The sequence below is a fragment of the Pongo pygmaeus genome, chromosome 4 (genome assembly GCF_028885625.2).
Source record: "Pongo pygmaeus isolate AG05252 chromosome 4, NHGRI_mPonPyg2-v2.0_pri, whole genome shotgun sequence".
NCBI classification, from domain to species: domain Eukaryota; kingdom Metazoa; phylum Chordata; class Mammalia; order Primates; family Hominidae; genus Pongo; species Pongo pygmaeus.
Window position 1 is genome coordinate 77,165,592 of NC_072377.2, and position 72,089 is coordinate 77,237,680.

At 39.4% G+C, this 72,089-nt stretch overlaps 2 protein-coding genes across 4 annotated transcripts; one reads left to right on the plus strand and one right to left on the minus strand.

The window, feature by feature from the left end:
* Positions 1–25,661: 25,661 nt before the first annotated feature.
* ANKRA2 (ankyrin repeat family A member 2) lies at positions 25,662–38,993 on the minus strand. Of its 2 annotated transcripts, none has more exons than XM_054486938.2 (9): positions 38,450–38,993; positions 35,911–36,303; positions 34,450–34,608; positions 30,893–30,958; positions 28,816–28,913; positions 28,185–28,310; positions 27,644–27,710; positions 26,729–26,809; positions 25,662–26,179 (listed from the first exon to the last, which is right to left on the minus strand). In XM_054486938.2, exons 2-9 carry the CDS (start codon positions 36,197–36,199, stop codon positions 26,124–26,126), a joined length of 942 nt encoding a protein of 313 aa, XP_054342913.1. In that variant the 5' UTR covers positions 36,200–36,303; positions 38,450–38,993; the 3' UTR covers positions 25,662–26,123. The 2 variants fall into 2 exon arrangements, with proteins under 2 accessions (XP_054342913.1, XP_054342914.1); XM_054486939.2 differs by having other exon boundaries at positions 35,898–36,303; positions 38,450–38,664.
* UTP15 (UTP15 small subunit processome component) lies at positions 38,739–53,737 on the plus strand. 2 transcript variants are annotated; one of them, XM_054486936.2, is made up of 13 exons: positions 38,739–39,206; positions 40,540–40,712; positions 41,519–41,611; positions 41,704–41,888; positions 42,781–42,959; positions 43,853–43,978; positions 45,658–45,793; positions 50,167–50,251; positions 51,070–51,219; positions 51,964–52,065; positions 52,231–52,364; positions 52,531–52,589; positions 53,091–53,737. In XM_054486936.2, exons 2-13 carry the CDS (start codon positions 40,623–40,625, stop codon positions 53,306–53,308), a joined length of 1,557 nt encoding a protein of 518 aa, XP_054342911.1. In that variant the 5' UTR covers positions 38,739–39,206; positions 40,540–40,622; the 3' UTR covers positions 53,309–53,737. The 2 variants fall into 2 exon arrangements, with proteins under 2 accessions (XP_054342911.1, XP_063520965.1); XM_063664895.1 differs by lacking the exon at positions 43,853–43,978 and having other exon boundaries at positions 38,975–39,206.
* Positions 53,738–72,089: the final 18,352 nt, after the last annotated feature.

Genomic DNA, 72,089 nt, shown 5'->3' on the forward strand with positions numbered 1-72,089 from the left:
GTGACAGAGCCAGGCTCCGTCTCAAAAAAAAAAAAAAAGACTGAAGATGGATGAATGAGTAACAACAGACAGCAGAAGGGAGTACGGTGAAGGCTTCGGGGAGGATGTGATGAGAAGCAGGATAGCTGGTACCTTCAGGACTTTGGCAAGCCTTGAGAATCAGAGGTGCTGGGTAATGTAGAAGACAGGTGAGGAGTCGGCTCGCAGTGGGGGCACTGATTGAAAGTCTCTTTGAAAAGCAGTTTGACTTCAGGTTCTCACCCCACTCTGGGAAGCCAGGCAACTGAGTCTTTTCTATCCCCAAAAGAGAGAGGCTTATTTTCTGGAGAAATTGGACCTGACAAGCCCTGGGCTCAAGGGTATCAGGTACACTGGAGTGTGGGGTGAGGCAGAAGGTGGCAAACATGAAGCTATCTCTCAGTTAGGATGTTAGGGAATCCTTCCTTGTAGGACCTGGGCTGTCTACATGTTCTGATAGCTGGAGACCCCTGAAAGCCCCCACTCATGCAGGTATAGCTTCCCAGATTTTTAAGTGCCTCATTCTTACATATGATGATAGCCAATGATCATCAGACATTTCAGGCAATCCAATGTGAAATGCAAATCAAGAGAAAACTGGAATCGGGGAGAAAAAAGTCTATTCAGGTAGCAGGACAAAATGCAAAACAAATTATAGTTTAATGACCTCTGAGAGACATGAAAAGAGATGCAGCTATGAAACATAAACATGACACGGCCAGGCACGGTGGCTCACGCCTCTAATCCCAGCACTTTGGGAGGCCAAGGAGGGTGAATCACGAGGTCAGAAATTTGAGACCAGCCTGGCCAACACGGTTAAACCCCGTCTCTACTAAAAATACCAATATTAGCCGGGCGTGGTGGCACTTGCTTGTAATCCCAGCTACTCGGGAGGCTGAGGCAGGAGGATTGCTTGAACCTGGGAGGCAGAGGTTGCAGTGAGCTGAGATCGCACCATTGCATTCCAGACTGGGCAACAAGATCAAAACTTCGTCTCAAAAAACAAACAAACAAACAAAAACAAAAACAAAAACAAAACAGGGTGCTATGATAAAAGGGACTCTCAGAGAACAAGAAAAAGTTCATGAAAAGTAAATGATAAAAGCTGATATTAAAAAGTCAAACTATGGGAAAATAAAGTTGAAGAATTCTCTCATAAAGTAGGACAAAGAGAGAGGGAATTTAGAGCCAAAAACGCAAGGAAATTAGAGAATTAATTCAATATCTATCTTCTGATTAATAGATAAAATCAGAAATGAGAAAAGGGGAAAAGAGAAAATTGTGGAGAAGAAAATATCAAAGAAATAATATTTTAAAATGTCCCAAAATTAGAGGCTTAAGTTTCTAGATTGAAAGGGCCCACTGAGAGCTAAACCAATGAAGGAGAAGAAGACACTCAAAAAAGCAAGTCGGTGTGAAATTTCAGAACACTAAGAATAAAAAGAAGATCCCAAAACGTTCTGGAATGGGGAGGGATAGAGTGTGCTAACAGGTCCCACGCAAAGGGTTAGGAGTAAGCGGGATAGCTGATTTCTCAGTAGCAACACTAAGCGAAAAGACAATGGAGAAACGTCTTCAACATGGTGAAGGAAAATGACTTTCAACCTAGAATCTATACCTAACCAAACTATTAACCAAACTTGGTTTGGTATTAATTAACCAAACCAAGCATTAGAGTTGAAAAGAGATATTTTCAGACACGCAGCATCTCAAGAAAAAACAAAAAAAAAGATCTTCCTGCACCCTTTCTCAGTGTATTCTCATGTCATACTGGAGGGGGTGTTGCACTGAAATGAAGAAGAAAACCAAGAAAAAGGAAGACATAGCAGCCAGGTAAGAGGAACTGCAACACAAGAGAACTATGAAAGGGATTCTAGGATGACAGTGAGCATCAGGTCTAGAGTGTAAACACTCTGTATTAGAACAATAGGAGACTGTCCTCTCTGTGAGGGAGATCTCTAGGGAAATGAAACTGATTATTTCTCTGGCTTGACTATAGGGAAATTGTATTGAGGGACTGTGATAGGGGCTAAGAAAACTTAGGAATAGCATTTAGCTAAGCAAATAAAAACAAAACAATTATTAAATTTAGGGTAAGCAAAAAACAAGCATAAGAAAACAAATATAATTAAGTTCACTCCTTAGGCCAGCAGGGAATAATATTTGTATAGCTGTAGCAATGTAAGTAGTGAATGTTGATTAATCAAAATATTTAGGAAAGTTGGCAGGGAGTGAGGATGTTGTGATAGAGGAGCTAAAACCTTATCTATCCTAAGAAGGCCCTGGATTATGCTTAAAATTAAATAAAACAGCAACTTAAGCATGTTATTTAAAAATATAGAAGAACAGGTCAGAAGAAAAGCACTAAAATTCGTTGCCTACAAGAAGCAGGATAGTAAGATGAGGAGGCGGAAAAAAAGTGATTTTTTTGTTTTGTTTTAACCTTTGCATAATTTGACTTTAAAGCTATGTGCATATCACTTTGGTTAAAAAGCAAATTCATTTCCATTGTCTTGGTCCTTTGCCTTCCCTTTTATCAGAGTTCTGCTTTGGGTATCTGCTGTAGACTGAGGCACCAAGCCTTCTTAAATTCTAATTGATTCCCAGTGACATTTCTGTTCTCCTTTACTAAGATCTGGCTCTTGAAAAGTGAACTTTCAGGAAGACTTATTGAGTTATTTTCCCTTCACCCCAGTTCTCCAGCCAAGCACTCTGATGTAAGCATTGGAAATGGTCTGGGCTGTTTCCAATAATATAATTCTGTGGAGAAAGTGTCAGAGCTACAGTCTTCTCCCTAAGGATAATTACAAGTAGAAGGTAAATATGTGTCTTTCTGAACCATTCAATAAGTTGAAGGGTTATGCAAATCTACATTTTAGATGTTATTTCCATAAGCCGATTGTGTTTCTTTAATTCTAACTGCAGTACTCCACCAAGTATTTTAGGCAGAAGAAAGACACATACGATACAACAAAATGAAATAAATTAAAAATAAGCAAGGAACACAGCAACGGCAAAATAAAGATGTGAAACTAAGAGAAACTAAGAGTGAGGTTTGTACACACAAAATACATGCAAATAATTCCTATATATTTGATAAAATAGGCCACAAATTTGGTTTTACTCTTTTTAGTCAACATGAGGAGAGAAGCCTGATCAGACATGTGATTCCTAAGGTTTATAGCATAAAAACAAACCAGCCCCTATTCCTGTAATGAAGACAGGATGCTGTGTAATGGGAACAATGTACTCAACAGCACCCTTACAGTCAATGCAATGATCATTTCACTGGACTATTCCTAGACATGGCTGAGAAAGGAAAATACAATTCTAAGACCCCAGTGGACTGAATGGACCCCCTCTTGGCCAAGGGGACCCCAGAGAAACCTTGGAAGCTGAGTTTCCAGCCATAATGTAATGGGAGGTGAGACATGGCTCATTATACCACTCCCTCCTTAACCACCATTAGGCTTTCTTTCCTAAGGGCTAAACAGAAATCAGTCCTTTCAAAAGACTCCACACTGATAACGTTGGTTACTAGCTTATTCTTCCAGGCACAAAACAAAGATAACTTCGGGAGGCCAAAGCAGGTGGATCACTTGAGCCCAGAAGTTCAAGACCATTCTGGGCAACATGGTGAAGCCCCATCTCCACAACCAGAAATTACAAAAAGTAGCCTGGAATGGTGGTGTGATCCTATAGTCCCAACAACTCAGGAGGCAAAGGTGAGGGGATCACTTGAGCCCAGGGGTTTGAGTCTGCAGTGAGCTATGATCATGCCACTGCACTCCAGCCTGTGTGACAGAGCAAGACCCTGTCTCAAGAAAATAAACATAAATAAAATTTAAAAATAAACGAAACAAAGACAAGAAGAGATTAACCATTCCTTCATCCCTCCCTGACATTTGCTTCCTCTATTCTCTTTTTTCTCTAATGTTCACCTTATCTTATGTAAAATGTAGATTTAGTGGGCACCAACTGAAGTCTCACAAGTATGTAACCATTAATCTCACTGTCATGCTCCCCACCGCCACCACCAATTTTTAAGGAAAATGTAGAATACTAAACCTCCTGAGAACTTCTTTGGAAAAACAGCCACAGATATGTCTATGACTCATGTTTTTCCTGGATGCACCTTCAAGCTGGATCAATAAACCTCAATTCATTGGGACACTTGCCTCGGTCACCCATTTGGTTGTCCATAGCTCAATGGCATTAAGACAATGTAAAATTCAGCTAACATATTTTGGGTAGGAGAATGATGCTGATGAGATGTTTTTCAGCCTTTTCACTCTATAATTATCTGATTTAGCCTAAGGCTAGCTTTTAAGGAATTGGATGTGTGAAAGGAACATAAAATCTCAGGACCCCTAAGTCACTCTGCCAAAGGGAAAATTTAAGCTTGGGAACTGAGTCCCACAAAACTGCCTTCCATTTTGTTCCTAAATAGCTGCAAAGCTAGAAGGTCACATATCTGTGTGGGGACCTCCCTCACAAATTGCTCACAAGGAAATTCTTTGTGGGCCCCAAGATCTTTACCTTGAAACAGAGTTCTGTTGAACTTCACCTTGACAATGTAAACGAACAGCTTACCTTCACAGGTACAGGACAAAGATAGGACTAGAAGTCATCCCTCTGCTCACATGAGACAAATGCATAGTTGACTGTTCCTCTGAGATATGAATAGCACGGGGTAGTTGCAGGAGGGTGGAGAATAAGAACTAGGCAAACTAACCATAGGATAACAGAAAACCCAAAATAAGGGAAATAAAATGGCCAAAACTCCAGTCAGGGTGAGAGGTCCACGGCTCTTCCAGGCAAACCCAAATAATGGAGAAAGGGAGCCGTAACTGAGAGGTCCCTGAAATCCCCCTTTTCCAGAATACCTAATGATTATCCCACCCTTTAATTAAAGAAACATCCATAAAATTAGAAACCCAAGCTCCATTGTGTGTGACTGTTCTCATAAGCACACCCACACTTCTTTGTTGAGTGTGTGCTTTTGCTTTGTAATAAAAGCTTCTTGCCTTTTGTTTCATTCTGACTCATCCCTGAATTATTTCCCTTTTTTCTTATTTATTTATTTTTCTTTTTTAAAAAAACAGGGTTGGGGTCTCACTATGTTGTCCAGGCTGGTCTCAAACTCCTGGGCTCAAGCAATCTGCCTGTCTCGGCCTCCCAAAGTGCCGGGATTACGGGTGTGAGCCACTGCACCCGGCCAATTGTCCCTGAGTTCTTTCTCATGACAGTGTGAGAAATCTGGACACTGGCTGGGGCTGGGGCCTCACTGGCATCTGAGGATCCTCCTGAGCCCTTTGGCACCATCTCTAGCCCCTACTTTTGCATGTAAAATGTGGATTCAGTAAGCACTAATCAAAGCCTCAAAAGAATGTAACTGCTTGCCTCTTTTATTCATCCTCTCCCTTTTTTTCTTTCCTCCTTCCACTACTGCCTGCTCTTTCTCCTTTAAATACTGAAGTCTTCAAAACCTCTTTGGAAAATGCATGGATCACAGATGTTCCTGTGATTTCTGTTCCTTTTTCCTGGGCACATCCTAAATCTTGGCAAAACAAACCTCTAAATCAGTGGTCCCCAACCTTTTCGACACCAGGGACTGGTTTCGTGGAAGACAATTTTTCCACGGACAGGAGGGGTGAGGGTGGGAGGAGGGACGAGGAGGAGGAGGATGATGATGGTTTTGGGATGAAACTGTTCCACCTCAGATCGTCAGGCATTAGATTCTCATAAGGAACAAGCCACTTGTGCAGTTCACAGTAGGGTCGTGCTCCTGTGAGGATGTAATGCTGATCTGGAAGGAGGCAGGGCTCAGGCAGTAATGCTCACTCACCTGCTGCTCACTTCCTGCTGTGTGGCTGGCCTCCTAACAGCTCACAGACTGGTACCAGTCCATGGCTCAAAGGTTGGCGACCCCTGCTCTAAATTGATTGAGACTGTCTCCCTCACGGAAGTTGAAGTTCCTTTACCTGCCTAAAATTCAGACCCACCGAGGAGAATAATTGTATTTTCTTCCCCTCCCTCTTATTATCTATTGCAGAAAAACAAACAAACAAACAAAAAACCAACAACAAGAAGAATGTAACCACACCTGAACACACCCTTTTACAAGTATAATGACTGCCTCCAAGGATCATTTAAGTTCCAAGGATAACTATTTACAAGGTAATAACTGTTCCCTGATACACTCATTCTCCCTGGTAATCCCCGCAACAGAATTCCTGTTTTCTCCCCTCCCATAACCTGTTTCACCAGGATCCAAGCCCCCATTCTTTCTGTAGCTTCAAGATGGTATTGAAGACTAAACTCCGACCCTTTTTCCTCTCTTGCCCAAATTCCTATCTAAGGGATCTGGGGAGGCCCGTCCTACAAACCATAAGATCTCATCAGATGGGCATATAACGTGGCTTACTTTCCAACCTGCTCTGGTATAATATCACATGGCAGATGAAGGAAATCAAATATTTTACCCCAGAATATGTTTCTTTGTCATCTTTTGAAATGGCTCCACAAAGCCTTCTTTTGTGGGAGAAAATTTGCATCTGTAAAGAATCTCTATTAACATAACTAGATATTTCCCCTTCTAGATCTTCCCAATCCCGAAGAGATTAATTGAAAGTCTAGCACCTTTTAAAGATCTGATTAGGAAACATTTGCCATCTCTTGTCTCTAAGGGCAGCCACCTAAGACACTTGATAAGAACCTTGGTCTCAGCTGGGTGCAGTGGCTAATGCCTGTAATCCCAGCACTTTGGGAGGCCAAGGCGAGTGGCTCACCTGAGGTCAGGAGTTTGAGACAAGCCTGACCAACATGGTGAAACCCTGTCTCTACTAAAAATACAAAAATTAGCCAGGCATGGGGGTGTGGGCCTGTAATCCCAGCTACTCAGGAGGCTGAGGCAGGAGAATCGCTGGAACCCAGGAGGTGGAGGCTGCAGTGAGCCGAGACTGCGCCATTGTACTCTAGCCTGGGCAATAAGAGCAAAACTCCATCTAAAAAAAAACTTTGGTCTTTACAGCCCTTTATCCCAACCCAGCCACTCCTTTCTATTGAGTCCAGGTTTTTAGGTAACTCGACTCTTTCAACCAATTGCCTATCTGAAAATCTTTGAATCCACCTATGATCCGTAAGCCCCTCACCACCCTACTTTTCATTGTCCCACCTTTTCAGATGGAACCAATGCATATTGTACATTATGATTGATGTCTCATGTCTCCCTAAAACATATAAAACCAAGCTGTAACCCAACCACCTTGGACACATGTTCTCAGGATCTCTTGAGACCATGCCTTGGGCCATGGTCACTCATATTTTACTCAGAACTAATCTTTTCAAAATTTTATGGAGTTTGGCTCTTTTCATCCACAGTATACAAGCTTCTGTACCTCACTGGGAGCTTGGGTCTTCATTCTGAAGGCTCTTGTATATACACATTAAATAAATTCGTATGCCTTGTCTCCTATTAATCTGCCTCATTTCAGTAATTTTTTCAGTGAACATTTAGGGAGTCAAGGGCCTTGGCCCCCACACTCTTCTCTCTCCCCAAGCCCACAGGCAGTCATGAAGAGGCACAAGCCTTCTATTCTTGACTTCTGGGCAGTGTGGTGACTCAACCCATTTGCTCCATGCTGTCAACTGAAGAATGATGAAGTCCCTACATGTGGAAAGGAGAGCTTTATTTCTTGTAAAGGGTTGCAGCCTGCAGGGTGGCCATTCTGACAGGCTGGGAAGCATAGCCTTTGGCCAGAAGCCAGAAACAGACACTTTGAGGGAGGGGCAAAGGGAATAGGAATTCATGCTGAGCAAGGTGGTCAAATATACATATTCAAGGAGGAGTCATGGATATTTATGAAAGAAAAAATATGTGCATATGCAATGGCGCTTCATGCCTCTCCATGGGACTCATGTTCAAATAATATCGGCATGAATATGATCTGAGGGTGGAGTTTTCAGCCCTCTGATGTCAAAAGGTGTGACAGAGGACACAAAAACCCTCACTGTGCATTTCCGTAGACTGGCCAGAACCACTGGTCAGTGGTCACTTATCAGGCAAAAAAGGAGGGGCAGTGTCAGGCTGTTGGTGGATATCCATGGTGGGGTCTTTTGAAAGGGCTGGTTTCTGTTAAGCCCTTGTGGAAGAAAGCCCAATGGCAGGCAGTGAGGGAGGGAGGGTGCATAACAAGGTATGTCTGCCCTTCCATCCCATCATTGTTGGGAACTCAGGCTCAAGGTTTCTCTGGGGTCTCCTTGGCCAAGAGGAGGTCTTTTCCGTCAGTTGGGGGGCTTAGGATTTCATTTCTATTTTTCAGTGCTGTTTCATGATGAAAATGGAACCCTGGGGAGCCAGCACTTCTCTTGCTTGCACCATTACAATAAATGAATAAAGCCTTGACTGTTACTCTCAGTGCGGGTTGTTGTTCTAATTGACTAACCTGATTGCTCAACACCTCACATAGTCATTAAATAAATTCTGAGTATGTTCTTGGATGTCAAGGACCCAGACTATGGGTTCAGTTTAATATAAGGATTTTCTCAATGAACAGAAAAAGAGGAATGGGGACTCCTGTTATACAAAGATTGTATCCTCTTCTTGGATTGAGATGGTTAAACAACTTGGTAGAATAGTTACAAGCTGAGAGCTTAGAGAAAAGCTCTGTGCCTGGAACTCTGACTCTGGAAAAACCACAGTTGGAGGATGAAAATAATTAGAAACTCAGCAAAATCAAGGCAGCTTAAAAAACTAGAGCAAATAATTGTCTTTTAGTCAAAAGACTTCCCATAAACCATCGAGACAGAGAGAAAGTGAAGGTGATAGACACTCTGAGAAGGCTGAGGGCAGATGTTTTTCCTCAGGAGGAGGGTTGAGGTTTTAGCTATTGAAAGGGAAAAAGACATGTAGCAGATTTAATTATTACAAGATCAGGGCAGTGATGGGCACAGAGATTTATGGCAAATTGAAATGACTTCCTCATCCTGGAAAGAAATTGAAGCACCTTTTTAACACTGTAAATGGGAGACAGTAATGAGCTCAGAGTCTCTCTTTGAAGATCGTGGCAACCATTCAAGGAGAGTTATACCAACGGATAAGAGAAAGGGGAAATGGCCACTTTTTTCTTAAACTGGGGCTTTGAGATTCATTTTAATATTGTAGAAGACAGAGAAGGACTTTAGTAGGCGGAATAATAGGCACCCAGAGATCAAAGATATCCACATCCTAATTCCCAGGACCTGTGACTTTGTTAGGTTACATGGCAGAGAGGATTTAAGGTTGATAATCAGTCGACCCTAAAATAGGAAGACTATCCTAGATTATCTGAGTGGGTCCAGTGTAAGCACAACAGCTTTTTTTTTTTTTTTTTTTTTTTTTTTTTAAGACAGAGTCTCAATCCTGTTGCCCAGGCTGGAGTGCAATGGCATGGTCTTGGCTCACCGCAATCTCCACCTCCCTGGTTCAAACAATTCTCCTGCCTCAGCCTCCCAAGTAGCTGGGATTACAGGCTTGTGCCACCACGCTTGGCTAATTTTGTATTTTTAGTAGAGACAGGGTTTCTCCATGTTGGTCAGGCTGGTCTCGAACTCCTGACCTCAGGTGATCCGCCCACCTCGGCCTCCTAAAGTGCTGGGATTACAAGTGTGAGCCATCGCTCCCGGCCACACAACCACTCTTAAAAGTCAAAGAGGGAGGCAGAAGAGAGAATCAGAGGGAGCTAAGATGACAGAAGTGGGGCCAGAGTGATGTGGCATTGCTGGCTTTACAGACGGAGAAGAGGCTGAGAGCCCGGGGCTGAGGCAGCCTCTAGATGCTGGAAAGGGAGAGGAAGTGGATTCTCCCCTAAGCCTTTCAGAAAGGGAGACACACAGACCTGCCGACACCTTGATCTTAGCAAAGAGGGATTCTCACTGGACTTCTACAGAATTCTAAGAAAACAAATTTGTGTGTTTTAAGCCACTAAATTTGAGATAATTTGCAGAAGCATGAATAGGAAACTACTGAGAGATTAAAGGGTGATACATGTGAACTGCTGACTCCACTCTCCACCCTGGAAGAGGCTTGTCCCATAAGCCAACAGCTAAAATGTTTGCATTATAATTGTCATTGCCATCCGTAAGAGTGAACTTGGCTAGGTGCGGTGGCTTGTGCCTGTAATCCTAGCACTTTGAGAGGTCACGGCAGGAGGATTTCTTAAGTCTAGGAATTTGAGACCAGCCTGGGCAACATAGTGACACCCTGTCTCTAAAAAATTTTTTTAAATTAATTAGCTGGATATGATGGTGCGTGCCTGTAACTCCTGACCTCAGGTGATCCACCCGCCTCGGCCTCCCAAAGTGTTGGGATTACAGGCGTGAGCCACCGCGCCCGGCCAACTATTGCTTGATCCTAACAGATGTCAATGATTTTTCACATTTCGTACTACATCACGACTGCCACCTGGCGGACAGTTGTTGTATGACAGTATTGACTGCATCCTGCTTTCAGAGGGGTTAAAATGAGGGGGAAAAAATTACCATAAATTTACCATAGTACACCTTTAAATAATGATCCTGATCCTAAACTATAATATGACTTCCTGAGTCCTAGTTGGCACACAGCATTGATGGCATATCACTGTTGTGCAAAGCAAGTGACAAGTGTGCGGCTTACAGCCCAGGAGCAGCACATGTGGCCGCCTCCAAGCTGCTTATAGAGAAGGCTCTTATGTCAGAACTTACATTTAGCCCTGTTATTCTTTCCTTCTTTCTTTTGGAAAATGTAGACAATAGGAAATTATTTACAGTTGGCATCTTCTCTCTCAAATAAAAAGTTTAATAGCAGGTCTCAGAAGACAGCCTTCCTGTTTTTTTGTTTTTTGCCTCAGTATTTCAGCTTAGAAAATGCCTAGATAGAGTCCTCCATTTCTATTTTGAGCATGAACTTTGAAAACGCTTGGGAGACCCGAGTGCTTTACTGTTATTTACTAGCTGTGCAAGTCTTTATAACCCCTTGGGTCTTAGTTTCCTCGCTTGTCAAATCAATGCTTCCAAGTCCTACCAACTCTGAGGGTCTCCTGGGGGAATCCAATGAGGCCATGTGTGGAAGCATGTTGGTAACTTTTTTTTTTTTGAGACGGAGTTTCACTCTTGTTGCCCAGGCTGGAGTGCAATGGCATTAACTCGGTTCACTGGAATCTCTGACTCCCGGGTTCAAGCGATTCTCCTACCTCAGCCTCTCAAGTAGCTGGGGTTAAGGCATGTGTCACCATGCCCAGCTGATTTTGTATTTTTAGTAGAGACAGGATTTCACCATGTTGACCAGGCTGGTCTCAAATTCCTGACCTCAGGTGATCGGCCCACCTCGGCCTCCCAAAATGCTGGGATTACAGGCGTGAGCCACTGCACCCAGCATTTTTTTTTTTTTTTGAGACAAGTTACGCTCTGTTGCCCAGGCTGGAATGCAGTGGCTTGATCTCTGCTCACTGCAACCTCTGCCTCCCAGGTTTAAGTGATTCTCCTGCCTCAGCCTCCCCAAGTAGCTGGGACTACAGGCATGTGCCAACATACCCAGCTAATTTTTGTATTTTTTGTGGAGATGGGGTTTTGCTGTGTTGGCCAAGCTGGTCTCAAACTCCTGACCTCAAGTGATCCACCTGCCTCAGCCTCCCAAAGTGCTGGGATTACAGGTGTGAGCTACTGCACCTGGCCATTGGTAACTATTTAAAGCTCTATACAAACATATGATGAGAATCACTGAAATAATATTTGGAGAGTGTTTTGCCAAGTGCCTAGTAGTTGAAACAAATTTTTTCAGGTAAAACTTTTTTTGGCTTAAAATATCGGAGGTCAGGTGCAGTGGCTCACACCTGTAATCCCAGCACTTTGGGAGGCCAAGGTAGGTGGACCCCTTTAGTCCCGGAGTTCAGGACCAGCCTGGACAACATGATGGAACCCTATCTCTACAAAAAATGTAATAAAATTACCTGGCATGGTGGCATGTGCCTGTAGGCCAAATTACTCCAGAGGCTGAGGTGGGAGGATCACCTGAGTCCAGGGAAATTGAGACTGCCATGACCCATATGGCCATGCCACTGCACTCCAGTCTGGGTGACAGAGTAAGAGCCTGTCTCAGAAATAAAATAAAATATTTGGAAAAATCAAAAAGGTTGGTTGTAAATCTATGTAGTATAAGGAATGTAGTCCATTTTTAGGGTTTAAATTGACGACAAATTATTTTCCTAAGGGACTGCCATTAGAGCATTGCCAAGGACTTAAAGTCCTGCTCAATGAGTGGGCTGAGGAACACAGTTTTCTGTGTAAGCTGCTGAGACTTTAAGCCCTAGGACTCCAGAGTAGGCTTGACTCTCTCCCAGGTAAACTTGCATTTACCTGGCAGGTGCGTAGGGACCTCCTGAGCAGGAGCAGATACCTCTCTCAGAACTTCAGAAAGCCAAACCTCAGAGCCCCCTGTAGTTTCCAAAATGGACCCTTCTAGAAGCTGTAGGGAAGCTTGTTCCTAGGAGACAATGAACCTAGATCTGCACAAAGCAGGTGAAGACAGAAGCATCCTCAAACTGTCGTGGGGCGGGAGGGGTGGTGTCACTTGGGAATTCCTTCCCCCTTTTCCTCTTGATGGACCTAATTTGAAATAATCCTTCCCAGGTCCTGACTAAATTTCTGCCAGAAGGCTTTTTTTTTTTTTTTTTTTTTTTTTTGACAGAGTCTCATTCCATTGCCCAGGCTGCAGCACAGTGTCACAAACTGGCTCACTGTAACCTCCACCTCCCAGGTTCAAGAGATTCTTCTGCCCCAGCCATCCCAGTAGCTGGGATTACAGGTGTGCACCACCATGCCCAGCTAATTTCTGCATTTTTAGTAGAGGTGGGGTTTCACCATGTTGGCCAGGCTGGTCTCAAACTCCTGGCCTAAAGTGATCCACCTGCTTTGGCCTCCCAAGGTGCCAGGATTACAGGCATGCACCACTGTGCCCAGCTGCCAGAAGGATTATAAACCAGCATGACCCAGGCACCTGGAGATGCAGAAAATCTGACCCCCCAGTCCTTTGGCCTTGAAAAATGTGCTCAGGTAAGGATCACAGAAAGTGGTCTTCGGCAGAGAGAAAGATTAGTCCTGGATTTTATTATTTTGTAAATGGTTTAGCCTATTTATAACTTATGAAGCAAAAACTAAAAACAGCTTAAGTATATGTTTATTTTAATTGGAGATGAGCATACATTTATGTATGCCAATAACTTTTTGAAAGTATGTCTTTATAATGAAACTATTATAAAGATGTGCATATGGGTGCATGTTGTATATATGTCAGCAGACACATAGTGACATTTATGCAAAGTTGGTTATTGGAAGTGACTGGTAGTAGATATGACTGGGCTGTTCTTGTGCATAATCTTTGGTCCCTGGAAACCCTGAAGGACTGAGCATGACCCAGGCAGTGGGTTTCTTCCCCATCAGCTTGGTTGCTTGGCGTTTATCTGCAACTGTCCTCCAGGTAAAGCTTCCTAGGAACTAGAGTCTGGGAAAACCTTACTGGGACTTTAGGTGCCTTTAAGCCATTGGCAATGACAGAGAGAGGTTACTGGAAGGCTCTTGTGACATAACTGAGGGGTTCCTGCTTAGGAGGGCTCTTTTATTTATTTTTGAAAAAAGTAGAAATGTCACCTTTTTTATGATTCAGATGATCTGAAGGCACATCCTTTGCAGTGGAAAGAGAAGAGACTCCTGTTACTTACAATAGAAGGAATAGCCTTGACTGCACTGAATACAGTGACTCATTGTGGGTTACAGAACATACTGTAGTAAATGCGCCTTACTAGAGTGAGACTTCAGTGACAGAGGGTTGAGCTGAGACTCGTCATCTTGTCTCATTCCCAGGAGGTGCTCAGTGAATACTTATGAATAGGAAGGGAGGGAGTGTTGAGGGAGGGAGGAAAGTGGCAGGATCCGAGCCTTCAGGAAGCAGGTGTCAGGCTTAGCTGGGATAATTTAGCCCTGCCAAAGATAACCTGGAAGGATCTTTTCAGAAAAAGGACAAAGTATTTCCCAAAGTAACTCATTTCTCAGTATTTGGAGGGTTGCAAACTAGGCACAACTTGTGTCCTTGCCTGGCGGTCAGTCTGGGCACAATGGATGAACCAGTGGAATGGGTGGCCCCAGGGCTCTGCTGATGGAGGCTGTGTTGTATGGGGTGGAGGCTCTTCTCAGGGAAGGTTTGTGGAGGATGTTGAGCCAGTGAGGGATGGTGGGAGCGTGTGGTGAATGTCTCTGATGCTGGTCCCTCAGAGAGGAGAGAAGGAGGAGAGGAGGGAAGAAAGGAAAGAAGGAAGGAGGAGAAGAGGGGAGGGGACATGACAGCAAACATGACCAGAACCAGAGGGACTGTCTTCACAAAGGACTCCTGGTGCTCAGGTGGCAAAATGGGACCCAGAGTCTAGGTCAGGGAGGTTCTCCTTATTTCTTGTAACTGTCAACATTCTTAGCATCAGAAACCAACTCTGGTTAAACCAAAAAGGAAGTGACTGAAAAGCACCTGGTTCACAGAAACATGGGGAAATCTTGAGAAACAGGCAGGAGAAAGGGTCAGGAATTAGAGACACCAGGCAGCTGCAGGTCCACAGCTAAAATCTTGCCAGTGAGGACATGGCCATCACGTTTTGGGCAGCGTCTTCTGCTCCCGGAAACCAGTTATTGCTGTAGCCACTCTGACTCCATTTCTCATACTGCTTTGGATCAGCAGCCACCAATTCAAAACTCTGGGGCTAGCGTGTCTGACTGGTTAAGCCAAGATCACATCCTTGTACTCTAGCTGCAAGGGAGGTGGGAAGAGGAAGGCTGGGGCGGAAAGACTGGACTCTTTGGCTTTCTTAAAAGGGGGTGGAGAGTCAATAAGGCCCACGAATGTCCACCATTTTCCTGCTCAGTACCATGTGATTTCCCAAAGGAAACCCACACTACTTAGCCAATTTGAGACATTGTTTTGGGAGCACCGGAGTACTGGTAAATTAAACACACACACACACACACACAGCCTGCTCTGAAAACATTAACATAAAGCTGAAAGATAAATTGGCTGTTGGAATAAACTTCCTGGAACACGTTGTTTCAAGATGAATCAGCCAGCCATCTAGTTACTTACCTTTATGCACAAAAGGAGAAGAGAGAAAGAGGGTGTTCTGAGACGACTGTGCTTAACAGAGAATAGAATGGCAGTTTATACTTCTAAAATTACAAATCTCAGTTTGAATAGAGTTATCCATGACTACCAGTCAGCATTCAAGGTTTTTAGAGATTAGAATCTTATTTTGCAGGAATTATATCAAACTTTGAAAGCCAGATAATCTTGGAAAAGGACTTTTTACAGACAACCTCACAAGGAAACTGTTATGTTACTAAATATAAAACAGGATTGCATTTTTGTAAACATTTTAGCCTCCAAATTTAAGGAAAATTTTAAAAATTAGGGCTAGCATTTCATTTTTCCTGTTAGCATCAGTAGCTCTTTTCTCTATTGTGTGCAGTTAGGAGGACTTGCCTTTTCAAGCCACAGAATTCCATTTGCTAGAATGGAGTCCAAAAGCTCGGCAGGCTTTAAGGAAATCTATGACTTGGTAAACTCATAAGGGACTCTGAGGCTGTACTGGTCTCCTCTTATACAACGGATGTTCAGAACCCCCTGATCCTGAAGTTATTCATAGAGGCTCATCTTTCTTGGAGGAATTTTTAATTTCCTATTCTCATTTATATACTTTGGGTAGGGGGTGGATTCTAATTGACTTAAACTAATTAGCATGCCCCCCCCCCTTGAGCAAACTGATTAAATCAGGGATGGGCATATGATCATGTCAGTGTGTGTGTGTGTGTGTGTGAGAGAGAGAGAGAGAGAGACAGAGAGAGAAACAGAGACAGAGCGGCAGAGACAGAGATAAAGAAAGAAAAAATCCTGGGACTTTGGCAGGAGCCCCCAGAAGAGAGAATCTCTCTCTCTCTCTCTCTGGAAAGCACAGAGTGAGAGTGAGGTCTTGCAGTTGCTGGAGCTGATGGATGAAGCCAACCATGTGGAAAGCAGAAGACAGGGAAATAAAGAAATGAGATCTTTCAGTTGCTAGATCAGGTCTCACCTAACATTGTAACCACTTTTTAATTTTGTGAGCCAATAAATGTCCTTTATTATTTATTTATTTTTGAGACAAGGTCTTGCTCTGTTGCCCAGGCTGGAGTGCCGTGGCAGGAATACAGCTCACTGCAGCCTCAGCTTCCTGGGCTCAAACAATCCTCCCACCTCAGCCTACTGAGTAGCTGGGACTACAGGTGCATGCCACCATGCCTGACTAATTTAAAACCACTTTTAGGCCTGGTGCGGTGGCTCACACCTGTAATCCCAGCACTTTGGGAGGCCAAGGTGGGCGGATCTTCTGAGGTCAGGAGTTCGAGACCAGCCTGGTCAACATGGTGAAACCCTGTCTCTACTGAAAATACAAAATTAGCCGGTCATGGTGGCAGGTGCCTGTAATCCCAACTACTTGGGAGGCTGAGCCAGGAGAATCACTTGAACCTGGGAGGCAGAGGTTGCAGTGAGCCTGAGCCGAGATCACGCCATTGCACTCCAGCCTGGGCAATAAGAGTGAAACTCTGTCTCAAAAAACAAAAACAAAGCACAAACAAAAAAAACATTTTTTGTGGATACAGAGGTCTCACTGTGTTGCCCAGGCTGGTCTTGAACTACTGGACTCAAGTGATCTTCCTGCCTTGCCTCCCAAAGTGCTGGGATTACAGGAGTGAGCCACCACACTAGGCTCATTTGTTGTTTAAATGAGTTGAGTTCTATCTCTTGTAATTGAATGATCTCTCATTGATGGACTGGAAAAAAACACTTGTAACTAAATAGTCCTTAGTGTCTCAGTATGTAAGTATTAAAATATTCCTTAGCATAAAAAAGTATTTCTTAGTATATAATTTTCATAGTATACAAAGAATTTTTAAAATTAAGAAAAATAATAATAACCTAATAGAAAGCAAGGAACAAAAACACTTAAAAAGAAATGGCTAATAAATATGTGAAAAGTGTTCTATCTTGTTTGTGATTAAAGAATTGTACATTAAAATGGAAATGGGCTACCATTGTTAATAATTGGAATGATGAAGATCAAAAAGTGAGAAACCATACAGGTTGGTGAACAAAGGGCAAACACGTACTCGGTACTGGCAGGAGCTGGGGGTTGGGGGTAATAAATTGGAAGGCAATTGGCAATATCTACCAAGATTTTAGGTAAATATATCCTGTGATCAGGCAATTCCACTACTAGAAATTTATCTCACAGATAAATTCCCACGAGTGCACAAACATGTACATAAGAGCTCATTACAATATTATATGAAACAGTAAACTATAGTGAAGGAGCCCAGGGAATTTCTATGGCACTCTGACATGCTGATATTTTAAATTTAAGACTCTTGAAGGTCAGCAGATGCTGCAAGAGGCTCTCCTCTGATATACCCTTATCTACCTAAGACCAGACCCGCCAAAGAGAGCCGAACTGCATCCCATCTCCTCCCTGAAATCTCATTGTTTATTGCAGAAAAGAAGACTGGGGAATGCAATCACACCCGGATGGACTTTTTCACATAAGACACGGACTGATGCATTGGATTTCTCCCCAAATAGGATGCTGTGTCAAAGCTGACCAAGTATACAGTGCTGTCTTTGGGAGGACCCTATAGCATCTCATCATTGTAGGTATGGCAACATTATCTTTCAAAGAAGAATCTAGAATGGCACAAGGAGAATGGCTTATTCTTTTTAGAGGGCAGCAAGGTCAATCTCTGGCTCAATGGGGTGGGCAGGCTCTTCCTTAAATACTGACAACCTGTTCCTGAAGTAGCTGGGAGACCTCAAAGCAGGGGCTCACTGAGAGAGGGGTGCAAGCAATTGACCTCATTGTTGCTGACAGTCTCCTTGGCAGAGGGGCAACACCAGGACATGCAAGTAAGAGGAGAGAGATTTCATAACAGACATGCATCATGGATGCGGGGTTACCTGGCCTTGTGGATAGACTCTCTGAGCTGGCATGAGTCCCGGAAGGGCGGTGCTTCAGTCAACACCGGTGTCCGATGTTCAAGGAAATCCTAGAACAAAGGAATCACAAGACAAGCTCTTAAGCTTTTGTTGGTACAGACTGCTGTACTGGATGTTCAGGACTCTTTTTTTATCCAAAAGATAAACAAGGGAAGCAAACAGTCACGTGGCATCTGAAGTGGGCTCTCTTTCACACACAGATTCATAAAGGATGCTCAACCACAACAAGCAATTCATTGAGTAAAAAAGGTGAATTAGTAACTCACGGTAAGATTACTGTTTCAGAATTTCTTGTTTTGTCGTGTAGGCTTAAAGGGGAACATGTTCATCTTTACAAAAGCATCGTAGCAAGCACCAACAGGCCAGAGACAAAGGATAAATGACTAAGTTCTTTCATAGACAGGATGACAATGCAAGAGGCAAGTGTGAGAATGTGGCTTGTCCACCTGCCAGGAGATAATTGCCGCTAGAGCAGGGGTTCCCAGCCTTGATGTACATTAGAATCAACTGAGAAGGGATTATAAGTCCCCATGTGGCAGCCCAGGCTGATTAAATCAGACCATCTGGAGATGAGGCCTGGCTTCTGTATTTTCAAACCTCTCCAAATGATTCCACTGAACATCCTAGGCAGAGAACCAATTCCCCTTGGAGTGGAACTTTCTTCCACCACTGTAAGGTCTTCAGTCCTCTCATTCTCAGGAGATAGAGGCTTCTGTTGAATCAATTGATGTTGATACAGCAGAACGATTAGCATAGAAGAAACCTGTAATAGGCATATTACAAATGCAAACATACCTTGTTTAACGCATGACATTTTTAACTTGTCCCCAGGATGTATGGGTTGAGGGGAGATCATTCTGAGCAGGGCAGCGAACAATGCTGTGTTGGTCTCCAGTGTCCCCAGGGCCCAGCCCAGTCTCTAGCACAGAGTACATGCTCCATAAACATTTGCTGAAGGATTGGATGACTTTTAGGGGAAATTGCCTGTTTCCAACATTAACCTTTTGCAGAAGAGATGTGAATAGGTCAACTGAGCACCAAGAAGGTATTTATAATGCTTTCCATAAATTGATTGTGGGAGATGTAATATATCCAACTGTAACCCATCCTCATGGATGTGAAGAGGGGAAATAACAAACACCTAAAAATTTAACGTGCTTTAAATTTTTTTTTTTTTTTTGGGAGACGGAGTCTCGCTCTGTCGCCCAGGCTGGAGTGCAGTGGCGCAATCTCGGCTCACTGCAAGCTCCGCTTCCTGGGTTCATGCCATTCTCCTGCCTCAGACTCCCGAGTAGCTGGGATTACAGGTGCCCGCCACCATGCCCGGCTAATATTTTATATTTTTAGTAGAGATGGGGTTTCACCATGTTAGCCAGGATGATCTCCATCTCCTGACCTTGTGATCCACCGCTTTGAAATTTTTAAATAAAGTAACATGAGTTAATCTGTCACTTTGGAGAACAACCGACATTTGGAACCTGTCAAATTGAGAACAATTTCACTGAATTTATGAATAAAAAATAAAATGTGGGGCAAACGTATCACACAGTGGCCTGAACTCTGCAGAGAGGAGAACTCAGTAGGCAATGAGTGTGCAACAGTCTATTTCCAGTGTAATAATTATGGATCTGATTTGAATTTCAATTCCATAGAGCATAAAATCCCCAGCAATAGTTTCTTGCTTCCAGGTAGCGACATGGCATAATGCACGTGGATTGCATTCCTGTGCACGCAACTGGTATCTATCACACGGCTCTTACTCCAACAGGAAGGGCTTTACTATCTGAAGAGGAAAGTGTATACAAAAGACAGAATAAACCTTCCAAGTTTAGTTTAATCAAAGAATAGTCACACAATTCTCTTTGCAATGTACCTCTTTTCTTAAATGGTTGTATTTCCTGTTTAAATGCACACCTAGAAACATTTCAATCATGCTCTAGTTCTTTTTCACATCTTTAGAGTTATTTTTTATTATAAAACCAACACACACGTATGGTAAAAGTTTCTAGACAATAAACAATGTAGAAAGTTACTGCTACCAGTTTGAATTGTATTGGTAGTATCTACTACAAAGGAGTAAGGTGATAACTTTTAAAGCTCTCAGTAGGTATGTAAATATGAGAACTGGTCACAGAAAATACTAAAGAGTAAAAACAATTAATTAATTTAAGAATTGTATAATAGTCAGAGTCTGTCTTGCCCTTCGTTCTTTTTTTTTCAAATGGCCAATTCTCACTCTGTCACCTAGGCTGGAGTGCAGTGGTGTGGTCATAATTCACTGCAGCTTTGAACTCCTGGGCTCAAGTGATCCTTCCACCTCAGCCTCCCAAGCAGCTGGGACTACAGGTGTGTGCTACCACATCCAGCTACTTTTTTTTTTTTTTTTTTTTGACGGAGTCTCACTCTGTTGCCCAGGCTGGAGTGCAGTGGCGCGATCTCGGCTCACTGCAAGCTCCACCTCCTGGGTTCACGCCATTCTCCTGCCTCAGCCTCCAGAATAGCTGGGACTACAGGAGCCCACCACCACACCTGGCTAATTTGTTTGTATTTTTTTAGTATAGACGGGGTTTCACCATGTTAGCGAGGATGGTCTCGATCTCCTGACCTTGTGATCCGCCTGCCTCAGCCTCCCAAAGTGCTAGGATTACAGGCGTGAGCCACCGCACCTGGCTACCTTTTTTTTAGTTTTGTAGAGACAGGGTTTCACCTGTCTTTGTATGTTGTCCAGGCTGGATTTGAACTCTTGACCACAAATGATCTCCCACCTCAGCCTCCGAAAGTGCTAGTATTACAGGTGTGAGCCACTGCACCTGGCCTTATTCTATTTTTATTTAGTTTATAACTCTCATATTTGTAAACATTTTATTCATTACACAACAAATCATTTAACAGCTATGAATACAATGCCACTTAATAGAAATATAAATATTCAATGATATAACTTGCACAAAACATTTAGATATATATAGTGTGTGTATATGTATCCAACTGGTTATAACCAGTTTGTTCTAACAAAAGGATTTCAAATTTTAACTTTTTGTACATATAAAGATAAAAAGGTATGGTAATGAAACCTTAAAAGAGTATTTTCTAAAAATTAGAAGGCTAACTTACATTTTAGAGAAAATTTCAAAGCTACAAACTTCTAAAATCTTTACCATTTAATGGTTAAAAATCATGCATTATAATTTCCCTAAAACTATATACATTTATCTAAGCTATTGGCATGCTTTTGTAAAGATCAAGAATATTAAAAATATTAACCTCTTCACTCATATGTGCAGCTTGTAGCTTCTTTTGCTGTAGGTAACTCTGGAGTGAATTTCGTCGTCTAGTCAGCAGGGTGATGTAAGAAAAACGTTGTCACCAACACTTCGGGACACCTACGTTACTATACCTCTCAGGTCATCAAAGAAGGGAGATTAATTACAAGGGTGATTACCTTAACCCCAGCCTGGCTTTCACTGAAGTAGTTAAAGGTCTTGGTGACATGTCCTTTCCATGTCATAAGGGACAAAGGCCACCCAAAGACGCTATCTAGAAAAATGTAATTTGATTCTTTTTTTTTGAGACAGAGTCTCAGTCTGTCATCCAGGCTGGAGTGCAATGGCGCAGTCTCGACTCACCACAACCTTCATCTCCCGGTTTGATTGATTCTCCTGCCTCAGCCTTCCAAGTAGCCGGGATTAAAGGCGTGCGCCACCATGCCTGGCTAATTTTTGTATTTTTAGTAGAGATGGGGTTTTGCCATGTTGGCCAGGCTGGTCTCAAACTCTTGACCTCAAGTGATCTGCCTGCCTTGGCCTCCCAAAGTGCTGGAATTACTGGCACGAGCCACCGCGCCTGGCCCTGCCTTTGCTATTTATTCAAAGTCTCAGAATTAATGAAGTCACATGTTAATTTGAAGATTTTTGTCTGGTAAAGAAGCAAATAATTTGTTTTGCACCGAAATGGTAGTTTATGTCCCTGTTGAACATTAGCTAGGTTTGTATTCAACCCAGTAATCTTTTTTTTTCTTTTTTTTTTTGCAGACACGAATACATTCCTTTATTAGGGTAGCCCTTGCACTTATAAAGAAACCTTCCTCAAAAAGGAAGTGTACAAAATGATGAAGCTACGATAGTTTATTTCAACATACTAAACCAAAAAAATAAGAAAACAACTAATTTATTTGGAAAAAAACCAAATTCTGTACATGCAAGTTTGGCATGATTGACCATAACGTATTTTAGCAAAAAAAAAAATTAGATATACCACACATAATAAAGCTTTCTATGTACACAGTAAATAGTAAATAACTTTGCTAAATGACCAGACATTTGAAAAAATGAAAACACAGTTGTAAAACAAAGTACGTAAGAATACTGTGACCTTATTTAACTGTACAAAAAGCAATCATTCTCTCCAGCCTTCCATTTTCACTTACATTTTCTTTAACAGGATTAAGCCCCAAATTAAAGGGATTAAATCCTTTCTTCCTAATGCCTCTGGAATATCAGATTCTCTTTCAAATCTTTAACTGTTTACAAAGGAGCAGAGCACTTACAGGGAAATGGTGGGAAACAAAGAGATTTCTATTCTGTGCCACTCATCCAGATTCTGCTGGGGAAGATTTCCCAAGTCCACTATCAATTCACTCAAGTTGGTTTAAAAACATAATACCTGATTGTAGGACTAATTTGCCTTTTATTTAGCCCATCTGCAGCTTTATCATTAAAAATCAGCTCCTGACATTAGCCCTTAGGTCAATATCTACAAATGAAATTTGGGAAATCTATGACAGTGATGTTAGCATATTTAAATGTAAAATGCAAAATGATTAATTTTTAAATATGCAAACTGCTACATTTCCTCAATAATCAATTCATGCACAAATAAAAAATGGCAATAGGAAAAGCAGAAAAATATGGATGTTTCTAAATGAGACAATTATAAACATTTCATATATTAATATCAAGACAAGACTGGGGCCAGCTTACATTGTAAGAAAAACTATTATTGTATATAATTGGACAGCAAAACCCAGTCCTGTCTAAAAGCAATGGATCAAACTGTCTTCTCAAGTCCTTCCTGGCCATATTTCTATGTGCTACAATGAAACATTTTTAATAAATGCAATCTATCATAGAACTACAAGTTTTTATATTCCTAAATAATGAACTTAACTTTATTATAGCAATGATTTAAATACATGTGCTGCAAAAAAAAAAAACAGTTGTAAACACACTCTTAATTTTTTTCTTTACCTGCAAGATAATATTTTTAAAAGATTACACAACTTCTTGATTCTTTAAGAACTAAGAACCAAAGTATTGAACATAATAAATAAATGTGCAACCTTCAACCTAGTAATCTTAATGTTGCCAAGAATTACCGAGCTTCTCAAATGCTCTTGGAGTCAGTTTTCATTTTATTGTTTTCCTCATTAATTAATGAGTTGAATAAAGTCCTTGTCATGTGTTTATGTGTATGAGAGTCATGTCTTGTGACCTTTTGGAAATTACACGTGATCATTTTTGAAGGTCATGTGCTGAGATGTTTGAGAGGATTAGCCTGGCGGAACCCAAGAAACTGATTTGCCTGCTCATCTTTTCTTGACCTCTGAAGTGAATCCTGGGTGGCGACAGAACTTGAACTTTCCGACTCTCTGGTTCTTTTGCCCTTTCTACTGATTTTATGTATTAATATTTGTTTTTGTTTCTGGTTTGTACACCTTCAGTAACTTACTCCCTACTGGTAGCAACAAAACAATGATTGGGGACTTGCTTTTATGGTCTATTTGGTTATCTCAGTTGGATGAATAAGGGAGACCTGTTCTTTGTTGGGTGAGATTTGACAGAGAATTTGATTTATTAGTCTTTTTTGTTTCTGTTTCGTTATTTTAATCTGTTTGTTTATAAGCAACCTTAAAGCAATCAAGAATTACATGCTCTATTGGTCAGGCTTCTCCAGAGAGATAGAACCAGTGGGATATGTGGAAGGGCATTTATTAGGAGGAAATGGCTTACAAAATCACAGAGGTGAAGTCCCACCACATGCCGACTGTAAGCTGGAGAACCAGAGAAGCTGGCAGCGTGGCTCAGTCCAAGTCCGAAGCCTCAGAACCAGGGAAGCCGACGGTGCAGCCCCCAGTCAGGCCTGAGAATTCTGAGATCCGTTGATTGTCAATCTTGAGTCACACTGGGGGTGAAATGTTCTGCTAGTCAATTCTGGCAGAGATTGTTTCGTTGCTCTTCAGTGGGGAAAGCACTTGCAAGCAATACTCAGAGTGATGTGCCCAAATGGATCATTGGATGTTGTTACTGTATAATCTGAACAGGAACCAACACTTCATGGATAAGTACCATTAGCAAGAAAAGGAACCAAATGGAAGGGTAAATGGTTTTAGGTTAACCCACCAAGAGTGCTAGAAAATCAATTTAAAGTATATGTCTTACAGACAGTGGGTGAGACATTAGTACTATTTTCACATACTATTTATTTATTTGTTTAGAATCTCACTCTGTCACCCAGGCTGGAGTGCAGTGTTGCAATCTTGGCTCACTGCAATCTCTGTCTCCTGGGTTCAAGCAATTCTCCTGCCTCAACCTCCTGAGTAGCTGGGATTACAGGCATGTGCCACCACGCGTAGCTAATTTTTTTTTTTTTTTTTTTTAGTAGAGGTGGGGTTATGCCATGTTGGCCAGGCTGGTCTTGAACACCTGACCTCAAGAGATCCTGCCTCAGCCTCCCAGTGTTAGGATTACAGGCGTGAGCCACTGCTCCCAGCCTCACATACTATTTAGATTGCATTTGATGTAAACATCTATTGTTTTTCTTTCCCCCCTGCTTTTCCTTTAGGCAGCTTTTGCCTGACACATTCTCTGTGGTCCGGGGGCAATGCTGGATATTGTTAATCAGCCATCCCTTCTCCCCCAACTCAGCGGTACATTTATGTGCCATGCTTAACAGAGTTCTGCCTCCTGGGAATGTAAATCTGAGCAGAATGACAAACAAGGGGTTTAAAGCTAAACATCACAGTAACAGCATCCGAAATGCCTGGCCATGGTTTCCTGACTGAGATCCTTAGCTGCCTTTCATTCCTTGGGACTGCCTGCTTCTTCAGCTTTCCCTTCCATTCTGTTTAGATTAGCTAGATCAAGTTTATGTGGCTTACAACCAAGTACCATAACTGACAAAACATCCTATTTTCCAGGTGAAGTGATTTAAGTCAAGTCCTACACTCAGTGGTCCAATCAACTTCTAACCCATGGCTCTTTCTTCATGGCTTCTGTGAAACACGGATTCATAATGCTCCCTTTATGCCATTACAGAATATCTCACTTGTATTGAAGAACTGACTTCTCTTCACAGAGGTCTTTTCCTACTGAAAAACTTCCTTAAAAGAGAAAAATATTCTAAATATACTAGAAATGACAATGTCTTTGTTGATTGACTTAGATTCAGTTTATTTTAATTACATATATTGTTTGATCTAATGAAGTGTTACGGCAGGACACAAGGGTGAAATTAAAAATCTGAAAGAAATCTTTAATAACTTAATACTTAAAAAAAGTAGTATGCAAACTGACAGAAAAAGTATTTTATTTATTTATAATATCATTTTGTAAACAATCACACTGTGCACTTTTTAATTCAACAATAAGAACAATTTTTTTTCTAGGGATTTATAGCAAACCCTATATAAAGTGAATGACTTAATACACGAGTGAAGATGACTAGGGTAGAATAATTTCTGAAAATGTCAAATTACAGCACTTGATACAAAGACCGATGTTAACTATCTGTACCATAAAAATTTACATGCCATGAAACATTAATTTATAATTTTAAATATACAGTAAAACATAGTTATAAAAAGAGTATTAAATTTATTATAAACCAGTGAATTACTCAGAGAAATATTTATTAAAACCTACTAAAAACCAGTAAATATTGCAACTGAGGTAAAAATTTATAAGTAAACAAAACTATCATTTATAAGGACCAAGAAGTAAACAAAAGGGCAGACATTTTCTGATGACTGTGTCTACTCCTTGATATTTTGAAGCAGCTTCAACAAATGTGACTCAATAACCTGTTGAACTAGAACAGATAGGTAATCAAGATTACTGCACAGTGACTACAAAATTTCTTTTAAAACTATCAAATTTAACTTATCCCCAATATTTTCCTAAAATAAAGTTATTTCTAAGCAGGATACATGCATAGTCTGAGAGCAATAATACAATGCAATACTTGAAAAAACTTGCAACTTAGTCTGTCACTGAGTAACTGTCCAAGTTACTGGACGTTGTGTCTTGGTTTATTTTTGAAACCGAAAGAGAGTCCAGAATACAAGGTTATCCTAAAGTTGCCCTACAAATAGTTTGCCATCAAAATATGAAATAAATCTTATAAACAGGTATGCACTTATCCTCCAGTAACCAATTATTTGGGTTGGTGAAAAGTATAGTAACAAACTCATTTCTAGACTTTATAGGAATTTGTGGACTTTTCCCAAAGTTAAAAGTGTATGTCAGGAGTTGGGATAACATGTTTTAGGATTACAGTGATAAAGATGGTTTGGAGTACTGGCTTATACTATTTACAGAGCTTTACTAAGATGAGACACAAGAGTTCTAACACACTTACCACTTCTATAGCCTAGCGCTACAGCTAGATCCATAGAATTATATCCAGAGTCAGTTTCAATTGTTGGATCAGCCCCACTTTCTATACCAAAATAGAAAAAACTACATAAATGAAATGAAAATGCAGATATGTTTGTCTATTATTGGCTCATGTACAAATAGCTGGAGAGATTTTTCAGTTTGAGAATGTTTTTAGGATAGTCTGACAAAGTACAGAGTGCATGGGGTACTTAGAATTTACTTTAGTGGATTGGAGGGAAGACACTTCAAACAAACAGCATCATCTAGAGCAGCTGAAACTCACACAATTAAAGATAAAGCTCATGCATAAAGACACTGTATAAAGAAAACAACAGTGAATTCATTTTCTTTTCTTCTTTTTTTCTTTTCTTTTGACAGAGCCTTGCTCTGTCGCCCAGGTTGGAATGCAGAGGCGCAGTCTCGGCTCATTGCAACCTCTGGCCCTGGGGTTCAAGCGATTCTCCTGCCTTAGCATCCTGAGTAGCTCGGATTACAGGCGCCCACCTGCCTGGCTAATTTTTGTATTTTTTGTAGAGACAGGGTTTTGCCATGTTGGCCAGGCTGGTTTGAACTCCTGATCTCAAGTGATCCACCCACCTCGGCCTCCCAAAGTGCTGGGATTATAGGCTTGAGAAACGGTGCCTGGCCACATAGTGGATTCACATGTGACCCCCCAAATGAAAGCAACAAGGATAAAAGGTCCAATTGCAGGTGTGGTATGTGATGGAGCTGCTTCTCACATGGGCAACTTTTGGTGGCAGGTGCTCTAAGGGTGAAGAGCAGCAAGATTCATGTATTTAACAATAGTTAATGATTCTCCTGAGTAGTACCAGGGGAGGCTAGGTCGAAAAAATCAAGTCCTCACATGGCATTTTCTAAATTTTTATCTGCTTACCTAAGAGCATCTTTACACATTTCACATGATTTCCATGTACAGCATAAAGCAGAGGTGTTCCTCCATTCTGCAAAATGAAAAGGTGATTCAGAGTTTTTCACGGTGACCAAGACTCAAGTAATTTAATGCTGCTGTGAGAAGTTTTACTAGAATTAGACATACAATCATTTACAGTAATTTTAATATTTTGTGAAGGATACTTAAATCAGAACTAATAATTGAGTCTATGATATTAACTTTTTCTTCTACATATTTAGCTAATTAATTATTCTTCTTTATTTATTCTTTTATTTATTTTTTAGAAACAGGGTCTCACTGTCACCCAGGCTGGAGTGCAGTGGTGCAATCACAGCTCACTGCAGCCTCAAACTTCTGGGCTCAAGCTATCCTCCCGCTTCAGCCTCTCAAGTAGCTGGGACTACAGGTGTACACCACCATGCTCAGTCTATTTCTTCTTTAATAAAACTTACTGCATCTCTCCCAAACCAAATAAATTCTAAAACTTGCTAGAGTCATTTTAAATTTAGTATTACAAACTTACCCAATCATATTCATTTACATCAACTCCACAATCAAGCAGCATTTTGACAATATCTGTGTAGCCTTTACTACAGGCCAACGACAGTGCACTTTCTCGACCTTTTCCTAAAAGTTGGGGATCAGCACCCTGGTATGGGAAGTAGAGATAAAAGACTTATCAATTAGTTTAAACAAGAATATTGTTATTCCTGTCAACAATAATTATAGTTCAACACTAGGCCTGGTAATGTTCTGGGCTTAATAAAGAAATAATGGAAACTTTTACTCATGGATGCTTTTATTGAGATTGCCTGGATGCCTTCCTTCCTCCGTACTGTATCAATCCTAATTATCCTTTCACTCTGGAGTCAAGTCACAGCTCCTCCATGAAGCCTTCTCCTTCAAAGCTGACAGTACTTCTGTCCCATGGGATGTAGAGGGGTCTGGGCGTTAAATTATTTCTCACTGTTGCATGTATGATTAGTCTTGCCTTCCCAACTAGATCCAAGTTCCATGAGAATATGAAAAGCATTAAACTTTTTTTGGTAGCCTCTACCATTATATCTAGCTGGCTGGATATATAAAAACTCTACTAAAGACTTAACTGAACTTAAGTAACTATACATATACATTTTCTGAGGCATTTTCCTTACATTCTGAAGTAGGAACTCTACCACAGCTATTTGCCCGTGTGCTGCAGCCCACATCAGAGGAGTAAATCCTTCTTCATCCGTGTGATTGATAACATTTTCTATTTAAAAGAAAAGCAATTTTCGTGATCTAATTTAACAACCATATCTTAATATCACTATGAAAAACTGGCATTCCGAAGAGTTGATTATAATACTCAGTAAAGTTCACTTTGTGCTGACTTTTCGTTGGTGTCCTATTGCATGTTGTTGTAATTTGTAGTCTGAGTGTGTTACAATATGCCTCAATGTACATAGCCGGGTTCAGATAGCATATTACTTAAATTATAAACTACCAGACATGACATAATGCCAGGTACAAGGCAGTCAAGAGAACACTGGTCTCAGAATCAGGAGACCACAGTTTGAATCCTGGCTCTGTCACTTTCCAGCCATGTGACCCTGGGCAAGACACTTAATTTCTTCAATATACAGAATTCCTTGCTTACCTCAACGTACAGTTGGGAGGATCATAATAAAAGTGAGATTATATGATAGCCCTCAGCATTACAGAAATATATAAACTTATTGAATCTTATTAAAGCTATCTTCTACTCCATAGCTAACACTGCTGCCTGTGAATTTCTCTCATTCTCGTGGTTTGCTAACATAATGTTACGTGGATGACAGATAATAAATGTGAATGAATAGTCTGAAATACAGTACCACGCAATTCTACCTTGAACCCCTTTTTCTTCCCTAGATTGTCTGCTAGTTATTAAGTCCACAGCCTTTTCCCCAAATTTATTCAGTAGATTGAAAAGCCTCCAAATACTCACAAACAAACAGAAATATAAGGTTAAGTCTTTCTCATAAAAATGACATGATTAAGCAAAATAAAACTCTTTGATCAGACTCCCTGTACTCAATAAACAGTTTTGGGACAACTGGCTAACTTTTTAAAGCATGAAAATAAAAACACAATTCAATCTTTACTTCATTACAATAAAACATATTCCATATGAGTTAAATATTGAAATGTAAAAAGGAAACCCCAGAAGTTCTAGAATAAGGAATGAGTGAATTTATTTATAATCTTGAAATGGAAAATCCTTTCTAAGCAAGATATAAAATCCAGAAGTCACAAAGAAGACAATAAATTTATGACTTACAAATGTTATGCTTTCAGAACTTCATAAAGGAAGTCAAAGGAAAAATGACAAGCTGGGGAACAATATATGCAACATAAACAACAACAAAAAAAGCTAATTTCCTTAATTTAGAGTTTATATACTAATATATAGCAGGCAGTTCACACGCAAAAAATTCCAGTAGACCATAACTTAAAAAATGTAAATGAAACTACTCTGAGATGCCATTTTTCACACGTCAGATCAGCAAAATTTGGAGTCTGCTAATATCTTGTATCAGTGAGGGTGTGGGAAAACAGAAACTCTAGCTCTTGTGTGAGGACACACATCTGGTTATATATATATATATAAAAAATATATATTTACATATATAAAAAAATACGTATATATATATATATACCCTCTGACCCAGCAAATCTACTTGTGGGAATCTGCCCTATAGATATACTTTAAGTTTTAAGTATAAACTTAAAACTTAAGGGGGGCAGTTAAAAAAAATAACGTAGAACATGTACATGCAATACAATGCACACTTATGGAACTATGAAAAGAATAAAATAGGTCTTTAATACGTGCTTATATGGAAAGCTCTCCACAGTATTCAGTGTAAAACGGTGCAATGTAGTGTATATTTTCCCTTTTGTGTAAATAACAAGCACATATACATTCTCACACATAACCCGAAACATAAATAGAAATGTTTTCAAAAAAATTTACTGAAAATGTAAGAAACTTATAATGTTTGCTTTAGGGGAAAAGGCAACGGTGGTAAAGGAACTTTTATGCTTTATATTCCTTTTTTTTTTTTTTACTATCCATTGGGTTATCTACTTGGTGAGTTTATGTAACTATTTGTTTTTGTCTTTAGACTTTCTTATATTAAAATAAAACAATAACAAATCTAATAAATCCTATTGAATTTGTTTAAATATTTTTAAATAGGCTATTACCTTGTTCGATACGAGTGGCCAGATAGAGCATCTCTCCCTGAGCAGCCAACTGGTGAACAGACAAAGCTGAAAGAGTATCATAAAATGCTTCATGCATTATCTATAGGGTACACTTGCATCATCCCACGGTTCATGTTTGTGTCACCAATTTTCTTTTCCAAAACAAAAACTATAATTTTATTGTTTTAAAAATATAACTTAAAATGTATCCTAAAATTACGGCTGGGCGCGGTGGCTCATGCCCATAATCCCAGCACTTTGGGAGGCAGAGGCAGGTGGATCACTTGAGGTCAGGAGTTCGAGACCAGCCTGGCCAACGTGGCAAAACCCTGTCTCTACAAAAAATACAAAAATTAGCTTGGCATGGTGGCATGCGCTTGTAATCCCAGCTACTTGGGAGGCTGAGGCTGGGGAATCACTTGAATCAGGGAGGCAGAGGTTGCAGTGAACTGAGATTGTGCCACTGCACTCCAGTCTGGGTGACAGAAAAAAAAAAAGTACCCTAAAATTACAAGTACTCATTCTGTATCTGAGAATTGATTCATATTTATTTAAGGCAATTCTGATATCTACAATTTTATTTTTATGAGACAGGGTTTCTTCATGTTGCTCTGGCTGGCCTTGAACTCCAGGGCTCAGGCAGATCCTCCCACCGTGACCTCCCACAGTGCTGGGATTACAGGCGTGAGCCACCACGCCTCGGCCTTTTTAAAAAATCTTCAAATTGGTATTATCAATGAAATGTATTCTGAAGAAATGGCTTAGATATTTAATTTTTAAAATGCTATTTCTGCATCCAAACTTATGAGGAAGATGGGTCTTAAAGACACGAAGACACTCTTTTGTCTTTTTATTGACTGACCCCATTGTGGTCTTAAATATTTTTATTTAGAGACTCCATGAGGTTTTCTTTTTACAAGGAATGAGGTCACAAATGAAAAACTGGCCTTGAGAGTAAATTTATTTATTTATTTATTTTGAGACAGGGTCTCGCTTTATCACCCAGGCTTGAGTGCAGTGGTGTGATCTTAGCTCACTGCAGCCTCAACCTCCTGGGCTCAAGTGATCCTCCTGCCTCAGTGCCCCAAATAGCTGGAACTATACAGGTGGGCGCCACCACGTCCAGATAATTTTCATATTTTTTGTAGAGACAGGATTTTACCATGTTGCCCAGGTCTTCAACTCCTGAGCTCAAGCGATCGGCCAGCCTCAGCCTCCCAAAGTGCTAGGATTATAGGCATGAGCCACTGTGCCTGGCCTGAGAATAAATTCTTGAGTGTAGGCCTAGCTGTGGCTAATTAGCTGTGTGATGTTGGATAACTTTAAACATTTTTGTCTGTAACGTGAGATGTAAATCAAATGATCTTAGGTATTTGTTTTTAGCTCAAAAATTCTATGGTGGATTATTTTAAGACAACTTCTTTAAAGACAATGCCAAATAGGGAGAGTTCTCCTTAAAAATTAGTAGCATTTGATCATTGACTTCAATGATATGATTGGATGGCCTTACTACAGAAGGAAAAGCAATTGGTGTCCTACGCAAATTTATATAAGTAAACCAGAAATGGCCAACAGGTGGGGTGAGAGTCCTACAGGAAGATTCTTCCTAGCTCAATTGGTACAGTATGTGACTCAGAAATCAGGAGGGATTTAGTGTTTCCAAAGAAAAAACAGATTTTGTCATGCTTTAGAATATAGATATATTTATATTACATTCTCAAATACAGTGATGAACATAAATACAGTTAAATACTAACACAAATACAGTTCCTGTTTTTCTTTTTTTAACCTACTTATACTATATAGAATATTTTTGTATTTTAAATAGAAAAACTTCCTCTAGAACGATTCTACATTAAAAAATTGTGGATTCAAGGTATTAAAAGAGGTGGTTTCATATTCATATTATATTCAAATTCAAAATTACAGTGCAAATTACTCAGCTTTTACTACAAAATCATTTATTGATTAGTGATCTGGTTTATAAGTAAAATGTGAAGCCTTGAACTCCAAGAAGATGAAAATACTGACAGTGTCTTAATTTCAAAGGGCTCAGAATTATTATTTTTAATCTCTATTATTTATTAACTCACTATTTTTATAGTAAAACTTTTAAGTTTTCATAATTAATATTTTAATCTGTATTTGCTCTCAAAAGAGAAACATAATACATGAACTATTTATTTATTTATTATTGATTGATTGGAATCAGGGTCTCACTCTGTTGCTCAGGCTGGGGTACAGTGGCATGATCACAGCTCACTGCAGCTTTGACCTCCTGGGCTCAAGTGATCCTCCTGCCTTAGCCTTTTGAGTATGTGGGACTACAGGTGTTTGCCACCACACCTAGCTAATTAAAAAATTTTTTTTTGGTAGAGATGGGATCTTGTTATGTTGCTCAGGCTGGTCTTGAACTCCTGAACTCAAGTAATCCTCCTACCTCAGCATCCCAAAGTGCTGGGATTATAGGTGTGACCCACTGTGTCTAGCCCCACATGAAATATTTAAAAATGCAATAATATATGAAAAAGTTTACAACTGCTAAAACTACTAGGACATCACTTAAGCTTTTAAAAAACTTAAGTATAATGCACTTATTTATTTTTAATTGACAAATAATAATTGTGTATATCTATGGAGTACAAAGGAGTATTTTAATATATGTTTACATTGTGGAATGATTAAAGCCAATTAACAAATCTATCACCTCACGTACTTATTTTTTTTGTGGTGTAAACATTTAAAATTTACTCTTTTAGCAATTTTGAAAAATACAATGCATTATTTTTTTTTTTTTTATTTTTTTGAGACAGGGTCTCACTCTGTCACCCAGGCTGGAGTGCAATGGTGCTATCTCAGCTCATTGCAACCTGCTCCTCCCAGATTCAAGTGATCCTCTCACTTCAGCCTCCCAAGTAGCTGGGAACACAGGCATGCACCACCACGCCTGGCTATTTTTTGAAATTTTTTTATTTTTTATTTTTTGCATTTTTAGTAGAGACAAGGTCTTGCTATGTTGCCCTGGCCAGTCTTGAATTACTGAGCTCAAGCGACGCACCAGCCTCGGCCTCCCAAAGTGTTGGGATTACAGGCGTGAGCCACCACGCCCAGCCTTCAGAGCATCATATTTATTATAGTCACCATTATGTACAATAGGTCATTAAGTAGTCCTCCTGTCTAGCTAAAACTTTGTATCCTTTGATCAGTATCTCTACCTTTTCAGCATCTACTCCCCTCTTCCAGCCTCTGGTAAACACCAGTCTATTGTGTACTTCCACTGAGTTCTACTTTTACAGATGTCGCATATAGTGAGATCATGTGGTATTTGTCTTTCTATGCCTGACTTCTTTCACTTAGCATAATGTCCTCCAGGTTCATCCATGTGTCGCCAAGTGACAGAATTTCCTTCTTTTTTAAGGTTGAATAGTATTCCATTGTGTAGTATAACACATTTTCTTTATCCAGAAAACATGCATTTAATGAAATAATGTTTTAAAATCAAACTCTTGAAAGTATTACATTAAGAATATAGTAATACATCAGTGGCAAATACTTACAATTTGCTAACAGAGGTGTGGTAGAGACCTCATTTCCTCTGTGTTTGTTGGTTAAAGTAGTTGACTGTTTTATGGGTGAGAAATGCTTTGTTGTAGAGGGGGTGTAGACATGCCTTACTTGAATTCCCGGAGAAGGAGATGTATGGATATTGCATTCAGCTAAGAAAAAAACAAATGTAAACACAATAAAAGCATTTCAGTAAGAGGTCTATGTCAATGTCTACATTTAAAAAGAAACACATGAGGTATAATAGCTTCAATTAAACTATTTATCAAGTGATACTAAATTGTTTTTATCATAAAAGTCCATACTTCCTTGTTTGCATAATGGTTAGTAAAAAAAAAAAAAAGTCTAGGCTGGGCAGGGTGCTCACGCCTGTAACCCCAGCACTTTGGGAGGCCAAGGCAGGTGGATCACCTGAGGTCAGGAGTTCGAGACCAGCCTGGCCAACATGGTGAGACCCCATTTCTACTAAAAATACAAAAAATTAGCCGGGCACGGTGGCACATGCCTGTAATCCCAGCTACTCGGGAGGCTGAGGCAGGAGAATTGCTTGAAGCCAGAAGGCGGAGGTTGCAGTGAGCCAAGATCTCGCCACTGCACTCCAGCCTGGGTGACAGAGAGAGGCTTTGGCTCAAAAAAAAAAAAAAAGTCTATATAACCACAGTGAAAGTTCTGCAAGAAAATATATTAATCTTGAGTGATGTTATCCTAAGAGAATAGTTTTATTATTCAGGGTATCATTATAAAAGCACATCTAGAGCATGATGACAGACTTCACTGCATTAAAGCATAGAAAGTGAATGTACATTAAACATTCATAGAACACGAATATTCAGGAATGGATATTACGCTAATTCATTTCTAAAAGGAACATGTGTTTTTTTTTTATGATTTTATTTTTTGAGACAGTCTCACTCTGTCACCAGGCTGGAGTGCAGTGGCACAGTCTTAGCTCACTGCAACCATAGCCTCTGTGGTTCAAGCAATTCTTGTGCCTCAGCCTCCCAAGTAGCTGGGATTACAGGCGTATGCCACCATGCCCGGCTAATTTTTGTATTTTTAGTAGAGACGAGGTTTCATCATGTTGGCCAGGCTGGTCTTGAACTCCTGACCTCAAGTGATCTGTCCACCTCGGCCTCCCAAAGTGCTGGGATTATAGGCAAGAGCCACTGTGCCCGGCCCTATGATTTTAAAAGGAATAATAGGGAACTTCATTAGGGAATTTATAAACAAATATTAAACAAGAAGTTTTTAAAAAAATCAACATGTACTTCCTTTAAATTAGATATTATATAATCTGAAATTATTTTAATTTTGGTTTCTGTGAGATTCCAGAAAATCACATTAAAAAATGACTTCTAAACTGTCTTCCCAAACTCAAAATCTCATGATTGGGAAAATAACCCAAATATACAAAAACAAAAACAAATGCAGATATTTATACCATAACTTTCAACCTTTAAATAGGACAGATGCCACCTCCAGGTCAGAGTTAACCTGATCTTGAATATTTTTACTATCTTCTTCATTTAAGGACTTCACAAATCGAGAACACACATTCATATCAAATCGGTTAGGCAATATGAATTTCATTCCCATGGCAACACTCTGAGCTGACCCTTCTTCTGAATTTGGGTCCAGTGGATGTTCTATTTTAATGTCTGGCATGCCAGTTAGGCTATAAGTGCTGGGACATTCTTCCACTATAAGCTGGGCTCCAATATCCAGATTTGTTGATGTAGCCATGATTTCCACTGTAGTTTCAATAATTAAAACATTTCTTCACGATTTCCTCTTGGTTTTGTAAGAGCAGTATCCAATGTATTCTTGGAATCTGGATATTTAAAAATCTGAGAGAAAAAAATTAGAAAATTAAAAGTATTCTATCAACTTAGGTAAAAATACACAAAATAATCATTTTCAATCAAGTATTGAAACAATGCTCTTGAAAGCACCTATACATAATAGAAAGAATATAATGTTCAGAGGTAGAGAAACCTGGGTACGAATCCAAACTTTGACATTAATTAGCTGTGTGACCTGTAGAAGTTATTCAATCCCTCTGCGCTTCCGTGTCATTTATAAAATAGGGATATCACCATTAACCTTATAGGGTCCTGGTAAAGACCAAATGAAATACTGTACAGTGACATTCTCACCTCCATCATTAAATTCCAATACATTTTAGTTACTGTTTCTCCCATTTCCCATACCTGAATATCGCCAAATGGATAAAAGATCTGGCTAACAATGAAAATAAACTTTAACCTCTTACCTAAGGTTAGTTCTTTAATATGCTATGTTTATATAGGTGGCCCTTAGTTTGAATTTAAGAAATGATAATTCATGTTGTATCCAAGTTTATTGGCATTGTTATTTATAACACCGTGATTCCTAGACCATGAAAGGCTTTACAAAGCTTTGGTTTTGATGAACTGAAGGTACATTTATCAATTTTTGTTCAGATTAAGCATTAGCAACTTAATGTAGGTTTTCATGAAAAATAAAGTAGGTAGACTATGGATTGGCTTTCCAAGATGTATAATTGTCTTAGATACCTTATCATTTGGGACAGGAAGGAAATTAATAACTTCCAGTTAGTTTTTTCATGTTAGGGTTAATCGCCTCTTAGAAATTTTGAGAGGGTGAAGGGTGTTTCAAAATTGGAATTGGAATTAAAAGAAAAATGCATTAGGATCACAATGGAGCAAGGGTCGCCAAACCATACATTTACAGATAACCACCTTCTACAATTTTAAAAACATTTTCAAAGATTAATCCTTATAACAATCCTTTGAGTAGGCAGGTCAGGTAATCATATGTCCACCTAGGAGGGGAAAAAAAGGAAGCTCATGAATTATGAGGGCTTACTCAGCTCTTCTGACTCCATCACTCTGACCATTAAAATGAGGCAGCACTAAACAAAGCCAAAACCTCCACGAGAGAGTTGAATAAACAACACATAGTATAGTAAGGAAAAAAAAAAAAGCAGGAAGTAAGAAGGTTAATACATTTGGGCAAAAAGAAGGAAACCAGAAAAGAAAATTAGTTCAGTGATTCAAAGGGAGATGGATGTGCAATGCATTAGTCCATGAGTCTTAAAAGGGACTGGACAATATGAACTGTGTTTCCTGAGGGAAGAACCATCTCCCCCTTTCTCCTATCCAGTGGTTGGCTAAGTGCAACTCTCCTAAGCTCTCTGAGCACCCTGCATATATCTGTATTTTAGCATTTACCATTCTCTTGACAATTACCATTTAAATAACAGCTAAATTGAAAACTCCCCTAGCATGGGGACCACTCTTACTAATTTTTGCACACAGAACAGTACTTGGTCCTACCAGGTGCTCCATAAATATTTTCTGATCTTAACTTTAACAATTTTTTCCATATTCTTTTCTATTTCTAATATTTGCTGATTAGACCTGACTTTCCACTCCCAACATCGCTACTAACTAGCTGGGCAATCCTGGACAAATAAATAATACAAGTTTTCTGAAATTCATCTATTATAAAAAGGTGTTGAAATAGGCCTTTCTAATATTCTTTCCAGCTCTAAACAGCTTCCATGTTACAAATCAGGGTTTATAGATGGAATTACAGGTCTTCGAGAGAAGAACAGCAAATGTGCTTAAGGGAAGGGGGTGGGTGGAAAATGAACGCTTATCTTGCCACAGCAGTCTAACGAGAGGAGAAGCAAAGTTGATTGGTAGGCCAAAATTTTGAAGAACAGGAGAGGGAGGCGGGGGTGAGGGGAGTGGGGTAAACAGGACTTAGAAGAGGTGGTGGTGAGAAAAAGGGGGTAAGGCAATCGATAGCTAGGTTCACCTCGATCTGTCAGAGCCCAGGGATGAAGGGATAGAGAGTCTAAGGAGATAAAGTGGGCAGCTATGCTAGTTCCTGTGGATGCTAATAACAAGAGCCTCTCGTTTCTTCCTGATGCTGGAATTATTCTACAAGGAGAGGAAGGTGCTATGAAAATAAATGATGCCTCACAGGCGACAGGTGTCCCAGCGTCCCGAGACAGGAGCCCGCTGGAGGGGAGACTCCTGTAGGAAAGAAAGTCCGTTCTGTCGCCACCGGCCAGCTGTGCCCGAAAAGTCCCAGGAAGAAACTCTCGCTCATCCGCGGCGAGCGGATCCCGGGCACAGGGGCTGGAAGCCGACCCGGTGAGAGTGCAGAGTCTCGCGACCACCGACGACAGCAGACAGCGAGTCGGGCCTTCCCATCTGAGACCAGCTTCAGTAAAGGCCTCCAAGCCCGGGCTTGTTTTGGCCGCGACGTCACTTCCGATTTCTTCTTTCGCCTTCTGCCTAAAAAACGTTCCGCAGCAGTGCAGCTGAAATTTTCAGGTTTTCTTTTTTTTGTCTCTCTCTCCTTTTTTTTTTTTTTGCCGCCTTTACGCTCCGAGGCCCATCCTGCCGGAGTACTACACAGACACGGTCATTTCAGTTGACGGTTCTGGGTCGCCAGAGCAGAGTAAGCCCCAATTTTGCCCTCCGGCCTCCTACTCCAGATCGCCCCGCCCACCTGACCCGCCTCTGCGCCGCCGGGCTGCGTGACTCTCAAGAGCGTGCGCTGGTACGTCATCTTCGTGCGACGTTCGGTTCGCTGTGTGTGTCGCCGGCTCCTTGAGGGTCCATGTGATTCTTACGCCAGTGCTGCTGAACTGTGCAGGATAGGGAGCTGGCACAGTCCGATTAATTGTCCTTGGGTCGAGGTGTCTCGTCGGACCCTTTGGGGCTCAGTGGAGGTAGGTGAAGGCGGCTACCATTGAGGGAAGCCCACATTCACAGCCAGCCTTCCTGTGTTATCTGGCATGCTCTTCTGGGGCTTCCCAGGCTGTATAGGAGAGTGGCTAAATACTTTAACCGGCTCAAGTTCCCCTCAATTAAGCTTCGACCTAGATTCTTCTCTGCGATTACACCCTCTCCTGTCCACCGTTGTTAGTTCCCGGAGTAATCAGCAACTCTCCAAGGCAATGGACACATTTCCGTCTTTGCCTTTGGTTACTAGGCTCCCTCAGGTGAAGTGAACGTAATGGAGTTTTAAAAGATTTGGGAGATAAAATCAGCAGATCTTGTTAACTATTTGGATGTTAGGAGTGAGGAAGAAGGACACGTCAAGGCTGAGTCTAGGTTAATATCTGGTGCCAGTCACCAGCCAAAATGGAGTATATTGGAGTAAGCGAGGGCACAGACCATGTCTTTATTTCATTCACCATTATATCCCCAGTGCCTAGAGCAGTGTCCTGCACATTGGTAGGTACTTTAATGAACAGAAGAGTATTCCCCCTTTAATCATTGGTCATTGTATTTCATTAAAGCACCTTTTAAATATATGTTACACCTATTTATCGTGGTGTTACTAATGTAAAGTTGTCAGGCTTTTTGGAATAGATGATGAGCAGCACCTCTGGAATCATTTACCTGATAACATGAATCTCTTTGCAATTGAATCGTTCTGGAAAAATGTTTTGGCTTGATTGCATGTTATTTAAAAGTTTTATCCTATTCTGCCACTTTAGTGTTGAATTTAATTTCAGGATTGCTTTATTACAGTTTTCTTTCCTACTGTTTAAACCTTTTAAAGTAAATTTAATTTTAAGCTTCTACATTAGAATATTAGCTTTGTGGTTTCTTACTTCTTGGCATTTTTAGGCTTTCAGGAAATCAAGTCCGTAACTATAATTGTTATAGATTAAATGTCATCTTAAACTTGGTTTCAGGAAACTTGTATTTGCCGTTTCACCTTAATATTTCCTGTTACCAAAAAATGGACACTCAAAGCCAGCATGATCCTTTTTGGTTTGGCTACTGTAAGGCTGTGCTAGATGTATTCCCAAGTGTTGTAAAATGGTTGGCTAGGTGTGAGAACCTTTGTGTACAGCTGAATAGATGGTGCGATATGATAGCCCTTACTTTAATTATTCCTGCTTTCTATAGATTGCCTTTTCTGGGTTACAATTAAATGGCTTATTGGTCTCTAATCTATATACTTCCACACAGACTTTTTAAAGAAAGCAGAGTGAAAATCAACTATATGTACAAGTTTATAATATGTATATAAAATATTTTATTTTTCAGAATTAAGGCAGAGTCACTGTAATTATTTCTAATACCAATTCCAAAATAGTGACTCTTGGACAATAGTGCAATTATATGGAATTATGGCTGGTTATAAGCCTGTAGCTATTCAGACATATCCTATACTTGGTGAAAAAATCACCCAAGATACGCTGTACTGGAACAACTATAAGGTGAGTGTGGGACATAATGAGGAGGGAGGGATTTGTGTTTATGCCAATTTCTCTAGCGTATGTTATACTCTGGATGCTCTAACAGAGAATTATTAACTAAAAACAATGTTATCAGCAGCTTATAGTTTGGGCAGATAATTTGATATCTATTTTTTCTTGGAATTTTATGTAAAAGTCCATATGGCTTAATCAGATTAACCATACAAATGCCTACCACAGAACAGATGATCAATCAATGCCAAATGAATTAAATTTTAAAATTTGAATCTCATATGTGTAAAGATGTTTATTGAAGTGTTGCTTGTAATAGTAGAAATCTTGAAAAACCTATGTCTATTAGTAGTGGACTGGTATAGTAAATTACAGTGTGCCCTTATAATGGATGGTAAGTCTCTTGCTCCCGTGAAAGCTAATATGTGTTACTAAGTGAAAAGAAGCAAGATGTGGAACAGCCTGCATGATATGATTATCTTTTTGTTATTTTAAAAGTACAAGTACGTGGTTATTGTATGCTGGTATAGACATGATAACTTTTTTTTTTTTTCCTGGTAGAAATCACAGTAAACTCAATAGCTGGAGAGAAAGAGTGGGGTGTGGCTTTCTAACCATATGTTTATTTCAGTGGCAACAAGAATAGTCTGGGTGATGAGATATGTACCTTTTTTGCTTTCTTTGTAATTTTATGTTAAATACAACTTAAGAAATGTTACTAAGAACAAAGAGAAATGGTCTGTAAGAAATTATGTAATGCATAAATAGGTCTTACCAGTGGTAACTCTGTTAACACGCTATTATTTTTTATTAAGACCCCTGTTCAGATTAAGGAATTTGGTGCAGTTTCAAAAGTAGACTTTTCTCCTCAGCCTCCATATAATTATGCTGTCACAGCTTCCTCAAGAGTAAGTATAATATTAAATTTCTTTATTTTTCTTTTGTATAGTTTACTACTGATCTTGAGCCATTTGGTGAAATACTGTTTTTCATCTTGTAGATTCACATTTATGGCCGATACTCCCAAGAACCTATAAAAACCTTTTCTCGATTTAAAGACACAGCATACTGTGCTACTTTTCGACAAGATGGTAGATTGATTGTGGCTGGCAGTGAAGACGGTGGAGTTCAACTTTTTGATATAAGTGGGAGGGCTCCCCTCAGGCAGTTTGAAGGCCATACAAAGTAAGAGACAGTTGGTTTCTGTGTGTTCTGGTTTTATTTTGTTGTAAGCTCTTTTTTTCTCTGGACTTTGATTAAAAAGATAGAGATCAGTTTTATGGAGATTATTTGCCTATAGGTACTATATTTCCTGATTGTTCTAAGAGTGCTTAACTTGGGTTCCGTGGTCCAGTTTCATGGGGTTTATGAATTCCCTAGAATTGTATGTGATATTTTAGGAAATACATGTTTATCTAGGGAGCTATTCTGTAGTTTTTGGTTAACTTTAGTGGGGTCTGTGGCCCAGCTGAGATTATGAATTACTGATCTAAAGACAACCTTACAGCTAGTAATGACAGCTCTCTAGGCCTGTACTGTCTTAGAGGCTCTTATGTTGAAGTCAAGTTGGAAGGTGGATTTTCTTCTTGGATTTATAGTATTTTGCCCCTTAATAAATTAAGTGGCCATCACAATTTTATATTATAACTTTGTTTTCAGGATTGCCAGTGTCCTTGCTGAAATTTGTTAAAATTTAACAGAAATTTATGTAACATCATTCTATTTAGTGGTAAATCTTTTTAGAGTTTTTTAAAGAACTTTTTGAAATTTTAAAAATTAAAGTTCCTTTGCTCCCGTATTCAGCAGCTAAGTGGAATTGTTTACATATTAGAAAATATAATTTTAAGGCTATCCTTTAATTTTTTTTAACTTTACAATATAGGAGTATTTACATTTCTTAATTGGCTTGGGGGCAAACACTTGTAAGTTTTCTCTTTCTTTCATGATTTCCCTCTATGAAGACTCCCTGAAACTCAGCTGCTTCTTTTTTAATCTGAGAAAAAGGAGCATTTTATGTTAGAAGGTACCAGAAAAATAATTTTCTTGCTTTTTAATATACTGATCTTCGATCTTTCAGAGCAGTTCATACAGTGGATTTTACAGCTGACAAATATCACGTGGTCTCTGGGGCTGATGATTATACAGTTAAATTATGGGATATTCCAAACTCCAAAGAAGTTTTGACATTTAAAGAACATTCTGATTATGTGAGGTGTGGATGTGCTAGCAAACTTAATCCGGATCTCTTTATAACAGGTTGGTGAACTCTATTCCCTCCTGAAGCAAATAATCTCACGGGGATGTACTTTAATGTTGCTATGGGACTCTTAAAATTTTTTTTATAAAGGAATATGTTTCTGATTAATTCTTCAGTTTTTAAATTAATTTTTATGTATGTATGTTTGTATTTATTTTGAGACAGGGTCTCACTCTGTTGCCCAGGCTGGAGTGCAGTGATGTGATCACAGCTCACTGCATCTGCTACCTCCTGGGCTCAAGTGATCCTCCCACCTAAGCCTCCCAAGTAGCTGGGACTACAGGTGCCCACCACCACGTCCAGCTACTTTGTGTATTTTTTTGTAGAGACGGTTTCGCCATGTTGCCCAGGCTGGTCTCGAACTCCTGGGCTCAAGTGATCCACCTGCCTTAGTTTCCTCCCGGAGGGCTGGGATTACAAGTGTGAGCCACCGTGCCTGGCTTCCAGTTGTTTTTTATTTTCTTATTCTTCTTTTGTTGATTGTTCATGTCTTCCAAATGTGTTTGGAAAAATCAGGCTGTCTTGAAAACATAATAGACTCTCAGAACTGTAATGGATAGTACCCTGCCTCAAGCAGCCAAGAAACAAAGAGTGCAGTTTAGCCTTTGTGGGTGCCTTTACAAAGATTTCCAGATGATTCAGTAGTGACAGTAGTCCAAAGAAAGGAATATTTTAAGATCAGAGCAGGTTAGATTCTGTATAGTATTGTGTAGTGCTTCTTCAGACACGGTCAGTAGTAGAGGGTTTGGAGGTCCTGTGTCTTCATGAATATACATATACGTCTTTTTAAAACTCCATCTAAGCTTTTTTTCCTTTAAAATTTATATCTGGCTACACACAGTTTTTGTTGTTTTAAACAGTCAAACTAAAAATACAAAAATTGACATTTTAGGATCATATGATCATACTGTGAAGATGTTTGATGCACGAACGAGTGAGAGTGTCCTCTCTGTTGAGCATGGGCAGCCAGTGGAGAGTGTCCTACTTTTCCCCTCTGGAGGTCTTCTGGTGTCAGCAGGTACTTCTTAAAAATAGCTTTCACCAGTATTGTTGGTTTTGAATCACATTTGTTTAAAATTAGTTGCTCTTCATAATTTATCAGTGTGCACTTGAATTGCATATCTAAGTTTTTGTTCAAACAGTTGATAGGTAGGACTGGCAAGCAGTTATCATTTATTGTGTACCTAATGTGAGCCAGGCACTGTGTTGTTATATACATATTAACTCTAATGCCCTAGATGATGCTACAAGGTAGTTAGCTTTTTCCCTACTTTACAGCTAATGAAGTAAAAGTTTTAACTTATTTTTCCAAGGCAAAGTGGTAAGTGGCAGATCTGAAATCACAGAACTCGAGAGCCTACCTTATGTATTTAGCCCTGTGCCATCTTATTTAACCCCAGAAATTTAGCTCATACTCCTTTTACTTCTACCTAAGAGATGTGCAGCAGCTTTTGAAAATCAGTTATTTGAGATCTAGTAGGCTTGTCTCTTTTTCTGTGACTCTCTTGATTGAAATGCCCCTACCCAGCAAATAGCTGCTAGTACTAGAGAAAGGAGATAATGTGGCCTCAAAAGGGGCCTTGGTACATTTTTCAGCAAGTTGGGACTGAGATGTTTTTCTCATTTTGCACATATTGCATTTTCATAATTACAATGGAAGAAGTAAATTGGCTTTTTTCATTTGTAAATAAAGTAAAAATGTGTTCATATTAGAAGAATGTGTAGGTAGTATGTATACTTGACAACATATACACTGCTGTGTGTACATCCTTTTTTTTTTTCCTTAATTCTAAAATCTGGCTAGAAATTACTCTGTTTTATATTCTTTTCCCCAGTACCTATTTGATTTAAAAATAAGTTGAGGCGGGGTGCGGTTGCTCACGCCTGTAATCCTAGCACTTTGGGAGGCTGAGGCAGGCGGATAGCTTGAGTCCAGGAGTTTGAGACCAGCCTAGGCAACATAGCAAGACTCTAGGACTCCATCTTTAATTAAAAAAAGAAAAAAGTTGATAATGTCAGATGTGTCTACTTTTCTTGCTGTTATTCTGACAAATGGAAAAAATATCATGTTGAACAGGGAGAACAGAAAGCTGTATGCTTATCTCTACTGTGTGTCACTAGCTAATTGTGACCTCGGGCAATCCCTTAAGGTCTCTAGACCTTGAAAATGAGAGGGTTGGACTAGATCAGTGATTTCAACTGTGATCCCTCTTGTGAGGTGCCACATAGGAGTGGAGAGGTGGGAACTGTGAGTTGGGTTCCAACTCCTGTTCCCCAGTCAAGATTTCAGTCTCCCCTTCCATCCCTTTTTCTGTTTTTCCACATTAGACTCTTTTGCTTGATATTTTGCTGCAAATCTACATTATTCACTTCCACCGCTATATAGAATTTCTTTTAAAAAATGATTTTATTATAATTTTCTTAAAATGAACTCTTTCAGTTATACATTTATTTTGCTGGAGTTTCTGTACGCTTCACAAATATTATTTAATGGTCATAACAGTTCTGTGAGGTAGGAACTGTTACTACCAATGACCCAGGAAGTGGTGCATCCAGGATTTTACCAGGCAGCCTGGCCTGGACTCCCTCACTCAGCCTCCATGCTTTGTGGAGTGTCCAGGGAAGAATGCTTTTCAGATCTTTAATATGTTGAATCTGTGGGCAGAATATCCAACTAACGATGGTTTCTTTTTATAGGAGGTCGTTATGTTAAAGTCTGGGACATGTTAAAAGGAGGACAATTGCTAGTATCTTTGAAAAATCATCACAAAACCGTGACATGTTTATGTCTAAGCAGCTCTGGACAGAGGTTACTCTCTGGCTCACTGGATAGGTTGGCATTTTAATTTTTTTGTATATTATTATTAGTGTACAGGTGTTTACTGCTTGAGGAAATGAGTTATTTCAGCAATATTTGTGATAAGTATACGGATAATGATTTCCAGGAGAAAAAAACCTGTTGAGTTGAAAATAGTTTTGACCTTTTGTTTACATATAGCTACTTCTTTTCTTTTCTTTTTTTTTTTTTTGAGACAGAGTCTCACTCTGTCGCCTAGGCTGGAGTGCAGTGGTGCAATCTCGGCTCGCTGCAACCTCACCTCCCAGGTTCAAGTGGTTCTCCTGCCTCAGCCTCCTGAGTAGCTGGGATTACAGGCATGTGCCACAATGCCCGGCTAATTGTTTTGTTTTTAGTAGAGACGGAGTTTCACCATGTTGGTCAGGCTGGTCTTGAACTCCTGACCTCGTGATCCGCCCACCTCAGACTCCCAAAGTGCTGGGATTACAGGCTTGAGCCACCACGCCTGGCCACCCATAGCTACTTATTTTCTCCTTTGACACAATTTGTTTTAACTTGTATACTTAAACAACATTATTGGACTATTTGAATGATAATCTTTCAAATAATGTTATTCTATAAACCATCTTTTAAAACCATTATTGTACATTCATATATTTTGAAATTTTCTTTTTTTTTTTGAGACAGAGTCTTGTTCTGTTGCCCAGGTTGGTGTGCAGTGGCACAATCTGGGCTTACTGCAACCTCTGCCTCCCAGGTTCAAGCGATTCTCGTGACCCAGCCTCCCAAGTAGCTGGGATTACAGGTGTGCAGCACCATGCCTGGCTAATTTTTGTATTTTTAGTAGAGACGGGGTTTCGCCATATTGCCCAGACTGGTCTCGAACTTCTGGCCTTGTGTGATCTGCCCACCTCGCCCTCCCAAAGTGCTGGGATTACAGGTGTGAGCCACTGTGCCTGGCTTAAAATGTTTTTTAAAAATTAGGTAAATTAATTTTTTTTTTTTTTTTTTTTTTTGAGATGGCGTCTCGCTCTGTTGCCCAGGCTGGAGTGCAGTGGTGCGATCTCAGCTCACTGCAACCTCCACTTCCCGGGTTCAAGCGATTCTGCCTCAGCTTCCTAAGTGGCTGGGATTATAGGCGCCTGCCACCCTGCCCGGCTAATTTTTGTATTTTTAGTAGAGACAGAGCTTCGCCATGATGGCCAGGCTGATCTCGAACTCCTGACCTCAGGTGATCCACCCACCTTGGCCTCCCAAAGTGCTGGGATTACAGGCATGAGCCACCACACCTGGCCTAAAAGTTAGATAGCACATTTTATTTAGCCTAATATCTAATGTAAAAATAAAATATATATTACATATAAAATATAATTTCAGCATGTAATCTATGTCAAAATTATTAAGATACTAGAAATAAATTAAGCATCTAAACATGTGCACTATGATACAATAATCGCAAATGCCCAAAATGGGATTACAGTGACTTACACCTGTAATCCCAGTGCTTTGGGAGGCTGAGGTGGGAGGATCACTTGAGGCCAGGAGTTTGAGACCAGCCTAGGGAATATAGTGAGACCCCATCTCTACAAAAAATTTAAAAAATTAGCTGGCCACAGTGGTACACACCTTTAATCACAGCTACTAGGGAGCCTGAGGCAGGAGAAGCACTTAAGCCCAGGAGTTTGAGGTTGCAGTGAGCTGCGATAGTACCACTGTACTCTAGCCTGGGTGACAGTGATACCCTGTCTCTAAAAAAAAAAAAAGAATGATAATATTTTATAAAAATTACTGTCTCAGTTTTTAAATTAAAATTAGATAAAATAAAAAATTTAGTTTCTCATTTTCACTAGGCACATTTCAAGTGGTCAGTAGCCATGTGCAGCTAGAAGCATGGCACAGTTCTAGAATTTACATGATTTAGTATTAATTTTTTTTTTTTTTTTTTTGAGATAGGATTTTGCTCTGTTGCCCAGGCTGGAGGGCAGTGGCATGATCTTGGCTGACTGCAACCTCCACCTCCTGGCTTCAAGCGATCCCCTCGCCTCAGCCTCCTGAGTAGCTGGGACCACTGGCATGCACCACTGTACCTGACTCATTTTTGTATTTTTGTTGAGATAGGGTTTTGCCATGTTGCCGAGGCTGGTCTCAAACTCTTGAGTTCAACAGATCCTCCGGCCTCAGCCTCCCGGAGTGCTGGGATTACTGGTGTAAGCCACCGTGCCCGGCTTACATGATCTATTTTTGATTATTTTATTTCCATATTTTCATTTTTTTCTGCTGTTATGAAAAACTTTAGTTTTCAGCATGTTAATTAAAAAGTATACAGTCATCCCTTGGTAACTGAGGGGAATTGGTTGTGGATGCCCAAGTCCCTTATTTAAAATGGCATATTTGCATATAACCTACACGCATCCACTGTATACTTTAAATCATCGCTGGCTTATTTGTAATACCTAATACAATGCAAATGCTATGTAAATAGTTGTTACACTTTATGTTAAAATTCTGTATTATTTATGTATTTATGGATATTTTCAATCCATGGTTGGTTGAATCTGCAGATGTGGAACCTGCCATAAGAAGGATTGACTGTACATGTTTTAAAAGCTAGAAAATATTTTTAATACAAAGGAATTTTTTGTGTAAATACATAGCAAGTATTTACACATGTTACTGAAATCATGTTACTAGGCAATTTGGGACTTGATTCTTAGGTATGTTCCTAAAAGCTAAGTGTAAATTGGCTCTATTTGTGGTGGTTTCAACCAAGAGTGATTTTTGTTCCTCAAGGAATGTTTGACAATATCTTGAGAAAGTATTGTTTTTTATCACAACTCATGGTACTTACCATATAGGGGATAGAGGCCAGGAAGGCTGCTAAACATCCTGCAATACACAGAACAACCGCTACAAAAAAGAATTCTGTGCCCCAAAATGACAGTAATTCTGAGGTTGAGAATCCCTGATCTTTGGCTTGATGTGTACTTTTTCTTTTGTTTTTTGTTTTTTTTAATTTATTTTTTGTAGAGACAGGGTTTCATCATGTTGCCCAGGCTTGTCTTGAACTCCTGGGCTCAAACAATCTGCTGTCCTTGGCCTCCCAGAGTGCTGGGATTACAGGTGTGAACCATCACACTTGGCTTTCTGATGTGCTTTCATTGATACTTTTTTCTTTTTTTTTTTTTTTAAGGCGGAGTTTCACTCTTGTTGCCCAGGCTGGAGTGCAATGGCGTGGTCTTGGCTCACCGCAGCTTCTGCCTCCTGGGTTCATGTGATTCTCCTCAGCCTCCCGAGTAGCTGAGATTACAGGCATGTGCCACCATGCCCGGCTGATTTTGTATTTTTAGTAGAGACACGGTTTCTCCATGTTGGTCAGGCTGCTCTCTAACTCCCGACCTCAGGTGATCCGCCCACCTCGGCCTCCAAAAGTGCTGGGGATTACTACAGGTGTGAGCCACCGCACCCGGCTGATACCTTTTCTTTACTCCCAAGTTTGATCTTCAGATGACAGTGGCTCATGGTCTGTCCTTCTGTTGTTTTTCTTTTTTTTCTTTTTTTTTTTTTTTTTAATTTTTGAAACAGTCTTACTCTGTGGCCCAGGCTGGAGGGCAGTGGCATGATTTCGGCTCACTGCAACCTCTGCCTCCCAGGTTGAAGCAATTCTCATGCCTCAGCCTCCTGAGTAGCTGGGATTACAGGTGTGTGTCACCACACTTGGCTAGTTTTTGTTATTTTTGGTAGACATCCGGTTATGCCGTGTTGGCCAGGCTGGTCTTGAACTCCTGGCCTCAAGTGATCTGCCTACCTTGGCCTCCCAAAGTGCTGGGATTACAGACCTGAGCCACCAAACCTGGCCCTTCTGTTTTTTTTTTATAAGTGGTTAGTCAAAGTCTTTATACAGATATTATAGTTAGGGCTGGTATACAGCTCTTTTTTTTTTTTTTTTTTTAGACAGAGCTTCACTCTTGTTGCCCAGGCTGGAGTGCAATGGCATGATCTTGGCTCACTGCAACCTCCACCTCCCAGGTTCAAGCAATTCTTCTGCCTCAGCTTCCCAAGTAGCTGGGATTACAGGCATTTGCCACCACGCCCAGCTAATTTTGTATTTTTAGTAGAGATGGAGTTTTACCATGTTGGTCAGGCTGGTCTCGAACTCCTGCCCTTGGGTGATTCACCCACCTTGGCCTCCCAAAGTGCTTGAATTACAGGTGTGAGCCACTGTGCCCGGCCTACAGCTCATTTTTTAAGGGATTCAGTGATGAATTAGTTTGTAATTAACATTACTAATCTTTGTTTTTCTTCACTGTTGTACTGATTTTAATGTTTGTATTTTGTTTTCAGAAAATAGAAATTTGCATTTTATACTCATTTTCAAGGTGATTTTTGACAAAGCTTTTCTTTTTTATTAGGAAGGTGAAAGTATACAGCACAACTTCCTACAAAGTAGTCCACAGTTTTGATTATGCAGCCTCAATTTTGAGTCTTGCCCTTGCAGTAAGTACCTTTACCTGTTTTTAAGTCTGTCACTAACCCTACCTGTTAAATGAAACTAAAATGGAACTTTGGGCTTTATTTTTAGATTTGAGTAACTTTTCTTGCCACATTAGATATTTGAGTTAAGACAATTGCTGGAATATGTAACTTGTCCTATTGACTTAGCATGAATTCAGATTTAGGTCCCACTCATTGTATAACTTCAAACTAAATACAGTGCTCTAGGCATTGTTAACACTAAACGCAGGACCTGGGAAACTGGTAAATCTCTCTTCAACTCATTTAACTCAAGAGTATTATAGTACACTAGAAAGGCAGATTAGCTCTCTGAGCAGAAAAAGATGGGGGCGGGGAAAGGGACAACAAAATGAAATATCTCCTTTTCTTTGTTACTGCTCTTTCTGATATGTATACTGTCAAGTTTTATGATAAGCCACATTTGGGCAGGAAGGCATTTGACTATATTATATAGAAATCTGATTTGGGAGAGGAAAAGCTTATTAAAAATATTTTTTGGGGGCAAGATCATAAAAGTCATGCTACTGTGTAATCCTTGATGCTGTTAACTATCTATTATACAAACGTTGCCAGTGATATTTTACAAGTATAAGTTCTGTCAATGTAGTTGTATCCTAAGGAAAAAATGATTTCGCTTTAACGTCTTGCACCAGTCTTTGTTAGGCAGACTATGTGTATCTGAATGGAACTGTTGGTAGATGTATGGACAAGCAGCAAGCACATTATAAATGTGTTTTGAGTAAAAGTACTATAAATTGTGAGTTAAGAATAGACTAACTTATTTTTCTAATTGTTATTAGCATGAAGATGAGACAATAGTTGTAGGAATGACCAATGGAATACTGAGTGTTAAACATCGGAAATCTGAAGCAAAGAAGGAATCGCTTCCCAGAAGAAGAAGGCCTGCATATCGAACCTTTATTAAAGGAAAAAATTACATGAAGCAACGGGTATTTGTGCATTTCTTATATTTGTTTAAAGGGTGAAATTTGTTAGAGTAGCCAGCTTCATCCCTGCACATTACTGGAAAGCGTAGTTCACGTGGCACTTTATTTTGCTTTTCTCTACATCAGAATTATTTCTAGATTGCTAGATTGGGGACATTATTGATGAGTAATGGGGAACAAGGACTACTTTATGTAATACTCTGCATCATAACATAATGTTATAATGCTTTACTGCATTCAAAATAATGTCTTTCACATACTACCTGATTTGATCTAAATCCCAAGAAGTAGTAGAACCAATCATGTCCCTGTTTGGCACCTGAGAAGATTGAGCGACAAATAATTTGTGATTGATTCAGGATTTCATTGCTGGTATCCAGAGTTGTTGAGACTAGATCTCATTATCTCTGATTGTTGTTTGATTTCTCTTTCTACTCTATCACACTGCCTGCTACATAAAGAGAATTGAAATGAGTAATTTTTACCTAGAATTAAGGCAATGGTGCATGTTGTAAGTTAAAATTATGAGAGAGTAAGAACATGTTGATGTAGCAAGTTACTCCATTTTTTTTTCTTTTTTTGACTCTGATTAGCAGGATTCATTTTTATTTAATCTACATTATGGGCATATGAACATTATTTGTGACATAGTTCAGAGATACCACTTCATTATGAAAAAGTTTATATTAAATGTATATTTATACAGATACTGATTTTTCTTCTCTATAAATGTACTTTTCATTGCAGGATGACATTTTGATTAACAGGCCAGCAAAGAAACACCTAGAATTGTACGACAGGGATCTGAAACATTTTCGGATCTCTAAGGCACTCGATAGAGTTCTTGATGTGAGTGAGCATTTTTTAAAAAATCATGTTATTACTTACCCTGCATATTACCATGACTTGGAACTGTGAAGATAAATACCTATTCAAACTTGATAATTTAGTGCAAGACAGTGATTTTTTTTGTGCTGTTTTGTCTACTCATGTTGACTTTGAAAATTTTTCTAGCCCACTTGTACAATAAAGACACCCGAGATTACGGTGTCCATCATAAAGGAGTTAAATCGAAGAGGAGTCCTTGCAAATGCACTTGCAGGTCGGGATGAGAAGGAAATCAGTCATGTTCTTAATTTTTTGATAAGGTATGTTTTATCTCTGTGAAACACTTACATTTTGCATCTGAAATCCTTTATCACCAAATAAAAGACATTTAGTTTGATCTTTGTAGAGAACTGATGAAACAAATCTGTTTTAAGGATTTTTTTTTTAAGTTTACAAGTTTCACTAAACTGAATTTTTACTTTGTAGGAATCTTTCTCAGCCAAGATTTGCCCCTGTTTTAATCAATGCTGCTGAAATAATTATTGGTAAGTCGTTGTTAAAACTTGAAAATCCTAACATGCTTGCAAAAGTAGAGATGTCAAATAATCAAATTTGGAAATCAGGTAGATCAAAATATCTTGCTTTTATCAAATCTCAATATGGATTTTCATGGAGAAAATAAAAACAAGTCAGTGCAGTTTAAAAAGCAGTAAAATGTTTATAGTGGTGTGACTTTGCATTGATGGGACTCGGGTTATTATAAAAAATTTTTTTTCATAGACATCTATGACGATGACAATTTTTCAAATGGGAAAATGAAAATAAGTCAGGAACTCCACCCTATACTTTCTGTAATTATTATTTTTTGAAATAAATTTACTCAGAGAGATTGTTATACTTTCTATAAATCATTAATTAATTATAAAATAAGTACAGATTTTTCAGTGTTCTTATGGTTAATATTTTTATACTTTTAAAGACTTTGCTTTTCACTTAATGTATAGAAAGATATTGCTACTTAATGTGTTTTCTTTCTCTCTTTTTAGATATATATCTGCCTGTAATTGGTCAGTCCCCTGTAGTTGATAAAAAGTTTTTACTACTTCAAGGACTTGTAGAAAAAGAGATTGATTACCAAAGAGAATTGTTAGAAACCTTGGGGATGATGGATATGCTTTTTGCTACCATGAGAAGGAAGGAAGGCACTTCTGTGTTGGAAAATACGTCTGATGGATTTCCAGAGAATAAGAAGATAGAATCATAGTGTCTGCTAAATAAGACATATAAGAACTCTGAAGTTGGAATAGATTTGACTGTATTAAATGTTGGCAAGAGACTCTCTTTGATACATTAAAAAGAACTATTTGCAGAAGCAGTTCTATGGAAGAGACTGGAATAATTATGGCTGGAAAACAAGTACCTGTTTTAAGTAAGACATGGTTTTCCATGTAATATTTTGAATTATAGTGTCTTCACCTAGAAGATCTCAATTGTCTTAGTCACAGAGTAGGTTTATCTGGGATGGATATTAATTTTAGTACAGGAGTGTTCTGTATCAACATTTGGGTTGGTATTCAGATGGGAATTCAAATATGAATCCTCTCTGGAGAGGGTCCAACTGGGAATCCTGCTAAAGTAACAAAGCCTTGTATTACCTCTGGAAAACAACAAAAACAATTGGCAACAACAAAAAGCCTCTTTCTTGACTTTAATCAGTGCCTTTGGGATTTCTAGGCCCTTGCTTAGCTTGCTCCCTGTCTCCTTGATATCTGCACTTGTCTTAGATCACATGCCCTGCTTCAGCTGGTAATGGGACTGCATCGGTTCCAAGTGTGGCAAGTGAGTGGTTGGCTCTGAAGAACTGACACTAGCTAGATTTGTATTCAGAGTGTGAGAGCAAGTTCTACAGATAGACCTTATTGGACTACTTTTTTTTTTTCTTCATGCAGCCTTTCTACCAAGTTTTCACCTTGTTTCAGGTCAGAGGGAATGATAGAATTTGTCATTTTTCTTACAATAGCCTTTCAGACAATTCTTCATATGTTTCAAGCTAATCTTGTAGTTAGCTACCTAATCCTCTGAAAACTGTTTTCTCTGATTTGTATTTAGATTCCTCCCCCCATTATTCACAATCATACTGTGTTTTGGAACCCCAATCCAGAGCAGTTTGCTTTGAAAAATAGTTGTTTTTGAAAGTTTAATGTAAATAATTATTTTTTAGAAGTTTTGTTTTTGTTTTTGTTTTTTATTTTTTAAAGACAGGGTCTTGCTTTATCGCCCAGGCTGGAGTGCAGTGATGCAATCTTGGCCCACTGCAACCTCTGCCCTACTGGGTTCAAGCAATTCTTCTGCCTCAGCCTCCTGAGTAGCTGGGATTACAGGTGTGCACCACCACGCCTGGCTCATTTTTGTACTTTTAGTAGAGACGGGGTTTCACCTTACTGGCCAGGCTGGTCTCAAACTCCTGGCCTCAAGTGATCTACCTGCCTCGGCCTCCCGACGTGCTTGGATTACAGGCGTGAGCCACTGTGTCCAGCCTGTAACTATTATTTTTTTTATAAAGAGAGATTCTTATTTTCTTGGCTTTTTGATGTATCCATTCCTGATAGATAATTGTTGGCTAGTAATTCCTAGTACACTGATTTCACAGTTGCTACCTCTCCTACCTTTCTCTAATTATTACGCCAACTCAAGTAGTTAAAAATCAGTAAGAAAAATGTCTTGAGCTAGAAGAACCCATAGAGGAAGATTTTGTAATGCGAATCTCCTCTCATAATTTTCGTTCTGTAAATTTAGGGTTTTTTTTGTTCGTTTGTTTGTTTGTTTTTAAGCAGAAAAAATGCTTAATATGTTCCAGTAAGGGTATTAAATAAAAATTAAATAAACATTAAGTTTAACATATTAAGTTAATTTAACATTTAGACTAACATTAACATTTAAATTAATATATTAAGTGAATATACTTAATATATTCTAGTACGGGTATGCTTGGAAATAGGGCGTTTCTTTTTCATGAATTGATTTCATACAGCACAGTGGCTTATAAGGAACCAGCAGTGTTTTTCCCTGAGTAATTATGAACTTAGTCAAGATCAGAAGCTGGGTTTTGGGGTTGAGAAGGGTTCATTTATTTAAATAAAGTTCCTATTTAAAAACCTTTTTAAAAAGTTAACATCATAAATATTCTGATAATTTGCATAGTAGTAAAAATTAGAAGTTGAAATTCTACCTAAAGCTGTAGTTGCCGTCAATTTTGTAACATGTGACAAAGGTTTTCCCATATGTCATTTCATTTGATTCTCACCACAACCATCCAAGGTTGATGTTATTCTCATTTAACATTGAGTTAACGAAAGTAGTTGATTCACTCTCGAAGTCCCTGAGTGTGAGCTCTTCATCCTAGCACTGTGAAGTGGTTTGCCTGCTGGGGCCTAAACTCCTCATTCCCTTTAACAAAGCTTCACTGAGTGCTGCAGTTCTCAAAATATGTAACGGTTACATATTTTCAAACAGGTTAGGAAGCAATTCCCATAGCCATCAATGCTTAAATTCAGGAGTACTTTTTTGTTTGTTTGTTTTGTTTTGTTTTTAGAGACAAGGTCTCGTTCTGTTGTCCAGGCTGGAGTGTAGTGGTGTGATCATAGCTCACTGCAGCCTCTGTCTCCTAGGCTGAAGCCATCCTCCCACCTCAGCCTCCTGAGAAGCTGGGGCTACAGGGATGAGCCACCATGCCCAGCTAATTTTTTATTTTGATTTTTTGAGATAAGAGGTCTCACCATGTTGCCCAGGCCTGAGGCAATCTCCTGGTCTCAGGCGATCTTCCCACCTCAGCCTCCTTAATGACCGGGATTAAAGGCATGAGCCACTGCGCCCAGCAGGAATGGTTATTATATTCGTTGAGACAAACTGTAGTATTTGCTGTTTGAAGTATTTAAACATAATTGGCATATTACAATATGTGACACTGGCCTTAAGATTCTAATTTAAAATGCTTAACAGATTTTTAGACTTGTGAGTTTTAGTTGAAAGGTATTTTAAAATGTTACTAAGTCTGCAAAAGTACTGAAATGTTTCAGAGAACTTGGAAAGTCACCATATGTTTAATTTGTTATATTTATGAGAGTTAAGCAGTTGGGAAGGTTTTGCTAATGGGGTCAAGCATTTGCAATGCTGCTTAAAAGAGAATCATTTTTTTAAATGTAGAGGTGCTATTAAGTTGTTTAAAGGAATTTGAATTTTAAATGGGATTGTTAAAACAAATTTAGTCTGTTCAACTCAATGAGGGCATTTCATTTTCTATGAACAAAATACCCTCTTAGACGTTAAAAAGCCGCATGCCTGTTCCCTCAGCTATAGTTAACTGACCATGGTGGTACAACTGACTCAACCCTTCTCTAAGCAGGGATTTGTAATTGGGATTTATAGTGAAATTCCTGATCTGGGAAAATGGGAGGCTGGGAATGCTATGTCTAGGTCATCAGTGGAGAAAGTTGGTTTGTAGAGAATGAACAAGAATGAAACCTAAGTGCAAAGAAAATAAAGATTATCCTGCTTTAATAGATCAGACTAGAGGAGAGAGAAACCACCTTAGTTCCTGGTGACTTCCTATTGCCCTATTCTGGTTGTACCTCTTCCCCCAGGGGTCCATGATATTTTTGGATTCCCTTTAACACTTGTTTGCTTAGGTGACTGTGAGTGGTTTTCTCTTATTTACAACCAAATGACTCTGAAAACACTAATCCACTGGTCCTGATATTTATTGAGACACATTAGAGGCCAGGGTATCAAGGTTACAGCAATGAACAAAATAGACAAAATAGCTCCCTCAATATTCTGATTAGGGAAGATACTCAGTGAACAAGTACATATGTAGTGGGGTCAGGTGGTGCTAAACGAGATGGAGACCAATCAGGCAGGGGAGGGAGATGGCAAATGTCAGGGGTGATTGGTGGGTTGGAGTTTTAAATAGAGTAGTTAGGGAAGGCCTCACTGGGATGACAATTGAGCAAAGTTCTTTAGGAAGTGAAGAATCCTCATTTTGAGCAAAGTTCTTTAGGAAGTGAAGGATCCTCATTGCTATCTAGGGGCAGAGTGCAGAAGCGTGCCTGGGGAGTTAGGAATGGCAAGGTGGCCCATTTAGCTGGCGTGGAACAAGGGAGGGGAGAGTAGTAAGATAAAGAATGGTGTAGAAACTGGAGATGGTACATTCTGACAGCTCTTTAGGGAGTTTTAACGTAAAAGGGAATAGCAAAATTGGGCAATGGCTGGAGGTATGTGGGGTCAAGAAATTTTTTTTTAATTAGGTATAATTGATATGCTATAAACTACACATATTTAAAGTGTTCATTTGATATGTTTTGACATGTATACACCCTTGAAACCACAATCAAGTTAATGAACATGTTTAATACCCTCAAAAGTTTCCTCCTGCCCTTGGTAATCCATCCCTTGGCCCCTTCGCCTCAGGCAACTACTGAACTTTCTGTCACCATAGATTAGTGTTCATTTTCTACAATTTTATAAAATGGAATCAGAATTTAGGATTTGGGGGGGTCTGGCTTCTTTCACTTAGCATAATTGTTTTGAGATTTATAATTCATTTGAGATTTAAATTGGCAACAATGATAGAATGAATGTGTGTCAGTGGGGATAATCCTGTAGAGAAGGAAAAACATGATATAGGATCCAGGGGAGGTGGCACTGCTGGAGCAGTGGCTGGGAGGTGGGACAGGGTCAAGTGCCCAAGTGGAAGGGTTGGTTTAGATAGGAGAAGGTAGGAGAATAATCATTTGGGCATAGTTCAGGAGGGAAGGCATATGTGGGCACAGATGCAATTAGGTGGGTAGATGTGATAGTGAGGGTTTTTGGAAGTTCATTTGGTATCTCTTCATTGGAAAAAACCCAAGAAGGTAACCAACTGAAATGAGGTTAGAGGAAGAGCAGGTGGAGGTGTTGGAAGTTTGATGAGATAACAAGATATGAATTAATCCTAATAAGGTCAAGAACTCAAACTTTGGAGCCATCTGCATAGATTTGAATCTTGGCTTGACCACTCACTGGCTACACGATCTGGGGGAAGTTATTTTGACATTTTGTATCTCATTTTCTTCATCTGTTAATCAGACAAACAGAATCACATAGGATAGTTGTGAGAATTGTGCTAATACCCATAAATGTACCTAGAATATTGCTTCTAAAAAGTTGTTTTTAAAGAACAGTATTGAGAAAGGAGAGTAGAACAAGGAATTCTATCTGTAACTGACTGAACAATCAATTGAGATAACACTACCCTCAATCCAGCCCCTAGAATATTTCTATTGTCAGCTAGTATGATGGGGGGAATGAATGGACTGGAAAATGAAGTAGGGTTCCCGGCAGCACCAGAGGCCTGCATGACTAAGGAACTGAATGAGTGTTCTGGATTTACACTGAGACCCATCAGCATGGTAGCATGTTTTTCCCTTTACATTCACCTATTAGGAGGCAGATGTGGAACAGACTGAGATACAGATTTAACAAGCAGTGGGTTTTTTGTAGGTGAATGCAACATAACTGGGCAGGGACAAAGGTAGTCTTAAGATTGATGCAAAGGAGTGATTGTAATGATAGAGCATGGAAGCTAAGCTGGGTAAGTATGGAAAGGAGGCCACATGGGATTGAGGACAGTGAAAACACCTGGATCAATGGATTGTTGGTCTGTGTGTGGTTGAAGAGTTGCGGTTTGCCTACTAGAGATAGCGAGCTAGAGGTATGAAAGACGTTGAGAGAACTAAGCATTACGACAGCAGCAGTATTTGAAAGAGTGACAGCAAGCCAGGAGCTAAAAAGTTAAAAACATGATAGGGAGTGGTCTCGTGATGTGTGGTGACCAACAAGTTGGGAGGTATTAGGGATATAGTCAGATGATGTGAGATTCAGTGGTGAGGCTTTCTTGGGAAGGAAGGCGGGAGAATGGTCTGGAAATAGCATTGAGGATTACCTATACAACTGTTAGGAGTTGTACAGGAGATATGAGAACAACATCAGTAGCACTGGAGAGGGCTGCAGAAGAAACAGTGTCCTCAGCAGAGGGCCAAGGCTCAGATCAAAGGCGTGGAGAGAATGTCAACACAAGAGGTTGAGATTCTGAGGGTTATTGCTGATGACTGAGACCCAGAGGGCAGAGGCAAAGGGTTTTTAGGAGCTAGAGAAGGATAGAAATGGGACCAAAAGAGAGGATGTATGGAGTCTAGGAAATAAGACATGATCTAGGGTTCCTGGCTTCTTATGGCAATAACTGGCATAAAGAGGGTTAGAGGGCATGATGACAGCCCTGATCATCTTCAGGTCGATGCTGGGTGTGAGGGAGGGAGAGAAGTGAGCTCTCCCCAGGAGCTTGTAGAATTCTAGGCACCATTCTTCACACCTGCCACACAGGTGCTATGGAGGGTGGGAGAGGGGCAATCACTTCTACAGAAACAGGAAAACAGGTTAAGTTCACTCCAGGTACCCCAGTTTGTAAGTGAAAAACAAAACAACAACAAAAAACCAGGATTTGGATTCACGTAGTCTGTTTTTACAACCTGCACCATTTATCATTGCTTGAGACAGCCTCATCCTCATTCTGCTCTCTCTCTTCCTCCCATATTCAAGCAGTTTTCAACATAACCCTCAGCCGCCACATCCTAGATGTCCTTTTGTTTTTCCATTCCCATTGCCATCTCTATGTGGACCCAATTCCTTTGAACTTCTGCAGCAACCTGCTTTACAGCTCCTCCAGCTTAGCAGTCCTCCAGTCCATCCTCCGTATCGTGGCTGGAGTAGTCTTCAGAAACATTTGATCTCATCACTCCCTGGAGTCAGTCTATCACAGTATTAGGGGGAATTAAAAGGACATGGTGGCAACTGAATGGAAGTGATGATATAGGAGGTGAAACGACCAAACCCTCCTTCCATCCTTTGCTTTAGCTCAGGCAGCTTCCACGTAGAAGGCTCTTTGGCTTGAAATACTTATGATGTTATCCTCGGTTGGAAATTTGGTTTTTTTGGAGATCTTGATTCTCATTCAGAGCCTGTCGCCACTTATTTTTTCAGTCGATGTTTATTCCTCAACTGTTTTTGCGTCTGTTTACACAGTTCAAACATCCAGCCACTCTCCACTCTGACCTGAGAACATAGAGGCAGGGATTCCTGCTGGGTCATTGTGCTTTTGGCACAGGGTTAAAGTCTTGAGCAATTTCTCCTAATGGTTTTCTGTTGTTTTTGCTTTTGTTGTTGTTTTTGAGACAGGGTCTTGCTCTGTTGCCCAGGCTGGAGTGCAGTGGTGCGATCATGGCTCATTGCAGTCTCAACCTCCTAAGCTTAAGCGATTCTCCCACCTCAGCCTTCCGAGTAGCTGGGACTACAGGGCCACGCCACCACTCCCAGCTAATTTTTTTTTTTTTTTTTTTTGGTAGAGACGAGGTCTCACTTTATTGCCTGGGCTGGTCTCCAACTCCTGAGCTCAACTGACCCTCCCACCTTGGCCTCCCAAAGTGCTGGGATTACAGGCATGAGTCACCGTGCCTGGCCCTACTAAGAGTTTTCTAGCGATCTTAAATTAAAATTAATTACAATTAAGAATTCAGTTCCTTAGTCACTTTGCCACGTTTTGAGATGGCTGAAAATAGCCACATGTGGCTTGTGGCTACCATATTGGACAACACAGATACAGAACATTTCCGTAATTGGAGAAGTTTCTACCAGACAGCCTTGGACCTTTGGAGAAGTGCAAACTCTTTCTTTCTGGAGACTTGAGTCCACTTCATTGATCTGGTCTGAAGTACTCATCTAGCAACTACTTTATCTGCCAACGCAGCCACTGGCTTTGTCCTTCCTGGCTCTGGCCCATCTGTTTCTAACTTAGTTCCCTGGCCCTGACTGCCCCAGATCTGCCCCTGAGTTTTCTTCCTCTCACTGATTCTTGCTCATAAACTCTTCCCATGGCTTGATTCTTCCAGCCCTGTTGCTTGGCACCAGCTCCCCACGCATTTTCTCTAGCAGCTCAGGGTCTGAGGAGAGGTCTCTTAGGACTGCCATCCATGTGCTGCCTCCCCTGGACCAGGCTGGAGGAGAGGGACGTCACCTCAGCAGTCTTGGGTGATGCTGAGGCAGCATCGTAGTTCATACACACACATTGGCATTCTTCTGTTTATTCATTTAACAGATATTTCTAGGCCACGAGCTGTGTGCCCTGAGGTCCTTGGGCTGTGATAACATTGGGGAATGAAGCAGCCCTCTGATGTCTTGAGACTTCTCATGTTGAGGATAGCCACCACCATGCCCTGGAAGCTCTCACCACTCTAACTAGAAATGCTTAACTCACATCCTCTCTAAATAGAGTACAGGCAGCTGCACATTGAAACTGAGATTGAAGAGGATACAGTGAAACAGCAGGGTGAGTTCTAGGCAAACTCTGGCCATTGCAGACTTTATGTTTTCCTCAGCCTCCTTGCTGACACCCCACCGCCCTCAATGGCTGCCCTCCTCTTTGTTGGAGGAATACCTAATGCTTGCAGAATCGTCAGGCCTCTCTCCCTTCTTCTTCCTTCTCTAATCAAAAGAGGGAATCCCCTGAATTATTTCCATTATAATGTGTCTATGTTTTAGTCAATGCATTAAAATGTGAGCACTGTGACTAACAGTGGACTTTCTTTTTGACATGAACCAGGTAAGAGAGAGTTGGGAGGTGGGGAAGAGAGTTTCTGCTTTTGAAACTCAGTAATGTTTATTAAAAAGTCCAGCCCTCAACATATACTTGCTTTTGATAATTTTCTTTACCTTGGCAGGGAGAGAGAAAGGGAGGGAGATTGAGTTGAAAAGCTTGAGACTTTCCCTGAGAGAGATCTTAGATTTTGGGGAGGTCGAGTAGGGAGGGAGCAGCACAGTTGGGACTATGGAAAGACCATTCCCAGTGGCTTCCAGGGATGGAGAGAAGCAAATGCCAGCATAGTGAGATCTTCCTCGCTCTCGTTTGTCTTGCCTAAGCTCCAACCTACGTTTTTGTTTTGGTCTTATATCCCAGTAATCCCCAACAAGATGCATGTGCTTTGGCCAAAGTGGATTATTCCTTTAAAACTTACTAGTTTCTCATTTTAGTTAACAATATAGTTTTAAATAAACAACATGTGGACAGGGCATAAAATTCTAAAGTACAAAGTAGACAGTGATAAGTCTTTCTCTCATCCTTTCCCCTAGTCACCCAGTTATCCTATCTGGAGGCGTTTATAAACATACATTTTTAGATATATATCTAAATAGGTATAGATATATCTCTATATAGATTTTCCCCAATGTAATTGAAGCATAATATATATAATGCTGTTCACGTTGCTCGGTTTTTTTGTTTGGAAAAAGTAATAACGTACTGTAGCTATAGTTCCCTATCAGTACGCATAGAACTGCCTCAAAAAATACACACATAGAAAAATTTTCTGACAGTACAAAACAGTATATATAATAGAGTAAAAAAAATCTCCATTCCTTCTGGATCTCAACCCACTTTCTTCTAAGGTAATGGCTTATATTATGGTTCTTCAGGGAAACAGAACCAATAGGAGATTTTATATATATATATATTTATATATATATATATGTAGTCAGATTATATATTATATATCTCACTATATATAATTATATATTATATGTAGTGATATATATTATATATCATATTATATATTATATATCATATATTATATATGATATATAATATATAATATATAATAATATATATAATTATATATATAAATTATATATAAAATTATGTATAAATTATATATAATTTTTATATAAAAATTATATATATAATTATGTATAAATTATATATAATTTTTATATAATATATAATTGTATATATATAATATACATTATATATATTATATATAATGTATATATAATATTATATATATATTATATTATATATAATTGTATATATATAATATATATTATATATAATTGTAATAATTTTTATATATTTTTATATATATAATTTATATATAATTTATATATATATTTATATTTATTTATATAAAGATATAATTATATTTATATAAATATATAATATATAAATATAATATATAATTATATTTATATAATATATAATAAATATAATTATATATTATATAAATATATAATATATAATTATATATTATATAAATATATAATATATAATTATATATTTATATAAATATATAATATAATTAATAATATATAATATAATATAATATATAATAATATATATAATATATAATATGTAGTGAGATTATATATATTATAAAATATGTAATATATAAAATATAATTATATATTTTGCCACCTTGCAGGTGGCAAATCATGGAACTTCCTGGCTTCCATAATCTCACTACATATACATATAATTATATATTATAATTATGGAAGCCAGGAAGTTCCATGATTTGCCACCTGCAAGGTGGAGAACCAGGAAAGGTGGTGGTATAATTCAGTTCAAGTCTGAAGGCCTGAGAACCAGCAGCTTTGACATCCAAGGACAGAAGAAGATAGATGTCCTGGGTGAAGAAGAGAGAGTGAATTTGTCCTTCCTCCACATTGTTCTATCCAGGTCCTAACAGACTGGATGTTACACTCCCACATTCGTGAGAGATCTTTACTCAGGGATCTTTACTCAGTTCCCTGATTTAAATGCTAATCTATTCCAGAAATATCCTCACAGACACACCCAGTAAATGCTTTACCGGCTATCTGGGCATCCTTTAGCCCAGTCGAGTTGACACATGATACTAACCATGACAAGGCTCTTACCAGTTTCTTAAATGGCTGTAATAATCAAAGTTCAGTGCAGGAAACAGAATCTTCTAGGAAGCTAAAGTAGACAGGACTTAATACAGGGAAGTAGGTCCTTATGAAATCATTGGAAGGTCTAGAAGAATAGGGATAGGAGGGAGGGAGTGCTCCAGATGGAGCCACTGTTGAAGATCATGGCTCCAGAGAGCAAAAAGCTACTGCTCCCGCCATCATATAGCCAGAGGATAGACCCTGGCAAGCTGGGTCACTTCATCACAATTGCATCTCATTCCCCATCTCCTTGCCTTGCTTGCTGACAGTAACAAGCAGGAAACTGGCCTTCCGCTCATTCCTGACTTTCACATCGTGTGAGTATATCTAATTGGAGGAGCCCAATTTTGCATCCAGAGCATTATCTGGAAAGGAATGTGGGAACTATGGCTTTTAGCTTTCCAGCTCTACAGTTTTGAAGACATCCTAGGAGGATAGAGCAGAGGAGGATGGAGCAGAAGGTAAGAGAGCCAATCCACACAATATTCTCCCCCAAATATTCTACACATCTTTAACCATGTGAATGCACAACCTCACTTCTAAACAAATGAGACCACACTATACCTGTGTTGTGCATTTCAGGTTTTCCACGTATGGTGAGTTAGTGGCTGATCCATCTCAGTACAGATAGTTCTACTTCATTCTTTTTTATGCTGGCCTCCTATATTACTATACAGCTGTGCCATAATCAGTTTAACCAGTCCCCTATTCTTGGGCATTTAGGTAGTTTTCAGTCTTCTGCAGTCAGAAGCAATTCTGCACTGAGCAAGCTTTTGCCTAAGTTTGTGTATTTTGAGAAGTATGCTAGAATAAATCAACTTGGGTTATTCTGATCCCAGAGAACAAGACTTTGTTTTCCCACCCCAAAGTTTGTGTGTGGTAATGCCTCATCCCTGCTGCTCATCTTCATCTACAGGGATGCTGTTCACCCTGGAGACCTCCTTCTCATGCATACACGGTACTTAACACTCCACAGAGTACCTGATAACTGCATGAGAAGCTGTGATTAGTCCAGTTCTGCACATAATGACACTGAGGTGATGTAGAAAGTTTAGGCGACTTGTCCAAAGTCACACAGTTGGTTAGTGGCAGATTTGGGATTTGAACTCAGGCCATCTGCTTCAAGAGTACATATTCTCAACCGCTACAGGAATAGCATCTTATTTTCTAGAAACATAGAGCGCGTCCTTAGTCACGTTTGTGTCCTTGACTTTATCCACAATAAATAGCTGGTAATAAATATGTGTTGAATGAATAAGTAAATGAATTCTTATCGGATCTAGTTGGCAATTTATATGAAAACAGCAGTTTGGTTACTATGCACAACATGAAATTATTATAATATCATTTTGCCTGAGACACAACTCAAAGCAAAGATGTTTCTGGAAACTGCCCTTCTTGTCCTTTGAGAATTTTAATCAGGTAAAATTGAAATCATGCATTAGACAACCTACCTCAGCTCACCATTAGTCCACCAGGTGGCAGTATTATCTTGAAAAACCACAAGAAGCCTGCTTTCTCCCCGGCCCTTTCCCTGAATTGGTGTTTCACTCATCAGAGTTGGCACAGAATAAACCCAAGATATTTGGTTATTACCGTGTTGACAAAGTAGCTTTGAAAGTTCAGCTATAGTTATTAATAGATACTAACCAGAAATGTGGAAATAAAATCTAAGCAAGGTTCTGTTTCTTTTTTAAATTGGTATATACTCTTTGTACATATTTATGGGTGGCCTGTGGTATTTTGTTGCACCCATAGAATGTTTAATGATCAGGTCAGGGATTTTTTTTTTTTTTTTTTTTTTGAGAAAGAGTCCAGGTCCACACTGTTGTCCAGGCTGGGGTGCGGTGGTGTGATCATAGCTCACTGCAGCCCTGAACTCCCGGGCTCAAGTGATCCTTCCACCTCAGCCTCCCAAGTAGCTAGGACTACAGGTATGCATCACCATGCCCAGTTAATTATGTATTTATTTATTTTAGAGGCCAGGTCTCGCTATGTTGCCTAGGCTGGTCTTGAAATCCTGGCTGCAAGCCATCCTCCCCAGGAGGCCTTTCAAAGTACTGGGATTATGGGTATGAATCACTGTGCCCAGCAAGTCAGGGTCTTCTGGTATCCATCACCTCAAGGATTTATCATTTCTGTGTGTCGGGAACATTTCAAGTCTTCTCTTCTAGCTGTTTTGAAATATACATTGTTGTTAACTATAGTCACCCCACTCTGCTATTGAACATTATAACTTATTCCTTCTATCTAATTGTATATTTTTACCCATTAACCAACCTTTCTTCATCCCCCTACCCTCTCCCCTGACACACCCTTCTCAGCATCTGTTATATATCATTCTACTCTATCTCATGTGATACTTGTCTTTCTGTGCCTGGCTTATTTCACTTAACATAATGACTTCCAGTTCCGCGCATGTTGCTGCAAATGATGAGTTCATTCTTTTTTATGGCCTAATAGTACTCCATTATGTATATATATAGCACATTTTCTCTATCCAGTCATCTGTTGATAATCACTTAGCTTGATTCCATATCTTTGCTATTGTGAATGGCCCTGCAATAAACAGGGAGTGCAGGTGTCTGTTTAATATACAAATTCCTCTTCCTTTGGATAAATGCCCAGCAGTGGGATTGCTGGATTGTATGTTCGTTCTATTTTTAGTTTCTTGAGACATCTTCATACTGTTTTTCATAGTAGCTGTACTAATTTACATTCCAACAACAGTGTATAAGAGTTACCTTTTCTCCCCTGTTATTTCTTATCTTTTCAGTAATAGCCCATTCTGACTGGTAAAAGATGATATCTCAATATGGTTTTGATTTGCATTTCCTTAATGATTAGTGATGTTGAGCATTTTTAAACGTATCTGCCCATTTGTATGTCTTCTGTTTATTCATGTCCTCTGTCCACTTTTTCCTGGGATGATGATGATTATTATTATTGTTATTTTACTGTTGAGTTGTTTGAGTTCCTTGCGTATTTTGGATATTAGTCCCTTGTTGGATGAATAGTTTGCAAATATTTTCTCCCATTCAATGGATTGTCTCTTCCCACTGTTGATTGTTTCCTTTGCTTTTTAGTTTAATATAGTACCATTTGTCAATTTTTGTTTTTGTTTCCTGTGCTTTTGAGGTCTTAGCCATAAAATCTTTGCCTAGGCCAGTGTCCTGAAATGTTTCCCCTATGTTTTCTACTAGTAGTTTTATAGTGTCAGGTCTAATGTTTAAGTGTTTAATCTGTCTTGAGTTGATTTTGTATACAGTGAGAGATAGGGGTTCAGTTTTATTCATCTGTATATGGTTATCTAATCTTCCTAGCCCCTCTTATTGAAGAGGATGTCATTTCCCCCATAAATGCTCTTGGAAACTTTGTTGAAAATCAGTTGGCCATAAATATGTAGAGTTATTTTCTGGCTTCTGTATTTTGTTCCTTTGGCCTACATGTCTGTTTTTATTCCAATACCATGCTGTTTTGGTTACTATAGCCTTGTGACAAATATGTTTTGAAATCAGGTAGAGTGATGTCTCCAGCTTTGTTCTTTTTGCTCAGGATTGGCTATTAATGATCTTCTTTGGTTCCATACAAGTTTTAGGATTGTGTTTTCTTTTTCTGTGAAAAACGACATTGATGTTTTGATAGGGATTGCATTGAATCTGTAGATTGCTTTGGGCAGTACGGTCATTGTAACTATATTAATTCTTTCGATCCATGAGCACGGGATGTTTTTCCATTTGTTTGTATCCTCTTCAATTTCTTTCATCTGTGTTTTGTAGTTTTCATGTCGAGATCTTTTATCTCCCAACATTCTATTTCAATTAAACTTTTCAACAATGTAGAGTAATGGAAAGAACAGAGCTATAATAATCTTGGGTAAGTCCTAGCTTCCCTGGGCCTCATCTTCAACATCTGTCAAATGGGGCAAATATTACTTCTCTTGCAGGATTGTTGTGAGAATAAATACAATGATATGAACTGTGTCTTACCTACTTACTGTGTTTTCCACATGTTTGTGATTATGGAAAGTCTACTTGCCCTGCACCAGTTGGGAGTATTTTCTTAGTTGACCTGATTACTAACATCATTTGGATCATTTGGATAAGGGTTAAGTTAAAGTTTTCTTTTTATGTTATTATAAAGGATGTTTTCTAAATAAATTATTTACATAAAAGAATATAACTGACTTGAGACTGACTGCTTACAAGCATTTTGAAAGTAAATGATATAATTGCAGTACATACAAATAAGATACTGGGCTGGGCACGGTGGCTCATGCCTGTAACCGTAGCACTTTGGGAGGCCAAGGCAGGCAGATCACTTGAGCCCAGGAGTTCGAGACCAGCCTGAACAACATGGCGAAACCCCATGTCTACAAAAATAAACAAAAAATTAGCTGGGTGTGGTAGTGTGCACCTATAGTCCCAGCTATTCAGGAGGCTGAAGTGGGAGGATCACCTGAGACTGGGGAGGTTGAGGCTGCAGAGAGCTGTGATCACACCACTGCACCCCAGCCTGGGTGACAGAGTGAGACTGTCTCAAAAACAAAAACAAACAAACAAACAAACAAAATATAATAAGATAATAACCACTAACCACTTGTTCATAAAGTAAGATGCCAGTTCCCACTTCCTCATTAGTGTTATATTAGACATTTTAAATAACGTTGTTTATGTCTCAAAACATATTTATTATGGCAGATTTTCCTTTATTCAAATTAACTACTGTGTGAGACTGTAGTTAACTACAGGTGGGAGTATGTGATGACTTAACTGAGCAGAAAGTTAAAAATATAAACTGTGTTAATTTGGTCAGGTGCAGTGGCTCACGCCTGTAATCCCAGCACTTTGGGAGGCCGAGGTGTGTGTATCACCTGAGATCAGGAGTTCAAGACCAGCCTGGCCAACATGGCAAAACCTCATCTCTACTAAAAATACAAAAATTGGGTGGCAGCGGGTCCCTGTAATGGCAGCTACTCGGGAGGAGAATTGCTTGAACCTGGGAGGCAGAGGTGGCAGTGAGCTGATCTCATGCCACTGCTTTCCATATATATACACACACACACACACACACATATATATACACACACACATTCCATATATATATACACACACACATATACATATATACACACACATATATATCTATATACTGTGTTAATTTAATGAGAGTTGGCAATTTTCTACAAGCAGTGTTATGAGGTGTTGGACTCATATAAAAATATATTCATAACAAAGTGGTTCAAAATGTTTAAAAAACACGACTTAAAAATACATGAGTTAAAAGCAATTTTTTGTTTGTTTTTTAGATGGAGTCTTGCTTCTTTGCCTAGGCTGGAGTGCAATGGCATGACCTCGGCTCACTGCAACCTCCGCCTCCTGGGTTCAAGCAATTCTCCTGCCTCAGCCTCCCAAGTAGCTGGAATTACAGGTATGTGCCAGCACGCCCGGCTAATTTTTGTATTTTTTTTTTTTTAGTAGAGATGGGGTTTTACCATGTTGGCCAGACTGGTCTCAAACTCCTGACCTCAAGTGATCTGCCCGCCTTGATCTCCCAGAGTGCTGGGATTATAGGTGTGAGCCACTGCACTTGACCAAAAGTGATTTCTTTATAGGAAAAAAGTGGAAAGCAGTAGCCGGACTTTCTTTTACTGTTACTCATTTAGAATAAAATATTTTATGTCTCACCTGCCTCACCCATTCTTTTTTTTTTTTTTTTTGAGACGGAGTTTCCCTCTTGTTGCCCAGGCTGGAGTGCAATGGCCTGATCTTGGCGCACTGCAACCTCTGCCTCCCAGGTTCAAAAGATTCTTCTGCCTTAGCTTCCCTAGTAGCTGGGATTGCAGATGTATAATGCCACCATGCCCGGCTAATTTTTTGTACTTTTAGTAGAGATGGGGTTTCACCATGTTGGCCAGGCTGGGTCTCAAACTCCTGACCTCAGGTGATCTGCCTGCCGTGTGCTCCCAAAGTGCTGGGATTACAGCTGTAAGCCACCGCACCCAGCCTGCCTAACCCATTCTTATCTGCCAGTGGGAGTAGATGTAGATTATAATAAAGATTGAGAAAAAACAAAATAGACAACTCACAGTGAAGTTTATTGACAGTAGCATATGTGAATTTCCTCATTATATAATTTCTAATATAAGACTATGAGTTTACACATGTGATTCTTTACTATAAAATTGTTACCCATAAACAAACATAACTCAGTGGTTTGATTTACTTAACTTATGAGTACATTGCAAGTTAATTAAGATAGCATAAGTCAGTAATCATTAATGAGAGGAGTAATCATTAATGAGAGGAGTCTATGATCAACTTTTAAAGAGAACAATGTATAATTCTAGTAAGTATAAGGTTGATCAAAACTGGAAAATTACAAATAATATGATGATGATGACTAACACTGATAATGTGCTTACTAAGGCACTGTTCTCACTAATGTACGTATATTAGCTTATTTAATCTTCATGATAACTGTGGGAGCAGGCACTCTTACTATTCCTATCAACATTCCTATTTTTGCAAATAGATATTCTATACCGTGTAGGTTAATAAAAATTAAACACAATCAGAAAGAAGTAACAGGAAGTAACCATAGATGCAGAGAAAATTTAAACAATTTATAAGAGTACTTGATAAAACTTTATAGAAATACATTTTAAAAGTGTGATTACATGAATGCTGTTTTAAAAAACATAAATAAATAAAATAAATTCCCAAAGAGACAGAAAACTGAAAATGGTCATTGACCAGGGAATTAATTGAGAAGGTAATCTGAGAAGCTCTGGACTCAAATATTTTATTAGTGAATTCTTCCAAACTTTCAAGGAAAATAAAATTCTAATGATACTTAAACTGGTCTAGGACTTAGAGAAAAAAAACTTCCAACATCATTTTCTAAAGCCAGCAAAACACAATATAAACCTGAAAAATTTGTTTTTGGTATGTTGTACTATTGTGTTGGGTTGTACTATTGTTCAAAATATTTGTTGTCCCTCCTGGGGGATGGATTAATTATAGGCCTTCATCCCACTGACATCTGGCCTGTCTTTAGGACTTGACATGCTCCCCCTTGTGGCTGGATTACTTATCCCTATCCTGTTGAAGCCAAGAGTAGTTCTCCAATTTGCCTTGGCCAAATGGTCAATGAAATAAGGGCAGAAGTGACATTACGCCACTTAGAAACAGAAGTTTTAAAATAGAGTTCATGGTTCACCATGTCTGTCTTATCTCTACCATGATGACCACCAATGCGTCAGATAAGCTGCTTTATCCACTTCATCCCAGAGGGAAGATGGCATGGAAGAGAGGCACAGCAGATGGTGGACACAGACCATGAGTAAGAATTAAACCTTTGTTACTGTAAGCTGCTAACATTTTGAGATTGTTTGTTATCACAGCATAACCTAGCCTACTCTGACTGATGCACTCCTCTTCTCCCACACAAGAAAACTATGGACTACATTTACTTATGAACACTAATTTTAAAAATCTTTAATAAGGAAAAGATTTCAGGCATACATTGTAGGAATAATATACCCCCGGCAGAGATTCATTTCAGGAATGCAAATTTGATGTTCCTGATAAAATAAGAAGAGATTTATATTTCCCTGACATGCAATCTATAGTAGCTCAATAATGAAATACTAGAAATATTCCCATTAAAGTCAAGAATGTGACAAGAGAGCTTATTAACTCCCCTATTATTTAACCTTTACATCCATTGTATTTTCAGCTTAGTTTTTTTTATATTAAAATCCTGCCAAACACTAAATGTTTATATGTGAAATGTTGAACATTTGTTCTAATTCAGTATTCTTTCCTTCAAATAATTCTTTTGGTTTTAAACCTCTTTATATTTTGCACCTAAATACTGCCTAAGGTTTGATGGTTTCATTGGTTTATTAGCCAATAGTACATCTCCACAAATACACAATAAATTGTATTTGTGGAGATGTACTATTGGCTAATAAACTGAGGTTTTAGCATTCCACCATCAATTATAGCCTCAAAGCTGAACTCAGTACCTGAGGGATCATATTTTGGAGGAAAACTCAATGAACTCTTTTGTTTTCCTGTTCTCTGGAATCACTTCCATCATCCTTATTTTGTTTACCTTTACTGCTGCCTTTAGACTAGGTCTATATTTTCTTGATAAAAACGTTCAGTGAATTTTGTTTCATCATCAGTTGATTGAGGTTAAAGACATAG

What these genes read in the sequence shown, in the direction of transcription:
- UTP15 (XM_054486936.2), top strand. Translation starts at nt 40,623, where the DNA reads ATGGCTGGTTATAAGCCTGTAGCTATTCAGACATATCCTATACTTGGT. An exon ending in CTGTCACAGCTTCCTCAAGA is followed by an intron (nt 41,612 to 41,703) that starts GTAAGTATAATA and finishes TTCATCTTGTAG; the next exon opens with ATTCACATTTATGGCCGATA. An exon ending in TCCGGATCTCTTTATAACAG is followed by an intron (nt 42,960 to 43,852) that starts GTTGGTGAACTC and finishes TTGACATTTTAG; the next exon opens with GATCATATGATCATACTGTG.
- ANKRA2 (XM_054486938.2), bottom strand. Translation starts at nt 36,199, where the DNA reads ATGGCTACATCAACAAATCTGGATATTGGAGCCCAGCTTATAGTGGAA. An exon ending in CACACCTCTGTTAGCAAATT is followed by an intron (nt 30,959 to 34,449) that starts GTAAGTATTTGC and finishes ATACTCTTTCAG; the next exon opens with CTTTGTCTGTTCACCAGTTG. An exon ending in AGCGCTAGGCTATAGAAGTG is followed by an intron (nt 26,180 to 26,728) that starts GTAAGTGTGTTA and finishes TATCTGTTCTAG; the next exon opens with TTCAACAGGTTATTGAGTCA.